Raw genomic sequence first — 72,089 nt, 5'->3', positions numbered from 1 at the left:
AGCACATCACATTCCAAATAAGGTCTAGCCAATCGGTTCTCAGCACAAAGGGATAAAAAAGTGCACTACTCACATCTTATTGTGTTTGAAGATACTGCCGCTGTTGTTTCCCTCCATCCTCCCCACCACCACCAGGTTGGCCCTGTCCATGCGGTTGGTAGGCTCCACCCTGCCTTCGTCGTCGGCAGGATTAGCTGGTATCTACAAACTTCAGATCCATGCTATGGATGGGGCCTACGCCAAAATAATTCTGTTTTTTGTAAATAAATACTTCAGTCTTATCTGTATCTCCTGAGTCTTTCTGGTAGAACTGGTTGTCAGTTGACATGGAGGTGAGAAGACATTCATTTCATGCTCAATAGGAGCTGACTGACAGGCTTGTGCAGGGGACTGTGAGATTAACAGGAGAGCAAGTGGTAAGAGTCCTAAAAAATTGCACATTTTGAGACATGCAAATAGAAAACCTAGGATATCCTTGAAATCCACCTACTTCAAGTTAAAAATTTAAATTTCAGTTGCTAGCTTAAATTTTAAGTGCTTAATTTAATCTATTGTAATTTAGAAACTAAATTGTAATTAATTAAGTTAACTTGATTAAGTAAAGTAATGGAAAAACATGTTACCATGACTTTATTGATTTTTATTATTGTGGTAGCCAAACAATACTAAAATAAACTAAGTCACGATCTTGGATTGACCCCAGGAAACTGAATTGGACCAACAAGAAGAGGAATGTATTAAATTATATTCAAGAAACTTCAACAAGTAACGCATTGAGAAATTAGGAGCTTTTCAAAAGTCCATAAAATATATAAACTGATGAAATATATAAACTAGTTTCAAATTTCAAACATATCCATCTATGACCTCCACTCAGTGTTGTAGTCGAGACCAGCTCATTCGAGTCCGAGTCCAGATCGAGTCCAGAGAGGGTCGAGTCCGAGACAAGACCGAGTTCAGAAAGGGTCGAGTCCGAGTCAAGACCGAGTTCAGAAAGGGTCGAGTCCGAGTCAAGACTGAGACCAGAGAGATTGGGTCTTTGACAAGACCTAAAGAAATCTTCAAGAGTATGTAAAATGTTTGGTGGAAACAATAAAGGGTAAAAGGGCCACATAGTATGTGGTGTAAAGGTAATTTTATTAGTATTATGAATTGTAACTTGTCAATATTAAGTGCTCATTTTCACATAACATCGTTGTACCACTATACACATCCATATAACCTTTCTAGTACAAGTAACATTACTGTACCACTATAACTGTAAATGTTAAACTGTAACAGCTTTTACATAACTTTTATCCTTGAAGCTTAACTAATGACTGCTAATATCCTTACAATGTCTTGGATTATGTGCACTTTAGATGTTGTGAAGATTACAGATGGGCATAATTACTTTTCAAAAAAATAAGTGAGGAGACCATCCTGCTACCCAACCAAGCACGATGTGGTCTCATGATCAATCCACCCCAACTAAAAAACTCTCTCTACTGGTGCAGAGGAAACGGGGACTGACAACAGTTACCATTTTATCACTTTCTGTAACAGCAACGGATAATCTAATGCTTATTTCCCTGGATGGTGCATTTTAATGCAGGGTAAAATACACACTAGTCCAAGTTTTTTTTTTTGTTACGGAGGGCATACACACAAGAGCCAACTGACTGTCCAGGAAAATTTCATGCAAAAGTGTGTATGTGCCAGGGGAAGAAAGCTGGATGAAATGCCATATAAGTTCAATGCATTCTGTCAGACATGTTTTTGGGGGGAGATGATTAGTGTTGAGACAGTCAGTCTGTGTCTGTATTCATTATATAAGTTTATAAAACGATATTTGTTTTTTTTCTGTGACCATTGTGTCCTACTTTGTAAAAATAACACAGTTGAGAGAAATAATGTAGCAATGTGGCTTTCTGGAAAGCGGGATCACTACAGGCGGATGGCAGTAGGGTAACTTAAGGCCGGTGACACACTGGCTGCGTGGCTTCTCTGCTGCGTGCCAGAAAGGTGGTGGCTGCTTTGCGTTTTCTGTGTCTTTACACACCAGAAGCGTGCCTGCACGCGGCGCTTGGCGCGCTGCTGCGGCTGTAGGTGACATAGAGGGAGGCCGCCGAAAAACCAGGCTCTTGTCTTCATGACAACAATATAATTTTTTATTTTTTTTTTACATACCTACTGATAGGACACCGTCAACAGTATTGACGGCACAATAGAGTATGTTTGACAGGTGCAATATTTGAAAATCGTTCATTATTAATTTATTTTTTAAATTACATTTATATCTGAATTTATGCCAACCTATAGACTTTCAAATATCAAAATGTCATGAATTAATATGTATTTGTGTACAAAATGACATATAAACATATTTTACTTTTTTGCCTGGAAACGCTTCCAACATGCACGCGTGTCGCGTGAAAAATAGGCGTCGGTTCTATTTCTAGCATGCACGGGTTTTACGCGCGTCTCACGCAGGCAGTCTGCAAGCTCTAACCTGTTAACATGGGAGCCGAATTAAAAACAGACACGCCACGCAGCTGAGGCGCTTGCGCCACACATCCAGTGTGTCGCTGGCCTAACGTCTCACGTCAAAAGAAAATCACCAGTCATTGGATGTCTCAAACATACATCAATTTAAATAAACATTAACATACAGTAATAATCATGAAATATTTTGATTGGGACTCGAGTGGACTCGGGCATAAGTCCGATTCCTAATATGTTCGAGTCCGAGTCAATACCGAGTCAAAATGCACACGAGTCCATGACAAGACCGAGACCATTAAAATACGGTCTCGAGACCGAGTCCAAGACCGAGTCCGAGTCTCGAGTACTCAACACTGCCTCCACTGTTCTAGTTTAAAATTAGATTATGAATTTTTATTTCAGTTAAATTACCTCTTTTTCCTTGCAACAAAAATCACTTTCACTTTTCTACCTCAATTAAATTCTGAATGGCACATGACACTGCCAGCATGCATTCACACTGTAGTGTGACCATTATGCCCAAAACAATTTAGCACGCATTTATGAATGGCATTTTCTGAATGCTAGTGGTGTTAAAGTGCAGCTGTTACAATATTTATCTGTTAGGACTGTTTGTCCTCTGGATGCATGCTTTGTGATACTTTGCAGATGTTGTCTGACTGGTGCAAAAGTTAAGGCCAAAGGGAAGTGTGATTTCATTTTAGGGTCTGAATTCAGGAAAATGCTGATAAGGAACTATGAAGGAATATTTAGCTGTGTTGCAGGGCATGGTGGATTAGCACACAAGTGGAATTCTTTATGTTTAAGCGGAGACAGGCCTGTTAAGCTATTCCTCCCACAGCTTTTAGTGTCAGTCAAACAGCAAATGGGATAAATCTGAAGAAGATCGAGTTGGGTGTCTCCTCTACCAACAACAAAAAAGGCCCAACTCCCTTTAGTGAGTCAAAAGACTAAGTGGTTTTGTTTGCAGAGGGTTTCAACAAGCCAAAAAAATAAATAAAAATGATTTATCATTGTTTTATTATGAATATTATTACTCAGTGTAATACAATGGTATCAAATTGAGGCCATAAATTATTTTGTGTTTTCTCCCTGAAGAGTGACAAATCTCTTTCTTTAGTATACTCCCTACAGTTTATTATGATAAAAGTATGCTATTTGGCTGAACATTGTGTTTCTGTTAAATCAAAATTTCAAGTCATAAAAAAAAAAAGACCCATTTACTTCCTTAATGCACGTTTGGGTTTATTTTGGACGATTCATTGTGCACATTACAGCTTCATAGCTGTTTATCAAAATGTAGTAACTTTCTCTTCCTCTGAAATAACTCTCGGCTGATATCACGTAAAGGTCACATGAATTATTGGATGTTAAGCAACAGCTACGTAGGCATAGTTTTAGCAACTCAGTATGACTAGCAATTTTGGTCTGTAATGCCCACTTTTCACATTCGAATCCATTCTCAAAAGAAAAAATACATCACAATTAGGAAGTCAAATTCAGTTTCAAAAGGAAATCTAAAAAGTATAAACCAGTACTACTTGACCGATTAATTTATTTATTTACATGCTTTGGCCTTCGGTTAACATTCTCCATTCAGCTTTTGAACAGAGCTGCTACACACTAAACATAAAAAAAGATGTGGGTTAACAAATAAGATCTAGGAGGCTGAAAAATACCCTTGATGGTAAGGTGATAGTGGTTGAATCTGCACATTCTTTTGTTAAATTTTGCAATAAGTACCAACAGGGAGAGAACTCTAAAAAGAGGTCAATCCTTTCTGTTTCCCGAAAATTCACAACTAGAACTGGATTTGTTGAGAACCATTTTTGGGGAAAGGTGTCTTAAAGATCTGTGCTTATACCATTTGGCACCAGTGAGCTGAAAATGGTAAGAAATAGAAATAGGATAAATTATGCTTGGCTAGATACTTACCTCTTGCTCCCATGCTTGGCTACTTTCCTCTTGTCCAGCTCAGTTTCCTCCTGAGAAAGCAGACCTGGATGTAATCATTCCTGGTTAGAATAATATCACCCACGGTGCACTCATCCTGAGTTGCTCTTTAGGCAATCACTTTTTATTATTTTACTCCCAGTCCTGGTCTCTAGGACACATCTTTTTTTCATCAAGAAGGAATAGAGTTGGCTAGGGTTGACTCCAATCTTTTTATCTGTTTAGTCTCTTGTGTCTTCAGCCAGCAGAGAAAACCCTTATGAACAGCATTCTCATCTACAAAAAAAAAAAAAGTTTTTATACAAGTTATATGCACAAGCCTTGGGGCAGAGAATCTTGTTCTTGTTGCTAATTTCATTGCCTTTTACCTCGACCGTGTCTAAAAGTGATAGTTTGATACTTTTCAAACTCATATGCTGCTATATGTTCTGCGCAACACAAAAGGACAAAGTCTGAAATAATGTTCTATGTACTATATGATGCTTTCATGTGTTGTTGCATCCTTATTGATGCCTGACAGCTCCAATTCTCAGTCACTTTCATAAAATAAAATGTATCATTAAATCATCTTTTCACATCACATGGAGGAAAGAAAGTCAAATGGGTTTGAAGTAACATGAAGGTGAGTACATTATATTTTATTTTTTTATTTCTGGGCAGATTATTTCTTGAAGATTCTTTTGCACCAGTCTTCGTGTCAGTTTCAGTGAACTGGAACACAGTAACGAAGAACAAAGAACAGGGTGGTTATTCTGTCAACAGCATAGTTACGTCTTGGTAATGTTTCACTGGCACAAGGTCAATGGATTTGGATTTTACGTCTTTATTTACCAGTCCTTAGATGAAGCACTTTATGGAATTTTAGCTCACCTGTGTCACTAATGTCCCTACATAACAAAACCTTTAATCACCTTTATTTATATAGTGCTTTAAACAAAATACATTGCGCCAAAGCACTGAACAACATTCATTTGGAAAACAGTGTCTCAATAATGCAAAATGATAGTTAAAGGCAGTTCATCATTGAATTCATTGATGTCATCTCTGTTCAGTTGAAATAGTGTCTGTTTTAATTTGCAATCAAGTCAACGATATCGCTGTAGATGAAGTGACCCCAACTAAGCAAGCCAGAGGCGACAGCGGCAAGGAACCGAAACTCCATCGGTGACAGAATGGAGAAAAAAACCTTGGGAGAAACCAGGCTCAGTTGGGGGGCCAGTTCTCCTCTGACCAGACGAAACCAGTAGTTCAATTCCAGGCTGCAGCAAAGTCAGATTGTGCAGAAGAATCATTTGTTTCCTGTGGTCTTGTCCTGGTGGTCCTCTGAGACAAGGTCTTTACAGGAGATCTGTATCTGGGGCTCTAGTTGTCCTGGTCTCCGCTGTCTTTCAGGGCAGTAGAGGTCCTTTCTAGGTGCTGATCCACCATCTGGTCTGGATACGTACTGGATCCGGGTGACTGCAGTGACCCTCTGATCTGGACACAGACTGGATCTGGTGGCCACGGTGACCTCGGAACAAGAGAGAAACAGACAAATATTAGCGTAGATGCCATTCTTCTAATGATGTAGAAAGTACGGTGTTATGTGAAGTGTTCCGGTTCCAGTTTACCTAATTAATGCAGCCTAAAAATCCTTTAACGGATTTGGATATTAAAAGCATATTAGTATGTTATGTGTATGCTAGGTTAAAGAGATGGGTCTTTAATCTAGATTTAAACTGCAAGAGTGTGTCTGCCTCCCGAACAATGTTAGGTAGGTTATTCCAGAGTTTAGGCGCCAAATAGGAAAAGGATCTGCCGCCCGCAGTTGATTTTGATATTCTAGGTATTATCAAATTGCCTGAGTTTTGAGAACGTAGCGGACGTAACGGAGTATAATGTAAAAGGAGCTCATTCAAATACTGAGGTGCTAAACCATTCAGGGCTTTATAAGTAATAAGCAATATTTTAAAATCTATACGATGTTTGATAGGGAGCCAGTGCAGTGTGGACAGGACCGGGCTAATATGGTCATACTTCCTGGTTCTAGTAAGAACTCTTGCTGCTGCATTTTGGACTAGCTGTAGTTTGTTTACCAAGCGTGCAGAACAACCACCCAATAAAGCATTACAGTAGTCTAACCTTGAAGTCATAAATGCATGGATTAACATTTCTGCATTTGACATTGAGAGCATAGGCCGTAATTTAGATATATTTTTGAGATGGAAAAATGCAGTTTTACAAATGCTAGAAACGTGGCTTTCTAAGGAAAGATTGCGATCAAGTAGCACACCTAGGTTCCTAACTGATGACGAAGAATTGACAGAGCAACCATCAAGTCTTAGACAGTGTTCTAGGTTATTACAAGTAGAGTTTTTAGGCCCTATGATTAACACCTCTGTTTTTTCTGAATTTAGCAGTAAGAAATTACTCGTCATCCAATTTTTTATATCGACTATGCATTCCATTAGTTTTTCAAATTGGTGTGTTTCACCGGGCTGCGAGGAAATATAGAGCTGCGTATCATCAGCATAACAGTGAAAGCTAACACCATGTTTCCTGATGATATCTCCCAAGGGTAACATATAAAGCGTGAAGAGTAGCGGCCCTAGAACTGAGCCTTGAGGTACTCCATACTGCACTTGTGATCGATATGATACATCTTCATTCACTGCTACAAACTGATGGCGGTCATATAAGTACGATTTAAACCATGCTAATGCACTTCCACTAATGCCAACAAAGTGTTCAAGTCTATGCAAAAGAATGTTGTGGTCAATTGTGTCAAACGCAGCACTAAGATCCAATAAAACTAATAGAGAGATACACCCACGATCAGATGATAAGAGCAGATCATTTGTAACTCTAAGGAGAGCAGTTTCAGTACTATGATAAGGTCTAAATCCTGACTGGAAATCCTCACATATACCATTTTTCTCCAAGAAGGAATATAATTGTGAGGATACCACCTTTTCTAGTATCTTGGACAGAAAAGGGAGATTCGAGATTGGTCTATAATTAACTAGTTCTCTGGGGTCAAGTTGTGGCTTTTTTATGAGAGGCTTAATAACAGCCAGTTTGAAGGTTTTGGGGACATGTCCTAATAACAATGAGGAATTAATAATAGTCAGAAGAGGACCTATGACTTCTGGAAGCACCTCTTTTAAGAGCTTAGATGGTATAGGGTCTAACATACATGTTGTAAGTTTAGATGATTTAACAAGTTTATACAATTCTTCCTCTCCTATAGTAGAGAATGAGTGGAACTGTTCCTCAGGGGGTCTATAGTGCACTGTCTGATGCGAAACTGTAGCTGACGGCTGAATGGTTGCAATTTTATCTCTAATAGTATCGATTTTAGAAGTAAAGTAGTTCATAAAGTCATTACTGCTGTGGTGTTGGGAAATGTCAACACTTGTTGAGGCTTTATTTTTCGTTAATTTAGCCACTGTATTGAATAAATACCTGGGGTTATGTTTGTTTTCTTCTAAAAGAGAAGAAAAGTAATCAGATCTAGCAGTTTTTAATGCTTTTCGGTAGGATATGCTACTTTCCCGCCAAGCAATACGAAATACCTCTAGTTTTGTTTTCCTCCAGCTGCGCTCCATTTTTCGGGCTGCTCTCTTTAGGGTGCGAGTATGCTCATTATACCATGGTGTCAAACTGTTTTCCTTAACCTTTCTTAAGCGTAAAGGAGCAACTGTATTTAAAGTGCTAGAAAAGAGAGAGTCCATAGTTTCTGTTACATCATCAAGTTGTTCTGAGGTTTTGGATATGCTAAGGAATTCGGATACATCAGGAAGATAACTTAAAAAGCAGTCTTTTGTGGTAGAAGTGATGGTTCTTCGATACTTGTAACAAGAAGTAGAATTTACAATTTTGGCTATATGAAGTTTACACAGAACTAAATAATGATCTGAGATACAGAGCTGTATTGTCACTCATGGTAACTTCATATCCATGGCAAAGTGAATATGAGCCCCTTGCGTTCAACACTATTTGTTCATCACCACTTGAAGCCAATAAAGCAAGCTTTCAAGCCTTTGTTGTTTCCCATGAGCAATTTCAGTTTTGCATCATTTTGTCCACACACACACATATATATATATATATATATATAAATGTAAACACCATCCAATACAAATGGACCAGACTGGTGAAAAGAATCAATCTAGAGTGTTTAAGCAGTGCCAGTACAGTTTCACAACAGTCAAACATTGCAGGATCTATAGCAAAAATGTGTTTATACTTTCTAATTAGTGATTGTCCATACAAAGTTATTAAAGTACAGATTATAATTCAAAATACTTCATGCTACTAACACTACCATACTAGGAAACACTACTTAAGGCCAGTATAAATGTATTTTAGCAATACATTTATTTATTCAGCAAGGACAAAATAAAATGATTAAACAGTGAAGGAATTATTGGAACAACTCTGTTGTAAATAATATGCACCACAAGAAAGATGGAGGTCATCAAAACTTAGTGTTTAATAAATCCACAAGATCCAAATCCAAACAGAAAGGTGAAGAGCAACAACAAAAGTTTAGACAATAAATACCTGGCAAACTGAAGAAGCAAACACGAGAACTTAAATGCTAATGATAACAAGCCTAAGTGCACAAGCCTAAACAGAATGAGAAATCAATTACTGCAACAACAAAAACGTGAAAATGTCCAAACCATGTGTGTGAATTGTAAATTTTTATTTTACTTAATTTTTTTTTACTTTTTATTCGTCAGGAACCTTGAAAAACCTATCACTGTTTCGAAAAATATTTAGCACCATCAGAATTATTTCTGAAGGACGTTGTGACACTGAATACTGGAGTAAAGGCTGTTGAAAATTTTGCTTTGTTATCACAGGAATTTATTCCAATTTATTTGAACCTTTTTTTCTTTTTGTACACAATACTATTATTTTACTGTATTTTAAATGTAATAATTGCAGCCTTGTTAGACAAAAGTAAACTTTCAAAAAATCTTACCGACCTGAATAGCAGTAGTGTAATTCAGAAACACATCAAAATACTCTTCTACTTGATATCTGGTTTACTTTCTACTGAGCACTTAAAACAAGTTTTTCAAACATCTGATGCCATTTACATGGCAAACTGGCAAACTGGCAAATCCAGTGACTAGTTCTTGCTCAAAATCTCACTGTACCAGCCTGGCTTCTTGTAAACCAGCTAGTTATATTCAAACTGCCTTTTTTCCAAGCAGTCAACAAACCACTCACTGAAATTCAGTCCATGAATCACACCTCCCAGGATTTGAACCCGGCAAACCTTTGGGATACAAACAGAGAACTTCACAGAGCCCCATGGTTAGAGTAACATGCCTTAGTAGTAATTCACTTTAACCACTGCCATTTCAACTGCAAAAACTAAAATATGATCTAACTGAGATGGCGTGTTTTTTTTAAACATTATTTCTAAACGTCCCTAGTATGGTACTTTATTTTGCTTGTTGAATGACAAACACATTCTCATTCAACTCTAGTGATATACAACACATTTTTCAGGGTTGTTTATTAAGTGTGGCACATGGATAATTCAGGTCAACAGCAACCATAAATACACAGACTCCACACTAATTTGGCCTCATTGTTGATTATCTCCTACTGTCAGCAAAGACAGAGACATTCAGAAACTCACTGTGTACTGATGAGCTCTAAATGGTGGTCTGGCAAAGTGCTTCATTCTTCTGGGCAGTAGACCTGATTGCATGAGCTCAAACTAATGTGGAACATGGAATAGTTTAAAATAGTACTGAGAAAATAAGTACTGTAGAGAAATTTTTTTGCATGTTTATGAATAGTATTAATTATAATAATACCAGACAAATGGGATCAGGTAATTGGCTAAAATTAAAGCAAGCCAATGTATTAACAAGCCATTAACAAAAATAAGCAAAGAAAACAAAAAGAACACCTAAAAATAATGCACTGTGTGTGGAACTGAAATATATATAGAAACAATATTGTTTGCAATAATCCAGTCATAGTGATTGAGTACACTGAAGCAGAGGACACTGAGGTGCTTTCCTAGCAGGTTAATATACTCAACCTAAACTCATCCTATAATCACACACACACAAACACACACACACACACACACACACACGCACACACACACACACACACACATATCATAAACATTAAAAAAAATAAGGGAAATGGACAAGTTAAGCTGTCACATTGTGAATGCACTCTCTGTAATAATGCACTAAAATAAAATAAAATAATAAATAAAAATAAAAATCACAATGAATAACTTAAGCATAAATTGGGAGTGGACATTTACACCAAGACAAAGGTAAATGATATTTACACGGAATGTAAACAGTAGATAATATTTAAACCATTTAAACCAAGAACAAATAGCCACAAATAGCCTCTTGTTTACACTAGGTAAATGTTAAATGCCATTCAGACAAAGTGTAAATACAAGTAATGAACTATTTGTACTAAAGTTAATAATATGGACTGATGAAATGCGTTTGGGAAAATAACCTTTGCTAACAAGGTTGACTATTTGCACAGCAAAAAGATACTGGCTAAAGGGTTCCCTCTCTCTGGAATTTATATTTGTTAAATGATAGAGGTTTATATTAATGCAAGATTTTTAAGAAATGTTGATAGTTTCCTTTAATTTAGCAGTTTCTCATCATCAAAACATTTTTACTGACCAAATTCAGATGTCATTTAAAAAGTAAAAAACAGACAGACCATAAATAATAATAAAAAAAATAATAAAAATAATATCACTGTTTAGACTAAAGGTTGGTTTACTCTGCCTCAACTAACACCAACAGGATTAATAAACTTCGGAACACAGTTAAAGAAATTTTAGATTTAGTCTGAGAGCCAGTGGCGGCTCTAGACAAATTTTACTAGGGGGGCCAAGGAGGGGCCAGTGTTTAACCAGAGGGGCACATTAAAAATGGCAACACATTTTATTTAAATGTAATGCAAATAAATACAAAAAGTAATTCTTGAAAAAATCTACACAGTAATTTTACACAATTACTATTATAGCCTACTCTTATAAAATTCAATCAGGCAATCATACATTTCACAATTTAATATTTATATATGAATGTCAAGAATTCAGAAGTGTATATATTTAAAATGCTTACACTACACTACAGAGAAATAATATACAATTAAATTATGCTTATTTTAAATGTATTGTGCAGGCTAAAAATATAGTAAGCTTTTAATAATCTTTCAGTAACAAATCTTTAAGCATTCATAGTCAAATCCATGTTGAAGTGTTCAATGGATTTTTGTTGCAGTGTCTCTTTCCAGTAAAACAAAAAAAGATGCAAAAACAAAGTCCTCAACACGTTGAACCAGATGAGTTGGGCTTTTTGCTCCACGACTGTTTATTTACAGCACAGCAGACAAATGTGAACCAAACAAGGTATTGTAAGTACATGGCCATGTACTTACACTCTGAATTTAACTGACACAATGATCGGAAATGTTTGCTTTTCTGCAGATCAAGAAAAAAATGACTATAAAATTAGTTTGCGAATCATTTTGAGTCAGATCGCTACTTCAGAGCGGGTTTACGAATCATTTGAGTCAGATCGCAACTTCAGAGGGGGTTCGCGAATCATTTGAGTCAGATCGCTACTTCAGAGCGGGTTTACGAATCATTTGAGTCAGATCGCTACTTCAGAGGGGGTTCGCGAATCATTTGAGTCAGATCGCTACTGCAGAGCGGGTTTACGAATCATTTGAGTCAGATCGCTACTTCAGAGGGGGTTCGCGAATCATTTGAGTCAGATCGCTACTTCAGAGCGGGTTTACGATTACGAATCATTTGAGTCAGATCGCTACTTCAGAGCGGATTCGCGAATCATTTGAGTCAGATCGCGACTTCGGGAATCATTTGCGTCATGTCAGTCAGATCGCAACTTCAGAGCGGGTTCGCGAATCATTTGAGTCGGATCGCGACTTAAGAGCTGGTTCGCGAATCATTTGAGTCATTTGAGTCAGATCGCGACTTCAGAGCGGGTTCGCGATTCATTTGAGTCATTTGAGTCAGATCGCGACTTCAGAGCGGATTCGCGAATCATTTGAGTCAGATTGCGACTTAAGAGCGGGTTCGTGAATCATTTGAGTCCAGTGGCGTCTCTAGACAAATTTTACTAGGGGGGCCAAGAAGGGGAAAGTGTTTAACCAGAGGGGCACATTAAAAATGGCAAGATATTTTATTTAAATGTAATGCAAATAAATACAAAAAATAATTCTTGAAAAAAATCTACACAGTAATTTTACACAATCTAAACATGTTAATAAAAACAAATTACTATTAGTACTTTTATAAAATTAAATCAGGCAATCATACATTTCACAATATAATATTTATATATGAATAATATGATAATAATTATGATAATAAAATGTTAATGGTTAGAGCGTCGGACTCCCAATCGAAGGGTTGTGAGTTCGAGTCTCGGGCCGGATGGAATTGTGGGTGGGGGGAGTGCATGAACAGCTCTCTCTCCACCTTCAATACCACGACTTAGGTGCCCTTGAGCAAGGCATCGAACCCCCAACTGCTCCCCGGGCGCCGCAGCATAAATGTCTGCCCACTGCTCCGGGTGTGTGCTCACAGTGTGTGTGTGTGTGTTCACTGCACTGTGTGTGTGCATTTTCGGATGGGTTAAATGCAGAGCACAAATTCTGAGTATGGGTCACCATACTTGGCTGAATGTCACTTTCACTTCACTAATATACAATTAAATTATGCTTATTTTAAATGTATTGTGCAGGCTAAAAACATAATAAGCTTTTAATAATCTTTCAGTGCGCAATACCATGATAATATGAAACGGTTCAAAACTGAGCTCACAAAGTGATTTTAGAACTTTACGGCTTTTAAAACGTGTGTGATCTAATAGGCACAAGCGAGTCTTTTAAAAACAGCAACAAACATAAAATACAAATACACAAAATAAAAGTCATTTTATGCAAATCCACAACCTTTTTATCTACAGATCAAGCATTATAATGCGAGTATATAATATTGGAGAGAGTTTTACCATCCATCCTGCTGTAAATGGACAAGGTGCGCGCTATTTGAATACTGAATGGAGAATGATTGACAGCGGCAGAGGAGGGAAAACAAGGTTTCCGTAAACTTTTATTTAATGTAAATAGTCTTCTGTCCATAACATTAAGCTGTGGAATTGCTTCAGGTGACCAAGTCACCCAAACTGATGTGAAAAAAAATGGGAGGCGCCGAAAAGCGCGATGTTTGCATCCCTGAATATGATTAAGTTCCAAGTGTTTGGGTGCGCTGGACTAATTTACCCGTGTAGAACGTTGCGTCACATTAGTTCCGCTTTTGGCACTCGCATGTAAAATCATATTACTTTTTTTTTTTTTTTAGCACGGGGGTGGCCACGGACATGTCTACAGAGGCACAGGCATCCCTATGCCTCCGTGTAGAACCGCCACTGCTGAGAGCTCTCAGTCCCTCCATTGAAAACCTATGTACGGTATACTGTCCATGTCCAGAAAGTTAATAAAAACATCTTCAAAGTAGTCCATGTGACATCAGAGGATCAGTTAGAATTTATTGAAGCATCGAAAACAGAGGGACAGAAAGTTCTTGGACTAAATCGAAAATATCTAAAACTGCAGGTGTGCCCATCAGCCGGCTCGCACACCTGAATTTACGTCGCTTGAGGCTCTGGCTCCGGGATGATCCTCAACACTTTTGGTCTCCTAGGCGATGGCTTATTGGTCATGGCAGGCCCTTGCGCTCCATCAGCAGTGGGCTCAAACCGTAGCTCCACAAGAAAGGTGGTGGTAGGCTGGGCTCTGGGTTGTCCATAATAACTCAATTGGGAAAATTTAAAACAAAACGTGGGGAAACACACCACACTACTTTCACTTTGCGGACCGGTCTCCCTTCAAGTTACGGTGAGATAAATGCACAAAGAACATGAAGACGAATGCAAATAGTCCTTAATCAATCCACAAAAGGGTAAATCCAGAACAGAACATACATGAGACACATGTAGGGACATAGTAGACTAAACAGCAAACAGTGAACAGAACACAACTTAAATAAGGGTGTCAATGATTGACAGAGAGTTGAGGAGGATGAACTAACGATGACACAGGTGAACTGACTAACAATCAAACATGGGGAAAAACTAGACCACACTGAGCGCATGGGGAATGAAAACACAACAAAACAGTCCAAGGGTGTGATAACATGAAATGTTAAAAATCATAGATAGATAGATATACAGACAGACAGATAGACAGAGAGATAGATTTCTTTCACAGCAGATAAAAAAAGTTCAATCATAATTTGCTTCCAATTCACTATTGTTACAAGCTCCATTCTGGTGCTAAACTTTGAGGTATTTATTTTCACAGTGCGAATTAAAAAGTTATGGAGCCACATGCGCTTTTAACACTCTGGTGGATGGATGGGGGTAGAAGTCTCAACTCACAATGACCTCTTCAACTGAACAGGGGTCCTTAACATTTGTCAGGATTCTTTGCACTGTTAAAACATCAGCCCTTCCTCATTCATATTCAACTCACTGAAAAGCAGGTCATGACACAGCTAGCATTGTGTGAATGCTTTAATGAGCTACCCCCTATTACGGCTGCTACATCGTCTGAATATATCTTCTTGTCCAATGTCTCTTTTAATATTTTTTTTAATACTATTTGAATCAAAATGTTGACTTTGTGGAATAAAAAAATAATAATAATAAATAAACTTTAGGGTATGTTTCTCACATCTTTAAGAAAACTTCTCATATCAAATAGATGACATTAAATTTCAAGCAACATGACTAAACATCACATCAACACCAAAGAACACACCCACCCTTTCAGCACAGTTGTGTACCAGATGGAAGTCATCAACTTTTCTCTCCACTTTCTCACTTTCTCTTTCCAAGTATTTTTGAGATGCATCATTTCAAATAGATAATGCTCTGCTACACTGTTGTCTTACTATCCATAAGATGCAACCCTTTATCAGGAAATTCCAAATACCTTAGTAAATTGAGACTTCAGTTTTTTTCCTAAAACAGAGGTGCTTTGTGTGAATGTTTCTCTTAGAATGTGCTGTCTCGGGGCATAGCTGACCTATAAACCACGGTGTAACTAAAGGCTTCTGTGAGGCCCCTCTCTGCCCACTCACTGACAGAAGCCTGAACCTCACATCACGCAAGCATGACTTGAATAGTGTTGTTCTCTTGATACCAAAACTTTTGTTGATGCTATTTATATTTATACTTGGTTTACATTAAACAACATTTAAAGGCCATGTTGCAGGTTAACCACCGCTTTCAATTAATGGGTACATAAATCACTCAAGATATGTATATCATTTTTAAAATGTCTCAAAAATGGTCTTAAAGACCATTTTTAAAATGTCTCAAAAATGGTCTTAAAGACCTATTTTTTAAGTTTTTGGTATTAACTTGGTAATTTAATGTACTCATCACGTCATGATGTGAATTATTCTTAATTTAAACCAATGCCACAATCTAAGGAAACTCCCACAAATAAATTAAATTAATTTTACAAATTTTGGAGTGCTCTAGCTTACTCCTGAAATATTGATGTTGCTCATTTGTAAGTTGCTTTGAACAAAAATGTCTACTACACAAATAGTACCGGTAAATTAATTACACACTTCTACTCTTGATCTCTGTAAATCTTACAGCAATTGTGTTTCTCTTCCAATGAAATGTGAACAGCTAAACTAAGGCTGCATTTACACTGCAGGTCTTGATGCCCAAATCCGATTTTCTGACTATATCCAATTTTTTTGACGACCCCCTTACATCATCTTTTAAAAGTGTCCCATATCCGATTTTTGCATTTACACTATACACTGCTGAAACTACCAAAGTAGATGTTCTGACCCAGAAAAGGAAGTAAAACAGCACGAAATACAATGGATGCAGATGCAAATAAAATTATATAGTGTTTTGCTTTCCACAATATTTTGAAAAGTCAACAAAAACATCCAGCAAAACATTGGTCTCGTGCGGTGAAAAAAAAAAAAAAAAGAGTAGCCCTTGTTGCAGCCTGGGCGAATTTTGCGCCTATAATAAGTCATGTGATCTCAGTTGGTGGTGTCCACTTGAGTTGACGTCACTTTTTTAATGATGTACGACTCGCATTTACTGGGGAATATCCGATTTGTCTGCTTACATGGCACACGCAAATCCACTTATCCGATTCATATCCGATTTATTATCACATATGAATGAGGCCTGAATCCGATCTGAGAACATTGGAATCCATGCTTTTTTTTTTTCGCTTACTCGTTCACCGGTCATATCCGATCTGTGCCACATGAGAGGAAAAAATTGGAATTGGGTCACTTGAACCATGCAGTGTAAATGGGGCCTAAGAAGCATCATCGTCATTATTGCAAGTACAGTGTGCACATAAACACAATGGGCTGGGACACTCTGAAGAACCCCTAACAATTCAGCACTTTTTGACTGTACTCACATAATTTACTTACAGATTAGACAAAACTGTTTAACACCGAAAATACTGACTATTAGCAGATGTGTGCAATTTGGGCAGGGTTAAGCATGAGAAAAGTATAGCCAATACTGTAGTTCTGATTGATGAAATTTTTTCCATTACATATCAGATTCTGGTTAAAAAAAAAAAAAAATGCACTGTTAGGTGTTTTTAGGTCAATATGGGTTAACTAAATGGGGCAAATCATGCAAATAAATAGTTAAAGATAGCAAATGTCCTGGTTTTGAAGTGTCCTGTGTGTTGTATTCTTTCTTGTTAGTTCCTCCCCATTTACAGGTAATCGTCAATGACGGAAGAGCTGTGCAGGAAGTAAACTTTTAATGGTGATCTTTGAGAAAATGTTTGAACCCACTCCGGAACAGCTCTACTTCCAACCATCTGTTACTATTTCGGGGGAGTTTGAGGCCAGATCTGTCTGTTTCTATAGCAACACTCTGTCGTTTTACTTAAAGGGGGGTTTCAAGTACTTTATTTTTTTCACCTTTTAGTCGTCAAGTACTTGCCTTACTACACTATCCTCCTTTTACCTTCTTTGAAACAGGAGATTCACCACCACCCCCATCTAACACAAGGGTGAAACAGCACAAAGTGCCCAACCCCCATCTACTGAATTGTACCCCAACCCCCAAATGGCTAAGCACTTACATCCCCGCCAGGCAGAAGCATACTTGTCTAGCCAACCTTCTTATCTGTTTTAGAGCTTAAATGAGTGTGTTGACTCTCTTTTGATCTTAAAAGGAACTCACTTCCATTCCAAAATTCCAAAAAGGCCGGACCATCACAGTTCTAAATAGTACAAAAACACACCATAGAGCACCAGGGCTATTTTAATTAATTATTAAGATTTTCCTAGATCAGAAAACAGGTGTGAAGTCTGAGGGACCTGTAAAGGCATTTAATGTTACAATAAAGTATGTATAGTAAGTAAAGCACAAATTAGGCATAAAGGGATAGTTCACCCAAAAATTTTAATTGGATGTTTATCTGCTTACCCCCCAGGGCATCCATGATGTAGGTGACTTTGTTTCTTCAGTAGAACACAAAGAAAGATTTTTAACTCGAACCGTTGCAGTCTGTCAGTCATATAATGGAAGTGAATCGGAATCACGGCTTTGAGACTCTTTGAAACATAAAAATCTAAACCAAATGAAACCCTGCAGCTTGTGACGATACATTGATGTGTAAAGACACGAAATGATTGGTCTGTGCAAGAAACTGAAGAGTATTTATATAGTTTTATCCTCTGATTCACCGCAATGTCCAAACTGTCCAGAGCACGTTCGCATCTTCTTCTTCAGTCGGTGCATGATGCGTCTTCTTGTTTTACGGCGGATCGCAGACTTATAAGTGCATTACCACCACCTACCTCTCAAGTGGACCATTGACACTCCTATCTGAGATTGTAGATAGAGTGTCAATTGTCTATTTGAGAAATAGGTGATGGTAATGCACTTATAAGTCTGCGATCTGCCATAAAGAAAAGAAAAGAAAAAGATGCATTACGCGCCAGCTGTTGGCTCAGGACGTGCTCAGGACGTGCTCAGGACAGTTCATTGTGGTGAATCAGAGGTAAAAAAAACAAAATAAATACGGTTCAGTTTCTTGCACAATCCGATCGATCCATGCCTTTACACTAGGGCTGGGCGATATGGTTTAAAAAAAAAATCTCAGATTTTTTCACACCAAACCCGATTTTCGATTTTAATCTTTTTTTTTTCTATTTAAAAACAAACTACAACCGAGAAAGAAATTACTCAAAACAAATGTACTCTTTATTTTGTTCTGATTTTCGCTTATGCAGTTTAATCTAATTTTCCCTTTTGTGTGACTTACAGTGACACAATGCACCTTCAAAATAAATTAAAATATAAATAAAAAATAAAATTGTGTGTTCCTCTTTGATAAAACACTTTTGGTTAAATAAATGTAACAAAAATGACAAAATTAGATCTATTACAAAAATACATACTTGTCACAGTGGTATTCATAAAGTGAATCCCTGAAATTGTAGTTTGTTTTTTTGCAGGTGTGTGTGAACTGCGGTCTTGTTCTCTTCGTTGAGAGGCACACACCTCCCACTCGGAGTCGTCTGCATGCCTCGGTTTAAGATGCTGGAATAAATTTGTTGTGCTGCTACATTTGGTAGCAACGGCTTTTAAACACACTTTGCAGTGTGCCGTTATTTGTTCTGTGTCTGACACTAAAAAAGCAAGCACGCAAATGATGCACTCCGCTGCGCTTGTGCTTTGGTCGACGCAGCAACAAAACGTCCATGCGCGGCGCAAGCCATTGAGATAAATGGGTTTTATAGCGCAGCAGCGCGCATACCGCGTCCTGTGTGAAAGGCCCATAAGGGGAGAGCCAGTGGTGGAAGTTAAAGAGAAAACCGATTTTCATTAAAAACAAATCGCCCTTAACGTCAAATTCGATAAAATCGATTTATCGCCCAGCCCTACTTTACACATCTATTTATCATCAAGAGCTGCAGGGTTTCTTTTGGTTTTGTTTATGTATGTTTTTTTGTTTTTTACTCTAAAAGCCGTGATTCCCATTCACTTCCATTATTTGACTGAACATTGCGTGGTATGATTTGGCTCAGCATGGCTCAGTATGATACGGTACGGCTTAGCACGGTTTGCTTTTTTACTGCAGTTCAGTACCGCTTTAGAGCAGGCGAGATTATTCACATGTCATTATAGTTACACTGCCTCTACAGCAATGACTCCTTAAAAAATTATTTCATTCTATAATGACCCATCAAGATCTTGCTGGAACCGCTCCTCTGCTATCAACGAGAAAAACATCTGAACTTCCCCAACAGACAATTACATTTTTTGTTTTTTTGTTTTGTTTTGAAGGCTCATTTAAAACAGTTGTGTCCGGCCCTTCACTGGCTGTCATTTAAATCTAGCTGTTCTTTTGTTTTTTTGTCGCAAGTTCAGTGATGCAGGTAGTTTACACATCCATGGTTCACTTGGATCCTCAACCGAGGTGATACTAAAAAAAGTATCAAGTACCAGGTACTGTACCCAGTGGAAAACCCCCCCAAGAGTGAACCGTAATGAGCAGTATTGTGCAGTGAAAAAGTGCCAAAAGTCACCTACATCTTGGATGCCCTGGGGGAAAGCAGATAAACATCAAATTTTCCTTTATGGATGAACTATCCCTTTTAATGACACAGGTGGTGTCGTTAACAGCTGTTGGTACCTGATTCTACTTCCCTGCAGAACTATAAATTAAGCTCTAACAACTACGTCTATGTTTATGGCATTAGTTAATTAACTGCATTAAATAGCACCATGACTGCAACTGAAGGTGTTTAGGCCATTTGTGTTTATTAAACAATAACCAACCTCTTGAAAAACTGCAGTGGAGGTTACCTTTATGATGCAAGTGATTAGATCCACAGATGTTTTGAATATGGAAGTCTGTTTTCTTGTCAAAATTGTTGTGGGTAGCAATAAAAATACCATGAAACAAACCACATTAGACAGTTGCATTTATCTGACTGGCAGGCTATCAGATTCTTCTATGAACCAGCACTTTAAGAGATTTATTTTAAATAGATTTCTAAATTACTCTGGCAAAAGAAAAAAAAAGGTCCCTGTGCCAAAGAATCTTCTGTGAAATTACCACTGGTCTATATGGTCTATAGAAACGGATGCATAGCATAGAGAATATCAATACAAAGGCTCTCGCTTGACATTTTGTTTAGGGTCGATTATATCTTGAATATTAGTTTGTAATGAAAGCTCAGCCTCAGTTATTCTGTGGATATAGCAATGGGATATAAAGTATGAAGTCTGCGATTTCTCTGTTTTAAATAGATTCAGTAGTATATTTACTTGTTATTTTTTTCCCAAGAAAACAGGTAAGCATGAACTCATGAATGGGCCATCCACCATGCTCTCTGTTCTTTCCAACAACGAAGCACTTGAACAAACTCATAATAACAACTTCAGAAGTATGATGTTTCCAACATAGCATATGAGGGCAGCATTAATTCCTGAGTTTTAATGTATCTTTACCACACAACTATGATTGGCAGATCACTAAATCACAGAAATGGAATTCAGATAAGCCTGTCATGAATCCTTTCAAGACTTATCATTACCACACTGCTGACTACTGCAAAAACTAGACATGGGTAAAGCATGCTGCAAACTGCTTGTGGTCAAGTATTTCCAGATCTTTTTACTGCTGCTGGCATCTGTGCTCACCCCTTGCATAAACATGCTTGCCTTGACAATTCTAAGCACTACTAGCTATCCTGCATCTTGAGAGTTGTACAGAAATGACTGATTATAGAATTACAAGATGCTTAAAAACATTAATGTCTGAAGCACAAACAATCCGAGATGTGACACATTTAACACTATACAATATTAAAACAAAGTCTCAACCCTAAAAATATGAGGAACAGTAATACTGCTGTTTGCCCATTTAAACACCACTAATAATACTTAGTATTGTATTGATAGTAATGCAAAATTCTGGAAAAGATCACATTAAGTGCTAACTCAGGCTACATAATGAGCTGCACCTGGATTGCATTTTAAAAGAATGCCAGACAGAAAACTATCTTTCTGTTAAATCACACTTGGTAGTGTTGAATATGATTCGCTCTGTTAAAAACATACCCAGAAAGGGAAGCCCCCCTTAAAGCCTCATGCTGAAGAAAACGCAATAGAGGAAAGATCTTCAATAACAACAACTTCCGAGCACCATCCTCGACAGGAAAAGGGAAAGCTGTTGGTTACATACAATGACATGTTATGTTCAAGCAGTGTTTAAACAGACATTTATTAGACAAAAGTTATTTTTTTTGCTAAAAAGGTGTTCATGGACATTGGAATATCCATTTAATATATTAAATATATAAACTTTTTTTAATCAACCAAGGAGTGTTTAAATAGCCCTTAGAATTGGAATTTAGTTCCTTTACCAACACAATTGTTTGTGTGCTTGACAATAAATTTCTTGCTTGTACAAATCATGCATTCAGAAAATGAATAGTGGCATGACTGAGTTGTTGCACTATAATCAAAACTGTCATCACATGACAAACTGATGGAAAAAGTTTTGCATCTAAACACGAGTGATTTATTATCTAGTTTGGACTTTTTCCTTAGTCTATTGTCTGGTCCAAAGTGAAAACAAATGACAAAATAGTTGAAAAAAAAAATAGTTGCAATGGTGTAAACCCCCACATTAACAATAGCTTATTGAAAATAAATGTGGCAACAGAAAACTGGTTAAACAAACTGGTTTTCGATGACTTTTTAAAAGTTGGTGACATAGTAAGGAACTGTAAAATATACAGTCAACAAAAAGCAATTCTGTATTACTTTTACATTCACCCTTGTAATGTCATAAGAAACAAGTACTGCATTTGGAGTAGCTCGCCCAAAAATGAAAAGCCTGTCATCATTTACTCACCCTCATGTCATTCCAAACCAATATGACTTTCTTCTATGGAGCACAAAGGAAGATATTTGCATGTAAAGATCTGGATCAAAGTAGTTGATTATTTTGATTACTAGCCATAATCTGACTACTCAACACATTTTTATGCCAATTTGAAACTATTTTACATTTTAGCAAATTAGTGGCTAATTCGTATGACATTGACTTTCCCAATGTGCTTACGCCTCACTGATGTTAAGATTTAGATGTGGATTAGGGACCTTCATGTTTAGTTTATGTACATTTACGCTCTAATTACACCATACAGATTTACATGAAATCACCTTCTCATAAAAGTTTTCTTATAAGATTGGGTATGTGTTTTTACTTAGATTAAGACATATAGCCATTGTTTCCATCCAGTAATCAAATAACAATTTTATTTTATTTTTTTTTTTGCACTTTAAGGTTTTATGTGGTGCACCATTTTTCATGCTACATATTAAAATTGTTAGTTTAAAAAGCAAAACATTAAACATTGAAAGAATAAATCTTCTGAATGCTACATGCATACTTTAGTAATGATCCATCCATCACTATGAATCTGTGACGTTACAGTTACAAATAAAAGCCCCCATTAACCGACACTGAAAATCAATAATATGGGGTACATGCTGCCACTTAAACAAGTAATCATGTAATGTGTTATTTTAAATTCAGACTTCTTTTTTCCTCCAAAAAACTGTGATGGGGTGCAAATCAAGCATATAACAGTGGATTATTAGCTAAAAAATAAATAATTTCTATATTAGACTTAACTATATCAAATTTCATACTAAATCCTGGGGGTGGGGTACGCAAGCGTAAGGCGTTCCAGACAGCCTCTTTGTTTCTGAAGCTATATGAATCCCACAACGGCATGTGGTGGGCGCACATGATGAAATAAACTGAATGGGTTACGACGAGTGTGGCTTTCATCGTCAAAGATAGCTGAGGGATGTGGTGATATTTCAAGCGTTCGTACATACTCTTACGAAGGACTGAGGAAAAGTGTGAAAATCGATTTAACGAGGTATGTTTTCTTCCCGCTCCTCAACCGACTGATATTCGCCAGTGACGCGGCCAACGGATTTTTGGTGACATCTCGCGCATACACATCAAAATAGCTGCTTCTTTTGCCAATTTCTGCGTTATCGATTGTTGGGTTGGAAGTATATGTTCGTATTTTTCCACTAACAGCATCATTGGTGTTGAATTGGAGTCTTTATCTGGTTTTCTAAGGGACTGTCGCGTCTTTCTTGCGTCAGTCGGAGAACAATAGTAAACTTAGGACTGGATGGACATTTTCGTTTAGACGTGGAGGAATAACAGACATACCGTTCGTAGCTGTACGACGAAACGCCTTTCTGTGGTAGATATTAAAGAGTCATCGTGTTCTTCTGGAAGTGGCGTTGAAACGGAGCCACGCTGCTTGTTTGGGATGTTGGCTTTTTCCCAACTCCGAGAGGAGCAAAAAAGATTTACCTCCGCTAAAAGCGCGCCACTGTTCTCATCGACACGGTGCGCTTGATTGGAGTTAAATATTTATCGTTTTTCTGAATCATTAAAACCAGTATGCTTCATACTTATTTGTTTAAAAAAATCCACCGATAAGTTACAGATATTTTACTATCTTAAATCTCTCGGCTCTAATCTCGTTTTTGACGATACACAATTATTTGAATCCAGTTGTTTTACTATTGTTTGCCGGCATAAATTAAACCACTATTGAAAGTGATCTTTACTTATCCCTTACGAAAAATAACCATGGTTTTATTATAGTAAAACTGTAGTAACCCATGTTTTTTTTTTGGCGTATTAACTCCCATTTGTCTAACCACAGATTTACTACATATACAGTGGTTAAACTATGGTTAATATAGCAAAACCATGGTTAATTTGTGGTTACCATGGTTTAACTATAGTAACCATGGTTTTTTGGTTTCATTTGTAGTAAAACCATGGTTAATTTTCGTAAGGGATGTTTTATACAAATATGCTTTCTACGTGGTCACGTTTATTGGTACTTATTTACCTACAGTTAAATTTATTCAAAATTATTGGGTTCTATATATTCTCTAAATTTCCTTTGTTAAAGATTCAATAACTAAGAAACATGAGTATTGAAAATATATATACATCTCAAACCTATTACCGGTATCTACAAATCTCTTTTTTTATGGTCATGGGTCAACAGTGGCTATTAGTTATTTAATCAAGATTATTAAAAATAATCGTTTCAGTAAAAGCCCTTTATTTTGTTTTAAACGCCACAATTGTCCACCAGACTGCCTAAGTAGTTAAAAAAACTCACATTTTGTGAACTTATAAGTTAGTATGGGATAAGTGACCCCATGCTTTATTTTGAAATAGCCAGTCAAAAAAGATGTGCATCATAGAAGTTAACTTGCAACAAATGCACGTTAAATGTGGTGATTCTGCATCAAACTGCTCCTAAGTTTCTTAGACACTGATATGTTGTTTCGAGGTAAGCACCAGTCTCCTGTCCTTTCCCCAGAGCTGATGGAATCTGGACTGGAACGATAACTACTTTCTCAGATGTCTCCACAAAGCCACTCTGTTCTTTCTCTTAATGTTAATGTCTGACGTGGTTAGTGGTTCCTCTGTGTGGTGGTGCTGCTTGACTTAGGACGTTAGGGTTGAAGTGTTGCTGAGGGGCTTTCAGTCTTTTAAAAACCTAAAGGGATAGGTCATGCAAAATTAATTAAAAAAAAAAAATTCATACTAGGAAAGTCAGTGGCTGAGATGGGGGTGGGGGGTACTCTTCCTTTGACGTTCCCATTTACAGTTATCCAAGTCCAATTCTTCTGGTCTTTTAGTTTAGAATCTAACTCCTTTTTTTTTTCTTTTTTTTTCTTAATCTCTTTCCATCCTGATTATGCCTTTTATCTGTGCTTGTCTTTGTCTACTACATCAATGACCATATCTGTCAAAAAGTGTGCGTGGCCATCCAGTCGTAAGATTACACATTTATAAGATCTCCAAGATAGGTAGGTGTGGGGGGGGGGGGGGGGTTGTAGGTGGGGCCCTGCTGATGTGTAATTTGAGGGCCAACTGGGCACCAGCTGTGGAATGTCGCCAATGACAACCACACAATTATACTGCTGCCGGCAATCGGATATGACCCTTTGTACAGAGTACAAATTACAGTGATTTGAAGCCTTTAAATGGCACTCATAGTCCGTGTTCTCTACCACAACAGCATGTCCTTCACTTCATGCAAGTGTCTCTAATAAACACTTGGACAGAAGTTGTGGCCATTAGCAGCATGTCACCACCAGTATCCATTAATCTTTTGTTTTTTTAATTTAGGCTTGGACTGGAGTGTAAGTCAAGGTTCTCATGGTTGTGGAAACGGATAAATCAAGTAGTTTAGAATCTACTTTGGAGGGTCTTATTGGAGACATGTTATACTTCAATACTACAGTATACTAATCAATTAAACTGTTTCTCTATTAAAACTAAAATCTAATTTGCCAGCACTGCTTTGAAAAGACTCATCCACTAATCAAGAAAAGAAAGTCAAAGAAACTCTTTGGTCAATAATACGGGAACACTAGAAAGTCTCTACAGATGTTTTGATAAATTCACTCACTGAACTTTGTGGAAAAATCCAGTCAAAGCCATGCCTGAAGTGGCTTTTGTTTTCTCGAAGGAGTCTGTGTGGATTGCACAGTTTGATTAGACTGGCAGATGACCCCCATCCTCACTTTACTCTTAAAGTAGCTGCACTCCAGTTTGTGACCAAACTATTGTCAATTGGTTGCCCAAAATGGGAAAATGAATTTCTTTCTTTGTGTCATGAGACCCATGCTCTAACTGAATGATTTAATAAATAAGTGTTACACACTAGAGGTCAGATAACACTCAGTTGGTAAATGCCTCATGCAAATAGTTAAGATGAATTATTTTCTCTTTTTTTCTTTTTCAATAGCTGACTTGTTTATGAGAACTTGATAGAAAAGTGTCCTTTTAGCTCCATCTAGTGGATCTTTCTGGTTAATCGAGCCTTTTATAAAAGGCTTCTAGAAACTTTTTCCTGAGAGTAAAGCACCTCATTCAGATAGTTCATTGACATTATGCTCCGATGCATGGAAAGCTGTAAATGTCTTGTTCATGATTTGGAGTTCTTAACATTGAATCAGCACCTCATCAACTTTTGTCAGTTGTTGTAGGCAGGTAGGCCATATCCATGCTATATTTATTACTGGATGAAATTTACTGTTTTATTCTCTTTTTGGTGCTGTTTTCAATTTCTAACAGTTAGTGTCTTGTTCTCTTGCAGGGCTGAGGCAGTGGTTCTTCTTGAAGCACGATGAGCTGGAGCTTTCTTACACGGCTGTTGGATGAAATCTCCAACCACTCCACCTTTGTGGGCAAGATCTGGCTCACATTACTTATCATCTTCCGCATTGTGTTGACCGTTGTGGGGGGAGAATCAATATACTACGATGAACAGAGCAAATTTGTGTGCAACACCCATCAGCCTGGTTGTGAAAATGTCTGCTATGATGCGTTTGCACCACTCTCTCATGTAAGGTTTTGGGTTTTTCAGATCATTTTGATCACAACCCCCACTATTATGTACCTAGGCTTTGCAATGCACAAGATCGCTCGTATGAATGATGATGAGTACAAGCCGAGTAACCGGAAACGCATGCCCATGATTAAACGCGGAGCTAACCGTGATTATGAGGAGGCTGAGGACAACGGTGAGGAAGATCCCATGATGATGGAGGAGATCCTGCCTGAGAAAGAGAAAGCTCCTGTGAAGCCCGCCCCTAAACACGATGGTCGACGGAGGATAAAGAGGGACGGGCTTATGAAGGTGTACATCCTTCAGCTTCTATCTCGGGTTGTTTTCGAGGTTGGTTTTCTCTTTGGCCAGTATATCCTGTATGGTTTTGAGGTCGACCCCTCGTATGTGTGCACTCGCAGCCCCTGCCCACACACGGTGGACTGTTTTGTGTCACGTCCTACGGAGAAAACGATCTTCCTGCTGATCATGTATGCCGTGAGCTGTCTCTGCTTGTTTCTCACGGTGCTGGAGATTCTTCATTTGGGCCTCAGTGGAATCCGTGATGCTTTTCGACGACGCACGCACAACCACAGTGCCGCACGCCCCCGTGACGCCATATGCAGACAGGTGCCCACAGCACCACCAGGGTACCACACTGCACTGAAAAAAGACAAGCTCTCCATGGGACTGAAACCAGAGTATAACTTGGACTCGGGTCGGGAGTCTTTTGGTGACGAGTCGTCATTGCGAGATATTGACCGCCTGCGTAGACACCTAAAACTGGCCCAGCAGCATCTGGATATGGCCTATCAGAATGGGGAGAGCAGTCCTTCACGCAGCAGCAGCCCAGAGTCCAACGGCACTGCTGTAGAGCAGAACAGACTCAACTTTGCACAGGAGAAGCAGGGAAGCACATGTGAAAAAGGCAAGACGAAAACATTTCACAATAGCTTTTTTTTTTTTAAATAAGGAAACATTATATGTATGTGTGTGTCTATATCACTTGTAAAAATATGTATACTGTATTTTTCGGACTATAAGTCACACCTAAGTTTAAGTCGCATCAGTCCAAAAATACGTCACGCTGAGGAAAAGTCGCATTTATTTAGAACCAAGAGAAAACATTACCGTCTACAGCCCTGAGAGGCCGCACCTGACTATAAGTCGCAGGACCAGCCAAACTATGAAAAAAATTTGTTTATTATAATCTGGAAAATACGGTACTTATGTAAAGTTTTGTTTTATAGATGCAAATATCTCTATATTTAGAATTGATCTATTCTGTAGTTTAATGAAGTGTATGCACACTTTGTGTTTGAATATGTATGTGTGTTTGTTTAAAAATGTATTTTGTATTTTTGCAAGTATAATCTAAATTTGTGATTTATTTAAATTTGTCTATAAATATATTTTTTTTGTTTTTTTTGAGAATGAAGTTCAAATTCGAGACTAATATTTGCATGCTTTCTCAGAATGAACATGTGAGTTTTAATGAGTTTTCTTTTTTCTCTCTTTCTTTCATAGGGATCCATGCTTGATGGAGAACCATAAACTATCATCTGCTTTTCTGTGCAACAGAGTGCCCCACCTGTGGTTGGCATGGATCATTTTGAAAAAAGAGAAAGTGTCTGTATGTCCGTGTTGTGTATCTTATGTTTGGCTGCTGAACATTTTGTGAACCGAGTGGAGCATGTGTGTCCTTCCGCACACTGGTGAATCTGTAAGAATGTTGTGCAGTATTATGGCAAGTGTATGCAAAGTTAAAACCTCAGAAAGCAGCATCTCACCAGCCAGTTATACTTGACATCAGCCAGTCTGCCGGATACTCCAAAGTGACCAAAAGCTAGTTAGAAAGATGGTTGTTATACTCCTCAGTCACTAGGAGACTCTGCAATGTCTCATCTCTCTCTCTCTCTCTTTTTTTTTTCTTCATAGGGAAAGTGAGTTGTGGTTCTTCCATTTGTTTACCACACTTCTTATGAAGTGCCAATTGTGCATCTCAAAAATGCCTTAAACTGGAGTTTACATATCTTTGCCATTCCAGAATTAGATGGACGAGCCAGTGTAAAACCACATCAGTTATGTAGTTTAGTGTGTTAAGTACAGTTCTGTGTTTTGAGTAGTGGACCACGAGTAGTGTATGTTTATGAACAAAATGGAAACCTGGAAAATGCTTGAATACTTGTGAATCAATTATTGATCTACAAAGAAACTTTTGTTATTCTATTTGCATATTTTGTGTATTTTACCTGTATATGAGAAGTACTTTGGTTACTATCCCTTTTATTTTGAATAAGCTTTTTTTGTAGGCTACAATTTCAATCTTATTTGTTTGCTTTTTGTTTACTTCTCTTTTCTGAGGCTTTAAACAAGTTTGGCTTTTGTTTCATTTGACCAACCATTAGAAAGGCAAACTCATGTTTTCAGAGAATGGCTCCACAGTTAAAAGTCCTAATATAATAGATTATTTTTAGGTTAGTCTATCATTTTGCCTCCTTTATGCAAATGAAAATCATAAGTTGGTCCAAATGCAGTTTACACTGAATAGCAATAAGGTCTCAGAATTGAAAGCCATAGAGCCTAATGTTTTGTACATGGTACCAATGCAATCTTGTTGTTCTGACACCGTTTAATTAACTCATGTCTGTTAACAGCCAGGTTTTCCATCTTTTGATACATTTCTCCAGGATCATCTCAATTTTCTATATTTTCTAAGGATTTTTGTAAGGTTTTTTTTAAGTATTTTATAATCTAAATAAACAATTGGTTAAAAAAATGCATCCATGCCTCCTTGTTCTTTTTTTATGTGCTTCCAATAATGATTAACTGGTCTTGAATAATGATAAATTGACTGATAAAACGTTGAGGCTAGTTAATTGGCCAGTACTTGGCATATTTGAGGTGTTTTATCATTGCCTGATAAAAGGTCCTTTGTGTCATAGTATTTATGACACCAACATTTACAGTGAGTTAAGTAAATGCCTTGTTTAAAAACAAATCTCTGTTAATGTGTTTTATTTCTTTATGTATCTTTCAGTGAACTAATATTTGTTCACTTCCTGATGTTAAATGACATTTGCCTTTATGAAACTTATATTGAGGGTGCTAGATTACAGTAGAAATTTGAATATGCACAGTTTATGGTGTTTCCCATGACCTGGTCAAATCTACTTTTTAAATTTTTTCCTCAACTGTCATCTCAAAATAAACATCTCGTCATATTTAATCAGCATAATGCTGTGATGCCTAAATTCCCTGGGTCATCACCGCAATAATTTGACATTGCTCAAAATAGCTTAATAGCTTAAAAATGAGTGTTTCAGCAATCATTTTAATATTCATAATTTTCCAATTGTATTCCATGTTTTCATTGTATATGTGTGTAATTTGATATCGCATCTTGGCCGAACCTATAAGTAAGAATTTATCCATTTCTCAAATGTGAAAATGTTTAATGAATCCTACTGAACAACTGAGAGCTTCTCTTGAAACTCTGCGGCATTGCGTTCTAGTAATCCATTCACCAGCCACCAGTGAAAACTCTTCATGTCTCTCTAGTCTTGTACAAAGTACTTGAAATATCAACTCCGAATGCTTCACTGCAGGTTTGCCCAAATGGAAGGGGGATTTCCTTTAAGATGAAGGTAAGTTTAGTATTATATTTTGTTTTGTTTTTGTTTCTGGATATCTTTACAGTCAAACACACTAATCTGAAAACATAATGACTGCCATAAACTCTACTACTTATTGGATTAAAGTTAAACTGTATGATAGTGACTGATAAAAAGGCCTAACCCTTAGATTAACAGTAGTACTTCTAAAGAACTTTGAACACTCTCCCCATATGTAGCTCAGTCATGATGAAGATCCTAGAGGGATTTCTTTCTCTATGTTTGTTGGCTGTTTTTTGGAGCTCCAGTAATGCAGAGCAATCTGAATCTGGCATCAAACCTCTGCTGGTTCTCCATCGTTCTGCTGTAGCAGAACCCTACAGAGCCAGATTTGGAGGCTGAGAGAATCCATTACTGGTGCAAATGTTTGAGCAGTATGCAGGATTTGTGTTCAGCACATTTAAAGATTTTGTGGACACAATCATCACATTCGGTCACCTGCATGAGCTACATGACGTGCAACTGCAAAATTGTGTCCATACAAATATTTACAATTTCTGTCATCAAATGTTCAAAGATGAACATGTGAGTTTATTAATTAATTAATAAATTAATGTTTTATGTACACAAAAGAGACCAGGGCTAGTTGTCAGTGGAAAACTCTCAGTAACTCATATGTTTTGAGTAAAATATTCAATTTATACTTCTCAACAAAACCATTCTTGATGAAATCCTAGTTTCTTATGGCAAGTTTTTTTAAATAATTCTCCAAATCTCCATTCAGGTTGTCATTTGAAATGTAATTATATGCAAATTATCATGAGATTATGATTTCTTTTAAACCAAATAATTTATGGATCTTTTTTGCATGAAACATTTTACATTAGTTTAATAAATAACATGCTAAATTATTTTTTTGTTTAAATTTAGATAAAAACTTTGTTGTTATTAGTATTAGTATATTCACTGGAATATACTAAGCCCAGTAACCCCATTAGTTCTTTATTATAGTACAATGTTGGTGTTTTAGTGATATATGAAGTATTTTAGTGATATATATATATTTTTTTTTCAGCACATTTGTCTGTTGGCATCAGAACCAGTGATATCTCCATTTAACAAATAGGGCCAAAAATCATGGTAAGTGTTCAAGACAGATCATCATATATTATGCTGCTGCATAGTTATTATTAAGTATTTTATGCTATATTTAGCATAAATTTGATGTCATTTAAATATGTATTCTCTTTTGTTGATTTTGATAGCTTCCATTGTCCTCATTTGTAAACCACTTTGGACAAAATCATCTGCTAAATGATTAATGTAAATGTAATTTATCACATACTTCTCTTGTCTCATCTTCAGGTGCATGTGGATTTCATCTCTCTGCATCTGCAGTACAACTGCAAATTGGAGACATCTCTTCCAGAGGAACTGAGGAAGTTTCAGGTAATGATTTATTGTGGCTCTTGAAGTAAAATGTAATCATCTTCACAACAGATCGACCCATTGAATAATCATCCGATTTCCTAAGACTTATCTCAGCTGGTTTTTAATATTTAAATGCTGCTTAAATTACTTGACTTGACAGAATATTTCAGGACACTGGAATGAAATTTGACGCTCTTGTTTCAGATTGGCAGTGGTCAAAAGCCCATCCTTTGAATCACCTGACAGTCGAAGACTGATGGATAAAATCATTTCCAGACACTTCACACAATTCTTAGAAGTAAATGTTAGCATATTTCTTTAAGTGATGTTTCCAATGTCTAAGATGCTTTTTATAAGAATTAAAATACCAGATGCTAACCTAGTATTTTTTTGCCAGTTTTACAGAAGAAAGATCTTCGCATCATGGGGTGTGACATCACACACCTTTTTGAAAAGCTAGATCAGGAAGAAACACTCAAAAGATAAAGCTGAAACCAAAAATAAGAAAGAAAGAAAGAAAGAAAGAAAGAAAGAAAGAAGTCAAACTGAAGTTGATTATCAGTTCTTGAGTGGCTCTTTCCCAGTTCATTTTGAAATGTCCATCTCCAGTGAAAGTTTCCAAGTGGTGGGTGGATGCACTGAACACGGGAAGGATGAGACTGTATGGAATTGATTTAGCCATGAAGATAATGGGCCCTATTTTAACGATCTAAGTGCATGTTCTAAAGCACACAGTGCAGGTGCACTTAGGGCGTGTCCAAATAGACTTTTGCTAGTTTAATGATGGGAAAAATAGTCAGCACGCCTGGTGCATGCTCTAAAAGGGATGTCATTATTCTCTTAAGAGTAATGGGTGTGTATTGGTCATAACTTGCAATGAACCAATCAGAGTTTCATCTCCCATTCCCTTTAAGATCCAGTTGCGATCGTGCCATATCGGATTTGCTATTTACATGGCAGAATTAGCAAGCAAAGATGAAAGTGTCTCCGGAGAGGAAACGGAGCTCCTCATGTGTGAGCAAATAGCTTAATTCTGATACATGTAATTACTATCCATTATGACATGTAGGCATTTTTATATCTCAATAATAAACTTTTACTTTGTATCCTTTAATTTTTTATATTTGGCATGGGTTTGTGTTGCTGTGCATCCCCGTGTGTTAAATAAGCAGTGTACACGTGTTGTGGAACACAACTGCGCCATTAACTTTAGACAAGGTTTTTGTTGGTCAATAGCGCAGTCTATTTCAGTTGCCTCAATATAGCAATGCACCATCAATGAACCTCAACACACCTCTTTTTCAGGTGCCCAAGAACCTGAATGACTCCAATGCCGAATGAGAAGGCCGAAGTCCATGAACAGGATCCTCACACAAGTCCCTGTTTTGTCCAGATATTGCAGGATGATGTGCAGTCCCATGCTGACTGCATCATCAGCAGACCTATTTGCTCAGTAAGCAACCTGCAGGAGGTCCAGTGATGTCCTTCAGATAAGCCAAAACCAGGACCACTACACTAACTAAACTAAAATATGCAATGTCCAGTCTTCCCCAAATTTCTTGTTTGTTAAAAGTCCTGGCCATAACACATCTAAAAGCCAATATTCAGATATTCAGATAGTGCCACCTGTTGGATAAAGTTGTCCAAATTAATTCCTTAACAATTTGTATTATTAATATACAGATAGTGGCACCTGTTGTATAAAGTTGTCCAAATTAATTCCTTAATAATTTGTATTATTAATAAAAAAAATACATTTTGATATATTTACTGTAGGTTCACATGTGATCTTTTTTATGAGGAATTTAAATTTTTGTATTCAAATGCTCATGGATGCTTTTACACTTCCAACAGGCTTCCAGAATTTTCCCCAACAGAACAGGCTTCCAGAATTTTCCCCAACAGAAGTAGGGTTAAGGCCCGACAGCAAGCAGTTTCGGCCCAGATCTGGCCCACACCTGGCCTGCATGAAATCCATCCTCCAGAAGAGGTTTGGATAAGTGATATTTACAGTACGTTCTCTGTGGTCGAGTGGGCAGTCCAGTGGCAGTGACTTCTTCCACTGGTTGTACTGGTAGCAATGCAGTGGGGAAAGGAGCAGGAATCTGTTTGAACAGCCTTGAACACAAAGCGCTGTAGTCTCCTGGACTACCAAAGGGTCCCAAAATCTGGAACACAATTGTGGCTCTGGAGTAGGTGCAGAAGGTTCTTACCCTGGAACACACAGACGAAAATACCTTGAAGTGAAGGTTTGCTCGCTGGAGCTTAACCTTGTTGCAAATGTCTGTATATCTGTCTCTCTGGGCTAAAGACTCAGAACTTGGTCGATCCGCTTTGTCTCTCTTGGATGAAGATTCAGGGCATGCTGCATCTGTTGTTGTCTTGTTGGACAAATACTCTTAACGTATAGAGTGTCTCTTTCCTCACAGGCTGGAGGCTCAGAACGTGGTTGTATCTGTTGCTGCCTCAAAAGCTGGCAACTCAGAACTTGGTATCTGTTATTGTCTCTTCCCTCACAGGCCAGAAGTTCAGAGCATTGGTGTTTCTGATACTCTCTAGATGGGAGACTCAGAACTGTGTATCTGCTATCTTCTCACCCTTGCAAGCCAGAGTCTCAGAATGTTGATTGTACATTTATCCCTTTCCTAGGAGGAGATTGCAATTTGGAGCTTCTCCATTTTCTGCTTTGATTGTCCATTTCCATCAGAGCAGGAAATATGGTGTGGCCCATCTTTCTTTCAAACTTATTTGCATAGTCCAAACACAAATTTAGAAAAGCATCACTAAAGTTTTACAGATGCATTATTCACTTACCAAACCACAACCAGAATACCTTTGGCAATGTTATGAACAAATAAAGTAAAAAAAAAAAAAAAAACACACACACTTGTCATGAATGCATTTATTTGCCAACAGCTGAGTTTAAGATGTTGCACTACACATCGCTGTCACTTGGAATACTTATTTCTCTGAATAAGTATAAGATGGGTGTGTTTTAGTTTGTATTAGTTTAAGGTTTGAAAACATAGTTCTGAATGGCTTTAAATTTATCTCTCTGATCTCTCTTTGTTTCATCCACTAGGTAGGTCAAGGGCAGAAACTGTCCTTACCTGGCTTCTTGCTATCTAATAGTCTGGCTGTTTTCCTAGCGTCTTTATCTAATGGCATTGGATAGTTTACTTATGTTAATCCACCAAGATCCAATCAAAATGTAGCAAACCTTGGTCCACAGTTGTGGTCAGAGAGAGGCCCCCGCTATAAACTGGGCCCTGCTGTTCACTACAGATGGAAAATTGCAAAAAAAAAAAAAAAAAAAAAAATCTTATGTCATTTTATGGTCTTACCCTTTTTAAGGTTAACAACTATAATTTACTATGATGTCAATGCATAGTGACCCCTGTGTGCCATTGTATTAAAGCCTTGCATAAACGCACATCAAGATAACAGGTATGATAAAAAATAATAACAGATTTGATATCTTTGCTTATTTAGATAATGCAGCATAATTCAAATTTATATAGCAAATATAGCATCTGTCAAGGCAAAGTTCATTTAAAACTAATTTTCGCTATAAGATTGCTTTGACTGGTTAAAAGTACCAACAATACACCGATGGAATGACCTGCCGAACTCAATCCAAGTCTTTAGCCATCTTCAAGAAATGGATAAAAACACATCTTTATTTGACCCTGTAACTCTAGCACTCTATTTTTTTCATTAATAAATCATTAACAAACATTATGTAATGCTCAATGGATCAATAGTTAATAAACTGCATATTCACATACCTAAGAAACGTGAAATATAACATGCTTGTTAATGTTTACTGATAAACTTAACATTAAACATTACGTAACTAATAATTAACATTTCATGTAAATTAAATTGCTTAAAAATGTCATTTGTGAATTCTATGGGTCTAGCTTCCGGTCTCATTTGCGTCCAGCTATTTTAAGGTGTACAAAACAGTTTGTTTTGCTGCTTGCTATGACAATTGATGTGTCCTTTCATATTATTTTAATCTGTTATCATAATTAAGAACACACTGGTTTGTAGTACAAACAGATAAATTAGCAATTAAGTATTTTCTTGACATTTTTTGTTGTTTTTTCCTGCTCCTGTTAATGTATGATTCAAGGAATATTCTGTTTAATAATTCTCAATAGTATACTAATATAAGTGTTGAGGCAAAAAAAAAAAAAAAAAAATTGCACCCAAATTGCAATGTTTGTAATGTCTTACACAAGCATTTAGCTGAACTTACCTAGTCACCCTTTACACAGACATTTTATAGTAGCTAAAAGTCCGGTGCCAACAAAGATAGTTAAACATTTTTTATAAACATTTACAAAAGATGAATACTCAACTTTAGATTGATTACTGCTAAAACATTTTAAAATGAGATGTAAAAAATTAGTTGTAAAGATGTGGAAAAAAGGGCTCATGAAGGTACTAATAATCAATAAATGTTTAGAAACATTTACAATTAATTAATAATCCCCACTGTAGATACTACAAAACATTAACAAATAATTAATAAATGATTTAAAATGTGCAAATAGTGGAAGTCTACACAAACAAACAAAAAATATTCATTTCATTTACTTTTTTTTAAGGTAAGTGGTTGCAGTCAGTTTAATTTAGCTTAATTTACATAAAATGTTGTTGGCTTACTTTCAACATTTTTTATTATTATTATTTGATGTAGATAAAATTAATTGTTTGCAACCACTTATCTTACCAGTATCATTTTTGTCAGTGTATATTACCTCAGACTGTGATTATGAGTTAATGAATATATTAAAATGAATAGTTTGTGACGTGCTTAAAATGAATAATTAAGCTATATTTTCACATTTTCAAATGTAAAAATGAGCATTAGCTAATATGTGAACTTAAGTTTAATGACACTTGTAAGCATTCAACATTTTATTAACAAATAAACTTACAATCAATGTGTACTTCCTTTTAAAATTATGTGTATACTTTTTAAATGCATTGAATGTTTAACAACATTTGTAAACATTAACTAATGATCAGTTAAGCATTATATAATGTTTGTTAATGATTTATTAATGAAGCATTTAATCACTGTAAACCATCTGTCAAAATCATTTGAAGATTGTTTTTTTTTTTTTTTATGCGTGATCATATGAATTTAAAGTTAAATGACATTTGCAAGCATTTCAATTTACATTAAATAATGATCTGTTAATCATTTGGTAATGTTTATTGAGTTCATTAGTTAACATTAACAAGCACATTATCTCGTATTTTCAGTATATGTGAATACTGTATGTATTAAGTAATGATTAGTTAGTTAAACATTATGTAATGTTTAATGATTTATCAATGAACGTTTTTATAAAGTTAGGTCCATATGTGGACACAGTTTTCAAGTGAAAAGGATGAACAATACCAATTTATTTACAAAACATTTATCATAATTTCTTAGGGTGCCAATATAATTCTGACTATGACTTTGGCTTTACGGATAATATAATAAATTATAATAATAAAAATATTGCAAAACTGTTCACAAATGCTGATTTCAAGAATGTATGCAAGAATTCATTCCAAAGATGTGACACCTGATGTGTGCAGTTTACTTTGCTTGCTTTAAAAAAAAGTTTTCTCTTGTTCAGTAACATTTTTTGTTGTTGTTGTTTTATAGCAGTCTTCTGCAGTCAACTGCTGTTGTTTTCCTTCGATTTGCTTCTTATTTCTATAAAATCTTAACCTTTTCCATCTTTTACAGGCAACCTCTGCCGTGCTAATTCAGATTAACACAGTTGGTTTTAAATTCATCTAGTTTATTTTAGTTCAGGACTCCACAGTCCATGAGTTAGTAATCTGTACTTAATATCTGTTTCAGAAAGCAATTTTTAAACCATGATTAACTAGTATAGATTAAGCCTACTCCTGGCTTAATTTAAACCCTATCGAGAAACTGCCCCTTAATGTTATATTTTTGTTCAACCCCTTGAATTAAAGCTTAAAGTTCTCACTTCAATTTCTTTGTTTTATTTTTGTTCTGGTAGCACACAGAGACAAAATTATGACAATTGTGTCAGTGTTCAATTATAAATGGATCTAACTATAATAAACATTACAGTTTAGTATTGACACAGAAACCCTAGCACTGAACAATCTTTTGTAAATTGTTTGCTAATAACATAAAACAGTATCAGTGAGAGGAAGAGAGAGACAGAGATCAAAAGTAAAGAATATGTTGCTTTAAAACCTAAAAAAAACAAAAACATTTGTTTAACTAAGAGCCATTGATACAGATCTTACATCTGAAACTTCTTTAGAGGATCACTCTCACCAACAAACATCAAGTTGGGGTCCAAATGACCTCTGGATTATTTTGAGTGTTAATCCACAAATACAATATTATGCAACAGGGCAAGATACACTGATGTCCATAGTTATCCAATATTCAACACAGGCCTTATCTACAAGGTTGCAGTAGGGTCAGTGTAATATACTAACAACGTACGATACATAATTGATGGTGTATTACCTAAAGTCCTGAAGGTCTGCGCCAAGTAACTGGCAGGTGTGACATTTTTAATTAGTCTCTTATGCAAGAATTAGTATCATGCTTATGCAAGTCCTCTATTATCAAACAGGTCCCTAGACACATGTTCTCTCAATGATTTTAGGCCAGTAGCATTACAGTCAATCGTCATGAAGTGCTTAGAGAAACTAAAGCTTGCATACATTAGCTCAAAACTGTTCTTCCAGACACTGTTGATCCCCTACAGTTTACCTACCACCCCAACCAATCAGTGGGCAGTGGTCATAGCTTTAATTGAATTACACTTCAACACCTGAACTGCAGTGAAACATAAAGATGCTCTTCCTCGATTATAGTTCTGCCTTAAATACCATCTGACCAGGAAAGATAATTGGATAGCTGACATACCTTGGCGTCCAAAATCCCACCTGTTAACTTGATTTTGAACTTTCTTATTGATAGACCACAAACGTTCAGGATAAGAGGCAGGATCTCAACTGAGATTATGAGAGACTTGTTGCTAAGGTTGCTTTATGTTTATAAACCTTTTATATGCATCTGTTATAGAGAGATTTAATATTACATCATTTCAGGACAAAGTAAGCTGCAAAATGTATGTGCAGTATTTTTATTGAAGTAAGTGTGCTTTTTTATTCTATGTATTTCACTGTATGTCTTTGTGTTTTAATATTATTATTTATTTTGGAGAGAAATGCATCACTGATAATGCAATGTATTACATAATTACTGACATATTATGTGCCCTTTAAACTAAATAATTACCAACATTAGGGTATTTCCCACTAGTTTCAGAGAAACATATTAGACCTTAAACAGCATATGTTGAATACAGTATTTCACTTTGTAAAAATGAAACCTATTCAGTTGCATTCAGTCACAGCCACATGGATGCGTCTTTTCGAAAACCTTCAAATTTGAAAGTCCTCATTTCCACGTCTGTACTACAATCAAATGCACTTTGCTTGTTTACTAAACACTTTAATGTGATATGTGTGTTGTGGGGATTACTTGTGGATTATAGTGATGTTTTTATCACTCTCATTCTGACGCCACCCATTCACTGCAGAAGATCCACTGGTGAGCAAGTGATGCATTGCAAAATTTCTCTAAATACCTGACTACATTTTCAGCAAGTTTTCATTTCTGCGTGAACTATCGTTTTGAAGGTATGTGCTACGATTGTTGTGCGAATATGTGATAGATGGACATCTTTGACTGCTGTGCCATGTCTTGCTGTTTTTTTCCAATGCCACACACAACAGGCATTGTCCTTGTTCGATGTGTCAAGCTAAAGGTTCTGTTAGTTAGTTGTTGTTGTTTTTTTTAGGAATACCACAGATAAAATGTATTGTGCCTGTGCCTGACAGTTATCACTGGAAATAGGTGTCTTGAGAAGAAATTGAGAAGAAATTGATTGGTCTTTGTCAGTGTTGGGTAGATTGTTTACAAATTGTAGTGCATTACTGAATACAGAAAATACATTCCCTTTGATATCAACATGAAATGCAATGAACACCAGGGCTTCCCAAACTGGGCTTAATTTGTAAGTAGATAAATAAGGTGTTAAAATTAATGCATTTAACGCACCTGTAGCCTATAATGCATTTAAATGCCACTCAAGATATTGTGTCAAAAAAACTCCTGTGAGAGTTTTGTATCGTATTTACATCATATGATGTAGTTAAACAATATCACATGAGCAATTAGTTCTGTTTTTTAATAGAGTGAGAGCAAATGTGATTCTGATTTTAAGTAACAGTTTAGTTACAAATTAAGTTTTTTTCTGTTTTTGCCCAGTTCAACAGATTATGTTAAAATTATTTAATTTTTTGAAAGCAGTCAAGGAGGTCAAGACCTCCGTAGGGGCAAAAGGCCCACATAATCATTAAGAGAAATGCATTGTATGCTTTCATATTATCTTAATTTATTTTCAGAGAGCCATGCGTGACTCGCTAGCCATAGGTTCCTGCCCACTGGCTAATATGATGCTTATGAAACATAACAACTGCCATAAACTGTTTTACAAGTTAGATTAAAGTTAAACTGCATGATTGTGACGCTAATATTTATGTCTCCCCTTAGATTAGGAGTAGTACTTATAAAGAGCTTTGAACACTCTTCCCCTTTGTAGAGCAGTCATGATGAAGGTCCTAGAGGGATTTCTTTCTCTAGGTTTGTTGGCTGTTTTTTGGAGCTCCAGTAATGCAGAGCAACAGGACTTCATGTCACTTGCTGGCCCCCTGACAACCAGCCAGACTTCACCTTCAAATGAAGATCATGTGTTTAACTGTGGAGGTCCACTGCCTCAACAATCCAGAGCCTACTTCCTGTACCTTCAGAGCAGAGGGGTGACCCACTTTAAAGTTCCCCTGTCCTGGTCTCTCATCCTTCCCTCAGGTGATCCCAACCAGCCGCATGAAGACACTGTGAAGTGCTACAAGACGCTCGTGCAGCAGCTGACTGAATCTGGCATCAAACCTCTGCTGGTTCTCCATCGTTCGGCTGTACCAGAACCCTTCAGAGCCAGGTTTGGAGGCTGGGAGAATCCATTACTGGTGCAGATGTTTGAGCAGTATGCAGGTTTTGTGTTCAGCACATTTAAAGATCTTGTGGACACAATCATCACATTCAGTCACCTGCATGAGCTACATGACGTGCAACTGCAAAATGCTGTCAAGTCCCATGCAAATGTTTACAATGTCTATCATCAAATGTCCAAAGGTAAGCCATGAGTTTATTAATTAATTTATTATTATACATTATCATAAATTTCATGCATAAAATGCTAAATTCTTTTATGGTTTAAATGTAGTTGTAAAAAGGCTAAACAGCTCATTTTATTGCCCACTGAGACAACTTATCACATGTAATGTGAAAACAGGCACGTGTGTGGACAAATTTTAAAACAATAACAACAACAACAAGAATGTTACTTTTACATAGTTTACATGTCATGGAGAAATATTACTCCATGGCGTAATATTTCTCTCTCTCTCTCTCTCTCTCTCTCTCTCTCTATCTCTATCTCTCTCTCAGCACTTCATTTGTCTGTTGGGATCAGAGCAAGTGATATTTACTCCATTTATCAAATGGGGTCACAAATCATGGTAAGTATTCAAGACAGATCATCATATATTATGATGATCAATAGTCAACATTGTGTTATTTATAACACATCTCTTGTCTCATCTTCAGGCACATGTGGATTTCATATCTCTCCATATGCAATACAACTGCAAATTGGAGACACCTTTTACAGAGGAACTGAAGAAGTTACACGTAATGATTTGTTGTGGCTCTTGAAATATTGTATAATCATCTTTACAATAGTAAATAGTCATCAGATTTCACAGCTGGTCACTTAACTCAGCTGGTTTTTAATATTCGTTGGTTAATGTAACAGAAAATTCCACGACACTGGAATGACATTTGACGCTCTTCTTTCAGATTGGCAGTGGTCAAAAGCCCATCCTTATGTATCAGCTGACAGTCGAAGACTGTGATGGATATGAAAATGATTTCCAGCCACTTCACACAATTCTCAGAGGTAAATGTTAACGTATTTCTTTACATGATGGGTCCAAAGTCTAAGATGCTTTTTATAAAATTAAAATACATACCAGATTCTAACCTATTATTTGTAGTTTTACAGAACAAAGATCTTCACATCATGGGCTGTGACATCACACACCTTTTTGAGAAGCTAGATCGAGAAGAAACACTCAAAAGGTAAAGCTGAGACCAATAAGATACAAATATAAGTATATAATAGTTATATAATAGTCAGTATAACAAGTATGTTCTCACTTAGTTCGCAGATGGAAAATTCTAAGACAGTCTCGCATCAGAAATCAGCTTCTGCATTCTCATACCAAAAGGTCTGGGAGAAATTCAGGAGTCAAACTGCAGCTGAGCGTGATCAGTTCTTGAGTGGTTCGTTCCCTGTTGATTTTGACTGGTCTGTGTCCAGTGAAAGTTTCAAAGTGGAGGGTGGATGGACTGAACATGGGAAGGGCGAGACAATATGGGACCGATTTAGTCATGAGGGTCATGTCTTTGGAAACCAGACCACTGATTTGGCCTGTGATAGTTATCACAAGGTGGACTATGATGTGTATCTGCTTAGGGGCATGATGGTACCTAATTATCAGTTCTCAATTTCCTGGGCTCGCATTTTCTCCACCGGACGCAAAGAAAGTTTGATTGAAAAAGGTGTTGCTTATTATGATAAGATGATTGATACACTCCTTCAATCTGGCATCGAGCCCACTGTTACCCTGCATCACTGGGACCTTCCCCAAGCTCTGCAGGACTCAGGCGGCTGGGAAAATGACTCTATTGTGGAAGCTTTCAAAGAATTTTCTGATTTCTGCTTCTCACATTATGGAGACAGAGTCAAGACATGGATCACCTTTGGCAGCCCATGGGTAGTGAGCAACTTGGGGTACGGAACAGGGGAACATCCCCCGAGAGTGAAAGACCCAATAATCGCATCTTACAAGGTGTGTCTGTCAATCTGAGAAGGTACAATGTCTTTTTATGAGTTTAGAAAGTGACAATTCTTTGTTTGTTTTTGCAGGTGACACACAATATTCTAAAATCTCATGCTGAAGCCTGGCATATTTATAATGATAATTACAGAAAACTGCAGGGTGGAAAAGTTGGCATTGCTCTTAACTCCGATTGGGCAGAGCCAAGTGATCCCTCAAGTGATCAGGATGTAGCAGCAGCCGAGCGTTATCTAAACTTCATGCTGGGCTGGTTTGCTCATCCTATATTTGTAGATGGAGACTATCCAACTGTGTTAAAAGAACAAATTGCGAAAAAGAAAGATTTATGTGGTAAAGACCTGGCAATACTCCCTGTTTTTACTGAGGCTGAGACACAAAGAATTCAAGGCACAGCTGATTTCTTTGGACTGAATCACCACACTTCCCGGCTGATTAGTGAGAGCTTGAATAGTTGTGATGCTGGACAGAATAATGTCGGGGACTTCCAGACTCATATTGATCCAACATGGCCCCCCACAGCTTCTGACCAGATCCAGTCTGTTCCGTGGGGCCTTCGAAGATTATTGAACTACATCTCTTTAGAGTACACGTCCATCACAAAAGTGCCCATCTACATCACAGGAAATGGAATGCCAACTGAATACGATGGTGACGTGTTCGGTGACACTGAGCGTGTCGACTATCTCAAAGCCTACATTAATGAGGCAATGAAAGGTAAAGATATTACACAAACTAGTTAATGTTTAAAACAGGGCTGTCAGTCAATTATATATATATATATTTTTAAATCTAATTAATTATATGATGTGTCAATTAATCGCAATTAATCACAAAAGAAATTTGATTGTGACACCCACAAATGATTAAAGATTTCTTTTGTGTTTAATGAGAAAGTATCAAGTTGCCAGATATTACAAATTGTAGCTTTAGAAATATTTGATTTGATGAAAATTTTTTTTTTTTACACAATCATTTAGGCTACAACAGCCTAACATAAACTATGGAACATAAAAGAAGATAATTTGAGAAATATCGCAGTATTGTCTGAGTAACAATGACATCTTAGTAAGTAATTGTTAACCAAAACAGCTTTGTTACCAACAATCTCCAAAATACCAAAGTCCCTTGAAGGGTATTCTTTAGTCTTTGAAAATACCTTCGTTTATGTTCCACAAAAGAAAGGTTTGATGCGACGTGAGAGTAAATGTTGACAGAATCACAGATTTGTGGCCATTATTGGAATTGAAAAGGTTAGAATAAACCCAAAACACACGTGATCATGTGGTGAATCTGATCAATCATAAAACAGCAGTCATCAGCGCTCCTACAGCTGCTTTGGAGAAACTGCTCCAGCTCAGTCAAGTCTTTGTTAGCCGACTGCTCTCGAAATGCTCTCGCGTCAATTTGATGTCTCACGTCGGACAAAAATCCTAACTGGCATGCATTGCTTCAAGTTAGAATTTGATCAATCTGCGCTATGCGGCATTAAGTCGAACACACCTTTTGATTTACACGATTCATTCAAAACACAGATTCATTCAGAAACTAAACGCCACTGTGTTTACCAATGTCCCTGCTACATTTCTGGAGCAGAGAGCTCTAAGATTTAATAAAAAAATATCTTGATTTTTGTTCTGAATATAAACGAAAGTCTTACAGGTTCAAGAGGTTTGTAATGACATAAGAGTGAATAATTAAAGGGGTCATATGATGCAATTTCAAGTCGCAAAGACTAAAGTCTGAAACCTAAAGAGATATTCTTTATAAAAGTTAAGACTAATCCACGACCTCCTAAAATGCAAAATAATACACAAAATAATGTTATTTTTAGTAAAATCATATGACCCCTTTAATGGCAGAATTTTTGGGTGACATATCACGTTAAAATCAGAATATATTATAAGTTTCTATCTAAAGTTTACTAACTACATCTCTGTGTCAAAACAGCTGTGCTTTTAGATGAAATTGACGTCCAGAGGTTTACAGTCCAGTCTCTAATGGATGGATTTGAGGGTCCTCAAGGCTACAGTCAACGCTTTGGATTGCACTATGTTTACTTTGAAGGTGCTGACAGACCGAGAACCCCCAAAGCATCAGCATATTACTACTCAAAGGTGATTGAACAAAATGGATTTGCTGAGACTGTGGCAAACACTAAAATGGAAATATATGATAATAAAATTGAGATCACAAAACTCCCTAGTCTGCCACCATCTGAAGTTCCTTCAAAATCCAAAGTTGTCTGGGAAACGTTTTCCCCTCAGACCAAGTTTGAGAGACAGCTTTATCACTATGGAACATTTCCAGATGGATTCCACTGGGGTGTCTCATCTTCAGCATATCAGGTAGAAGGTGGCTGGAATGCAGATGGAAAAGGACCAAGTGTTTGGGATACTTTCACTGTAAAGCCTGGTAATATCCCAGAAAATGAAAATGGGGATGTTGCATGTGACAGTTATAATAAAATAGATGCAGATCTATACATGTTGAGAGCCCTAAAAGTAAAGACTTACAGATTCTCCTTGTCATGGTCTCGAATTTTTCCCAACGGCTATAAATCTTCTCTTAACCAGAAGGGAGTGGACTATTACAACAGGCTCATAAATGGTCTCATAGCAAACAATATCGCACCCATGGTGACTCTCTACCACTGGGACCTGCCACAAGCTTTGCAGGACATCAGCGGTTGGGACAACCCTGAAATGATTAACATATTCAATGAATACTGTGACTTTTGCTATGCAACATTTGGAGACAGGGTGAAGTTTTGGATCACATTTAATGAACCTCAGACAATTGCATGGTCCGGATATGGACTGGGTCAGATTCCACCAAATGTGAAACAACCCGGAGACGCACCATATAGGGTTGCACACAACCTCCTGAAAGCTCATGCACAAGCTTATCATACATATGATGAGAAATACAGGGCATCTCAAGGAGGTCTGGTATCCATTAGTCTGAATGCTGAATGGGCAGAACCCCTAGACATCCATGTTCCTCGAGAGGTGGTGGCTGCTGATCGAGCCCTTCAGTTCCAGCTAGGCTGGTTTGCACATCCCATCTTTAAAAATGGTGACTACCCTGAAGCCATGAAGTGGCAGGTTGGAAACAAGAGTGAACTTCAAGGCTTGACAGAATCCAGATTGCCATCTTTTACTGATGAAGACAAAGCCTTTATCCAAGGAACAGCTGATGTATTCTGCATTAATACATACACTACCAAAGTCGTGCGTCATGTGACCAGCAGACTCAATATTGAGTCTTATGAAACTGATCAGGATGTTGAAAAGGACAATGCAGATGGCTCTATTAATACAGCCGTTAATGAGCAGAAGGCTGTTGCTTGGGGACTCAGGAGACTTCTTAGCTGGTTAAAGGAAGAGTATGGAGACCCTGAGATTTATATTACAGAAAATGGTGTGGCTACAGGCACTGACATAACAGTTGATGACACTGATCGAATATTCTTCCTGAAGACCTATATTGATGAGGCTCTTAAAGGTATGCTAACACTGTTTCGAATAACCAACTGTTTGTTCTGTGTACATTTGAAGGGATGGTTCATCCAAAATTGAAAATTCTGGAATTATTTACTCACCCTAATGTGTTTCCAATCCCTTAAGACTTATGTTTATCCTCTGAACGTAATTGAAGATATTTTAAATGGAATCCGAGAGGTTTCTGTCCCTCCATTGACAGCCTAATCAACTTTCACTTTGAAGGCCCATGAAGGTAGTAAAGACATCATGGAAGTAGTCCATGTTACATCAGCAATTCAACTGTAATTTTCTGAAGCATCGGACTCTTCAGTTGTGTTTCGAGGATGAACAACAATCTTAGGGGACATGAGGGTGATCAATTAATGAATATCCCTTTTAGCATAAAATCGACTTATAAATATTTACATTCAGAAATCAATACATTTGAAATATTATTATGGTAGTTGAAACTTCAAAAACCCTATCATGTGTAGTTTTTTGGTTTTCATGGTTTTGAATACAACAAACATTGCTTTACATAAACATCCAAGGTTCAAAATGTTAGCATTTTTCTACATTAAACACTAATTATACAAAAGTATTATTGAATGAGACCCAGTGTTTTTAATAGTGTTACACTATAAATTGTTGAACTTGACAGACATCTTTATGTATTCTCTTTTTAGCACACAATCTGGATGGAGTACGTGTCAAGGGTTACATTGCTTCCTCTCTAATGGACTCCTTCGAGTGGCTGAAAGGCTACACTGTTGGCTATGGACTTCACTATGTGAACTTTAAAGTTTCAAGTAGGCCAAGAAGTCCAAAGCTCTCTGCTCATATCTACTTTGATATAATGAAAAATAATGGCTTTCCACTGACAGAGGAAGTAGAAATGTTATATGGACATTTCCCAGAGGGATTTATGTGGAGCACAGCAAGCGCTTCATATCAGGTACATCTATAATAATCTATTTTAACAAATGAAATTCAATTTTGTCTATCCTATTTGCTCTGAGTGTCTTCAAATGAGGACATTTGTTTCATTTGTTATGCTCAAACACCACAGATAGAGGGCGCCTGGAGAGCCGATGGAAAAGGTCTCAGCATTTGGGACAAATTTGCTCACACTCCAGAAAAGATAGCGCAGGATGACAATGGTGACATTGCCTGTGACAGCTACAACAAAATCCCTGAGGATATCAATAGTCTCAAAACACTTGGGGTCAGACACTACCGGTTTTCTATTTCATGGCCCAGAATCATGCCAGACGGAACAAACAGGAAAATTAATGAAGCTGGACTCAACTACTATCATAGACTGCTAGATGCTCTGTTGGAAGCCAATATCACGCCACAGGTAATATATTTTGAATGAGTTTGGATGCAAAAATGGCACTTGTGGCCTAAAAGAATTTGATTCATTTCTGACAGTCCGTTAATCATTTTGAATTGGCAGGTGACTTTGTACCACTGGGATCTCCCACAAGCACTTCAGGATGTTGGTGGCTGGGAGAAAGAGACCATTGTCGAGAGGTTCAGAGACTACGCTGATGTTGTATTCAACAGTCTGGGAGACAAAGTAAAGTTCTGGATCACTATAAATGAACCCTTCATTGTTGCACTGCATGGGTATGGCCATGGAATTTTTGCACCAGGTATGATTTGTATAGAAACTATATTTTTGCTTTTTATAAATATGATTTCGCTATCAGTTTCAAGGTTAACAGTTAATGATGCATCGTAAAATTCTTGATGTTCTGTTTCTGTCCAGGTATAAATTCTAATCCCGGCACTGCACCATATATTGCGGGACACAACCTTCTCAAGGCTCATGCTGAGGTCTGGCATTTGTATAATGACAAGTATCGTGCAAAACAGGGCGGCATTATTGGCATCACGATAAACTCTGACTGGGCTGAACCAAGAAACCCCTATAAACAGGAAGACGTGGATGCTGCCATGCGTGTAGTCCAGGTACCGTTTTGTAGTTAGCTATTTTCTGCATCCATGAGCATTCATGCATCTGCATCCAGAGTTGTTATCTCTAACTAAAACTAAAATGTTAAATATTAACATTTAAGTTAATTGAAATAAATTTAAATGGAAAAAATTTTAAAATAAAAAAAAATGTTAAGGTTTTTTTTTTTGTGTTTTTTTTTTTTTTTGTGTTTTTTTTTTTACTATTATTATTATTATTACTAAAAGTACAACTGAAATAAAAATGATTTTTAAAAAAAAATAAAAACTAACACAAATAAGTCAAAAAATTAAATAAAATGTAAATTAATGTAAAATAAAAACAAATTTAGAATATTAATCAATACTAAGTACAACAATGAAACTGAAATAACAATAGTGTGTGTGCATGAATAAATAATACACCGCTGATCTTTTTTTATCTCTCAAAACAGTTCATGTTGGGTTGGTTTGCTCATCCCGTGTTCAATGGAGATTACAGCGATTTAATGAAGAACACTATTCGAGAGAGAAGTTTAGCGGCTGGCCGACCACAATCAAGGTAACAAAGATATTATCTTTGTTTATTGTTTTTTGAGGAATTCAAAGTTTTGTATTCAAATGCTTATGAATGTTTTTACATTTGCATTTAAAATCTAACAGGCTTCCAGAATTTACCCCGGCAGAAGTAGCGAGGATTAAGGGAACTCATGACTATTTTGGATTAAACCACTACACCACTGTCTTAGCCTTTTACGTTGACTTTCAGAACCAAGAGCATTATGATGCAGACAGGTAGCCTTTTAAATTTAATCAACATCGTCACACTGTTTGTTTACAGCATGTATTAATATTCATCATGCTGTCATCTATTCCAGGGGTGCAGTTGTTATTAGTGATCGTACATGGCTGGAATCTGGATCTGACTGGTTGAAAGTTTGTCCCATGGGATTCAGAAAAATCCTGAAATTCATTAAGGATGAATATGGGAACCCTCCTGTTTTTGTTACAGAGAATGGAGTATCAGAAAGAGGGCCAGAAAATCTGAATGATGTCCTCCGAATCCACTTCTATGATAACTACATCAATCAGGCCCTGAAAGGTAAAAAGATTTATTTAATGCTTTTTTCATGAAAAATGTTTAGACTATTGGTAAAAATTATTTTGTGCTAATTGAATAATATGTCTTGTTATTCTTAGCGTATTTGCTGGATGGTGTGGACATGCGCGGTTATGCTGCCTGGTCACTAATGGACAATCTGGAATGGACAATGGGTTATGATGAAAGATTTGGTCTTTTCTATGTAAATCGATCAGATCCTTCTTTACCACGTATTCCTAAGAAATCTGTCTCGCACTATGCTACAATAGTCCGCTGCAATGGCTTCATAAGCCCAGGAGAAAGTCCACATGAATGTCAGATCCATGAACCTGAAGGTTAACATCTATCCTTTTGTTCTTCAATTTGTATGTCTTTCTATCTGTCGTTCTGTCTCTCCATGCATCCATTCAGCTGAGTATTTTCTTGATTACAGGTACTACTCCTCCATCTCCTCCTGGTGAGGAACCAGTGGTCAGTTTCTTAGGTTTGGAAGTGTCAAGTTCTGGTGCTCAACTGGGTCTCAATGTCCTCTTCAGTCTCACTGTTATTGCAGCAGTCGCTGTTGTCCTCATGGCGTATGGACTTGTCAAGAAATCCAAGAAACAAACACGTCCTGTAGAGGAACACATTGACCTTGAGAACAAATGCAAGTTCTAAACATAACACCTGGTTAACCAATCATCCTAATATAATTGGCCTAATATAATATAATCTTAAAATAATTGACTATATTATGACTTAATAAATGGTTGTAAATATGTCTTAGGGTTAGGGTTAGGGTTAGGTTAGGGTTAGGGTTAGAAATGTCAGCAATCGCAGAGTATCTGCCTTTAACATTATAAAATATCAGAAGTAAAATATCAGTTAAATTTGTCTAACTTACTAGCAACGTAATGAAAAGTCTTTATATCCTTTCCAGTGTATCATCAGAAAGTGGCACTAAACGCGGAAATGTTATGTTAGCTTTCTTATTTTATTACATTATTTCAATTTATCAAGTGCAGCTTTTGTCACATGTATATGAAATTCATTTTACTATGTCAGTCTTTTTAAATGCAAATTTGTGAGAACAATGAATTGTTTCTGTTTTGTGTGCTTTAATCCTCTGCATATGACTTATCTCTGTACATGCGTGATTTAAACAATAAATCAAACAAATAATAGTAATTAAGTTGTTTTATTGTAATGCAGAGTCTATAGAGTTGGGATCCTCTTGCAACTTTATTGACAAGTTAAGTTACTTGTTGGACTAACAGCAAGAGTTGTGGGATTACAAATTTATAAAATGTTAAATCTAGGATCCAATATAATAGTAGACTTTTTGGGGTAATAAAGCTGACATCCAAGAAGCTCAAATCAGGAAAATCAAGTGTCTGAGACATTAACCTTTTGGCTTTTTTAAGCTCAAGGCCCAGCTGTGCCTTTTGTCTCTATGATAATGTGAAGGTATCAGTGATACTGTCAGGCACCTCTGACACTGTTATGCTGATGAGCTCAAGGCTGGGAAGATGTCAGTTACTGGCATTTTCCTGATTGCATTTGCATGCTTTGTTTAGCTTTATAAAACTACAATGTCTTAAGGACAAGTTAGACTTTTGATGACTGCAGCGCCACGCAGAGCGTTCTCAATAAAGAATCCTGCTGAAGATTACCCACGAGTCTCCTGGTCTTCGTTTCTGAGTTCCCAACAGAGTACAAACACTGTTGTCAGGGATATCCAAGGTAAATCAGTAGCATAATCACAAGACAAGCAGTGGGTCAGGAATTATAACTAATGACATCTTATTCTTCCTTTACTTTATAAACATATTTCACAGTAAAAAAAGACTTTACTTGATAAATAGGAATGAACTATCAGTTCAAGGACAGAAGGCATGAAGTAGATACAAAAGGTTTATCTGCAAAGTTTTATTATGTTGATCACTATAGGTCATATAAATGTACAGGCTGATATATTTAGAGATAGACATTAAATGTATTATTTAGAAGAATGTTACAACAAATTGTTACTTCAAGTTACAAGAGAATAAACTGTTTTTAAAATTTTTGATAAGACAATTATTCTGTTTCCAATCAATTTATACCCCCAATAGGGCAACATATCCTGGGGGATACAAACATTTAAATCCAAGATAAAAGTCATGTAAAAAAAATAATAATAATAATAATAATGATTACATCGTTTATCTTATGTCTCTTTATGGTCTTGCCCCTTTTAGGGTTAACAACAATCATTTGCTGTGAGTTATTACCCTGATCTAGCCTATGATGACAATGCATTGTGATGATTTATTAAAGCCTAAACAAACACGCACAAACAAGATAACAAGTATAATAAAAAATAAAAAAAGATTTCAAATCTCTCTTAATGAGAGATTTGATATCTTTGCTTATTCAGATAATGCAGCTTGAATGCAGATTTATATAATCAATCAAAGTTTCTCTCAAGGCAAAGTTCACTGAAAACTGATTTTCACTATAAGATTCTTTTGACTGGTTAAATTTACCAACATTATATCCATGTTATTTACAGAGTCAGTGTGTTTAGAGATCTGGAGAGATTTTGGAGAGACTGCAAATAATTTATTACTACCATTTTCTTGTTTTATTATTACTGAAAGGATAATAATTCTGTTTTATCATTATGCTCATTGTGGGATTATGTACAAAGTACATGTAGACAGGTTTTCGGCAACTTTATACTGTATGAGACTAATCTCTTTTTTTTTTTTTTTGCTGAAATCTGGTATTATTGCAAACTTCAACTATCACTGGATACAGTCTTTTATTATTAAATTATGAAAGCACATGTTTTCATCATCCACAGTGAGGTGTGTTGGGCGTGATGGCAAGTATGAGGGCAACGCTATAGATTCCCTGCCTGGTTTATTTCTGTGATGGCCAGGGGATGGAGCTAATGCTACTAGCAGGCCCATTAACCAAGAAACCAAAGAAATACTTGGGTTTGAATCAGTTTGATGATTTAAACCCAAAGTTTCAGTGGAAAGTGTTGTGTTTAATTGCATAAGTCCAGTACTGCTACCATATGTGTTGTTAAAATTTATTTTAAATTAGAGCGTTTTTAGAGGTTTTGGTTAAAAATTTTCCTGAAAAGACCTTTGTTCCTGTGCCTGAGTTTGGTGGTTCTTGCTTGGAATCTCTAGGAGGAGTAGCAATCAGAAATTTTAGTCTGAAAAGAAGAAGAATGACAAAAAATGGTCAAGACAAGTTAGGTTGACTAGAGAAAGCCTAGCCTGAAGAAGGTTTGAAATAGTTGTAAAAGCTTGAAGTTTGTTTATAAATGTTACCAGTATGATTAGCATGTTGCTAGTGTGTTTTATTACATTGTTCACATGATTAGCATGATGTTAGCGTGTTTCTAACATGGTTAGCATGACACTATCATGTTGTTAGCCTGTTTAACATGTTAGGATTTTTCTAGAATGTTTCTAACATTAAGCATGTTGTTATCATGTAACTAACATTATTAGCATTTCACTTGCATGTTGCTAACATGATTAGCATGTTGTTAACATGTTTTAGCATGATTAGCATGTCGTTATCATGTCTCATGTTATCAGTCTGAGTCAAAAGACCCCCCCCCCCCCCCCATATGGCTTATTGTGGCTCAGAAATGTGGGCACCTAAATGACTAAACAGTTTCCACAATGATGATTAAAGACTACTTCTCAGTCTGAGTCAAATCCGCCATCCACTTGTCTCTACAATGGTCTGATTCACATATACCTCTCTTTTTTCCCCCAATGGAAGTCAATGGACTGGTTGCTTAGGTGCTGTAACTCGGACATGGCTAAAGGTTGAAATGTCACCATTTATTGACTGCTTGATAAGTTAAGTCAATGGGCCCACCCCCAAGTCTCTACAATATTCTGATGTGGACAAGAGTCTATGGGATTTTTCACCCACTGTATTAACATCAAAAGCCCAATCACTTATAACAATCATAATAATTATAATAAGTTACACGGTTTGTTTTGCAAGCACCACTAATAAGGATGGAAGAATAGTGATGCTTTGCTTTGCAAAATTTTCTAAAGAAAATGTGAGTGGTGCTTGCTGTGTCAAAGGACAGCACTTGGCAGTTACTAGATTATTTTTATAATGTTTTTATATTTAGTTAACATGTTTGAACACTTATTGGTATATGTAGCTACTCAGTACTAGCATGTTTAGCATGTTGGAAGTCCTGTTTGCTAGCATGAGTCTAAAGAGATCCCAAGACTATACAATATTCTGTTGTAGTAATGTAAATCTTACTAAACAGTTTCTAGGGTACTCTGTTTGGCTGTTAGGGAGTTGATTGGCACTTGCCAATAATGATACTCTAAAGGAATTTGTTGCTAGAGTGCTGTAAATGGTTGCCAGGGCGTGGTTTGATCGCTTCACGGTGATCCTGAGATCATGATTGCTTGGCTAAAGAGTAAAATGAGCCCACCCCATGACATTGCGATGCAGTTATGTTCAATGCAAAATTCCTGTGAAAGTTACCTAGGAAAAAAAAAGTGAGTTTGGTTCCTGTTTCATGGACAGTCCCTTTACCATAGTATGTGTATGGGCCAACTTTAGGGGGCTCTCGGACCCCAGGGGTATAGTCTATTGACTTTTTTAGAGGTTTGCTCTATCTGGCTGAGCATGTACAATGGTAAATAAATTCAAGCTCAAATAAGTCTTACACTACCTGTTGTCCACTAGGTGGTTGTGTAACACCACTGTTTCACTTCACACTACCCTTGTACATTATCTAAGAATTACTTTTGGAGAAAAATGACATATTTTCATAGTTACTGACGTATATTATTATATGTTTTTGAAAATAAGAAATAATTATCAACCTTCCTAATAGATTCATAGAAACAGTGATACTAATAAATTCACATACAGTCTGGAATCTTTGTATTTGAAAATATTATATGTAAATATATATTAGCAATCATGGACATTGTGTCCTAAAAATGTATGTGTTGTAAATTGTAATAATATTTCACAATATTGCTTATTTTTTACTGTATTATCAAATAAATGCAGCCTTGGTGAGCACAAGAGACTTCTTTCAAAAACATAAAAAATAAATAAATACTGACCCTGAACAAGGTTTCACTTTATTTTGATGGTTTGATAGTAACGTTGCACCTACATACAGTATATACTTTCATTAGAGTGTTAGTACAGTATAAGTAAGTGTGTGTGTGTTTTACTTTTTTTAACAGAACACAAGATTGTCAGTGAATATCAACAGGGTGGATAATAGAGCCTGCAAATAATAATACGACATATTAAATATACACATCGGGAATTAAAATTTGTTAATATTAAAAAGTTTTTAGTATAATACTTGGAAGGATAATGAATGGAATATCAATTCAGCAGATTATTAATGGTACAATTTTTGTAGGATTTTTTATTGCTGAATACAATCAAGCAGATCAAGATGCAACAGGGCAATATCATAATTTAAAGGGAAATTAATTGAATGCTTTTTCAGTTTAATTTTTGCCAAAGAGCCATGTGTGGATCACGAGCCATAAATTCATGACCACTGGTCAATACGATAAACTTAACAACTGCCATAAACTGTATCACAAGTTAAAGTTAAACTGCATGATTGTGACGCTAATATTTATGTCTCCCCTTAGATTAGGAGTAGTACTTATAAAGAGCTTTGAACACTCTTCCCCTTTGTAGAGCAGTCATGATGAAGGTCCTAGAGGGATTTCTTTCTCTAGGTTTGTTGGCTGTTTTTTGGAGCTCCAGTAATGCAGAGCAACAGGACTTCATGTCACTTGCTGGCCCCCTGACAACCAGCCAGACTTCACCTTCAAATGAAGATCATGTGTTTAACTGTGGAGGTCCACTGCCTCAACAATCCAGAGCCTACTTCCTGTACCTTCAGAGCAGAGGGGTGACCCACTTTAAAGTTCCCCTGTCCTGGTCTCTCATCCTTCCCTCAGGTGATCCCAACCAGCCGCATGAAGACACTGTGAAGTGCTACAAGACGCTCGTGCAGCAGCTGACTGAATCTGGCATCAAACCTCTGCTGGTTCTCCATCGTTCGGCTGTACCAGAACCCTTCAGAGCCAGGTTTGGAGGCTGGGAGAATCCATTACTGGTGCAGATGTTTGAGCAGTATGCAGGATTTGTGTTCAGCACATTTAAAGATCTTGTGGACACAATCATCACATTCAGTCACCTGCATGAGCTACATGACGTGCAACTGCAAAATGCTGTCCAGTCTCATGCAAATATTTATAATCAAATGTTCAAAGGTAAGGCATGAGTTCATTAATTGATTTATTAAATTAATGTCTAGGGGAAACTCTCAGTAACTTGTAACTGTATGTTTTGAGTCAAAAGTCCAATTTATACATCTTGACAAAACTACTCTTATGAAAGCCTGAAAGGTTTCTAAAGGCAAGCTTTTTCAAATAAATCTTATGTGTCCAGTCAAGTTGTCACATGCATCTATAATTTTATGTCAATGCAAATTATTATGACTTCTGTTTGAACATAATAATGGCTCAGTATTTTTGTATGATTTTACATACGTTTCATAAATAACATGAAAATTGTTGAATGGTTCAAATGTAGTTGAAATAAGATGAAATAATTTCATGTTCACCAATCAATGAAAATGTAAGAAAACTTATTAGTTGTAGCAGTAGTATTCACTGGAATAAAATTGCTAAAAACTAGCCCTTTTTTATTATTATTATTATTATTTTTAATGCCATTCAGACAGATTTGTTTCTTTCTTTCAGCACTTCATTTGTCTCTTGGGATCAGAGCAAGTGATATTAACTCCTTTTATCAAATGGGGCCAAAAATCATGGTAAGTGTTCAAGACAGATCATATATTATACTGGTGAATAGTTAATGTTATGTAATTTACCACATACTTCTCTTATCTCATCTTCAGGCGCATGTGGATTTCATCTCTCTGCATCTACAGTACAACTGCAAATTGGAGACACTTCTAACGGAGGAACTGAGGAAGTTTCAGGTAATGATTTATTGTGGCTCTTGAAGTAATAATAATAATAATAATAAAAATCATCAGATTTCCCAAGACTCATCTCAGCTGGTTTTTAAAATTTAAAGGCTTCTTAAATTACCTGACTTGACAGAATATTTCAGGACACTGGAATGACATTTAACACTCTTGTTTCAGATTGGCAGTGGTCAAAAGCCCATCCTTATGTATCAGCTGACAGTCGAAGACTGTGATGGATATGAAGATCAATTTGAACCACTTCATCCAATTTTTGGAGGTAAAAGTTGTCATATTTCTTTAAGTGACGAATGTCTGAGATGCTTTTTATAAAATCAAAATACCAGATGCTAACCTATTATTTGTAGTTTTACAGAACAAAGATCTTCACATCATGGGGTGTGACATCACACACCTTTCTGAAAAGCTAGATCAGGAAGAATCCCTTAAAAGGTAAAGCTGAGACCCCCCCCCCCTCCCCCCAAAAATAAGTACAAATATCAGTACATAATAGCTATACAAAAGTCATCATAACAACTATGTTCTCATTTAGTTTACAGATGGAAAATACTAAGACAGTCTCGCATCAGAAATCAGCTTCTGCATTCTCATACCAAAAGGTCTGGGAGAAATTCAGGAGTCAAACTGCAGCTGAGCGTGATCAGTTCTTGAGCGGTTCATTCCCTGTTGATTTTGACTGGTCTGTCTCCAGTGAAAGTTTCAAAGTGGAGGGTGGATGGACTGAACACGGGAAGGGTGAGACAATATGGGACCGATTTAGTCATGAGGGTCATGTCTTTGGAAACCAGACCACTGATTTGGCCTGTGATAGTTATCACAAGGTGGACTATGATGTGTATCTGCTTAGGGGCATGATGGTACCTAATTATCAGTTCTCAATTTCCTGGGCTCGCATTTTCTCCACCGGACGCAAAGAAAGTTTGATTGAAAAAGGTGTTGCTTATTATGATAAGATGATTGATACACTCCTTCAATCTGGCATCGAGCCCACTGTTACCCTGCATCACTGGGACCTTCCCCAAGCTCTGCAGGACTCAGGCGGCTGGGAAAATGACTCTATTGTGGAAGCTTTCAAAGAATTTTCTGATTTCTGCTTCTCACATTATGGAGACAGAGTCAAGACATGGATCACCTTTGGCAGCCCATGGGTAGTGAGCAACTTGGGGTACGGAACAGGGGAACATCCCCCGAGAGTGAAAGACCCAATAATCACATCTTACAAGGTTTGTCTTTCTATCTTAGAAGGAACAATGTCTTTTTATGAGTTTAGAAAGTGACAATTCTTTGTTTGTTTTTGCAGGTGACACACAATATTCTAAAATCTCATGCTGAAGCCTGGCATATTTATAATGATAATTACAGAAAACTGCAGGGTGGAAAAGTTGGCATTGCTCTTAACTCCGATTGGGCAGAGCCAAGTGATCCCTCAAGTGATCAGGATGTAGCAGCAGCCGAGCGTTATCTAAACTTCATGCTGGGCTGGTTTGCTCATCCTATATTTGTAGATGGAGACTATCCAACTGTGTTAAAAGAACAAATTGCGAAAAAGAAAGAATTATGTGGTAAAGACCTGGCAATACTCCCTGTTTTTACTGAGGCTGAGACACAAAGAATTCAAGGCACAGCTGATTTCTTTGGACTGAATCACCACACTTCCCGGCTGATTAGTGAGAGCTTGAATAGTTGTGATGCTGGACAGAATAATGTCGGGGACTTCCAGACTCATATTGATCCAACATGGCCCCCCACAGCTTCTGACCAGATCCAGTCTGTTCCGTGGGGCCTTCGAAGATTATTGAACTACATCTCTTTAGAGTACACGTCCATCACAAAAGTGCCCATCTACATCACAGGAAATGGAATGCCAACTGAATACGATGGTGACGTGTTCGGTGACACTGAGCGTGTCGACTATCTCAAAGCCTACATTAATGAGGCAATGAAAGGTAAGCATCTTAAGAGATTTGTGGTCAATGTTTAAAACTAAGACTCTGTTAGCCTGTTTAGAGATAGCAGGTCAGTCTGTGTGAATTTAGAGAGTTGGTGACTTAAACCTCTGTTCTATAATGTATTCCTATAAGGTATTTTTTATTGCAGATTTTAACGTTTTTATATTCGAAATATTCATTATACATTATTAATTTACAGGCCAAAAATACTTTTTCTAGAAAGCCATGTATAAGGTATGAGGGGCAAATTTCCCTTTTCCATGAAAACAGGACTACTGTACACGTACTTATACTTTTCAAAAACTTCTTAGTTCATCACCAGTCAAATAAGTCTCAAAAATGAATACGGCAGGAGTCTGAAAATATATAAAAATGTTAAACTCTGCAATCATTTTATGTGTCTTGGTTTTAGGTCACCAATATCAGTGCAGCTTGCTATGAAGAAATTTGGGGGAAGCAATAGCCTTAAAGTGTTAGTTTGCCCAAAAATGAAAATCAGCCCATGTTTTACTCACCCTCAAAGCATAGGTGTATATGACTTTCTTCTTTTAGAAATTAATCTGGCTCTTCCAAGCATTAGAATAGTAGTACGCAGGTGCTTTTGTTCAACAGTCCAGAAGATGTTAAATAAAGTGTACGCATTCATAGCAAAATGTGCCTCACACGGTAAAGTAAGGAAACTTTGCTTCCTTTGCTCCTGTAAACAAACCCGTGAGATTAGCATATCTCACAGGAACGTGCACAGCGCATACGTCCTATGTCATCTGCCGGAACGGGCTTGCACATATGACAGTCAGCAGATGTGAGATAAAAAAAAATTATATCCTTTTAAATATGGATATCTTTCTTCCAAAAATGCATTGATTCACTACAGGAGGCCTTTATTCACCCCCATGCAGAGCCGTGTGAGGCATTTTATTATGGATGGTAGAGCTTTATTTGACTACCTTTGGACTGTTCAACAAAAACACCCTCCTACTTCCATTCTAATGCTTGGAAAAAATGTATATAACTCTGATTGGATTCATCTGAAAGAATAAAGCCATATACACTTAGGATGCTTTCAGGTTGAGTAAAACATGGGTTAATTTTAATTTTTGGGTAAACCAACCCTTTAATTAAATTTAACACAGTATTCTATTTAAAATGTATTTCTTTCTGTTCAAATAGCTGTGCTTTTAGATGAAATTGACGTCCAGAGGTTTACAGTCCAGTCTCTAATGGATGGATTTGAGGGTCCTCAAGGCTACAGTCAACGCTTTGGATTGCACTACGTGGACTTTGAAGATCCTGACAGACCAAGAACCCCCAAAGCATCAGCATATTACTACTCAAAGGTGATTGAACAAAATGGATTTACTGATACTGCGACAAAGGCTAAGATGCAAATGTATAGAAATAAAATTGAGATCACTGGTCTCCCTAATCTGCCACCATCTGAAGTTCCTTCAAAATCCAAGGTTGTTTGGGAAAAGTTTTCCCCTCAGACCAAGTTTGAGAGACAGCTTTATCACTATGGAACATTTCCAGATGGATTCCACTGGGGTGTCTCATCTTCAGCATATCAGGTAGAAGGTGGCTGGAATGCAGATGGAAAAGGACCAAGTGTTTGGGATACTTTCACTGTAAAGCCTGGTAATATCCCAAACGATGACAATGGTAAAGTTGCATGTGACAGTTATAATAAAATAGATGAGGATCTACACATGTTGAGAGCCTTAAAAGTAAAGACTTACAGATTCTCCTTGTCATGGTCTCGAATTTTTCCCAACGGCTATAAATCTTCTCTTAACCAGAAGGGAGTGGACTATTACAACAGGCTCATAAATGGTCTCATAGCAAACAATATCGCACCCATGGTGACTCTCTACCACTGGGACCTGCCACAAGCTTTGCAGGACATCAGCGGTTGGGACAACCCTGAAATGATTAACATATTCAATGAATACTGTGACTTTTGCTATGCAACATTTGGAGACAGGGTGAAGTTTTGGATCACATTTAATGAACCTCAGACAATTGCATGGTCCGGATATGGACTGGGTCAGATTCCACCAAATGTGAAACAACCCGGAGACGCACCATACAGGGTTGCACACAACCTCCTGAAAGCTCATGCACAAGCTTATCATACATATGATGAGAAATACAGGGCATCTCAAGGAGGACTGGTATCCATTAGTCTGAATGCTGAATGGGCAGAACCCCTAGACATCCATGTTCCTCGAGAGGTGGTGGCTGCTGATCGAGCCCTTCAGTTCCAGCTAGGCTGGTTTGCACATCCCATCTTTAAAAATGGTGACTACCCTGAAGCCATGAAGTGGCAGGTTGGAAACAAGAGTGAACTTCAAGGCTTGACAGAATCCAGATTGCCTTCTTTTACTGATGAAGACAAAGCCTTTATCCAAGGAACAGCTGATGTATTCTGCATTAATACATACACTACCAAAGTCGTGCGTCATGTGACCAGCAGACTCAATATTGAGTCTTATGAAACTGATCAGGATGTTGAAAAGGACAATGCAGATGGCTCTGAAAATACAGCTGTTAATGAGCAGAAGGCTGTTGCTTGGGGACTCAGGAGACTTCTTAGCTGGTTAAAGGAAGAGTATGGAGACCCTGAGATTTATATTACAGAAAATGGTGTGGCTACAGGCACTGACATAACAGTTGATGACACTGATCGAATATTCTTCCTGAAGACCTATATTGATGAGGCTCTTAAAGGTATTCACTAACTGTGCATATTTGTGCATAAAATCCAAAGAAAAATTAGTTTTTAATACTACTGCAGAATCTACATTTTAGAATAAATATTTTTATTAATAGTGAATGCTGCCCAAAGTTTGTAATAGTGTACTCTGCAAATTGTTGAACTTGACAGACATTTTTATGTATTCTCTTTTTAGCACACAATCTGGATGGAGTACGTGTCAAGGGTTACATTGCTTCCTCTCTAATGGACTCCTTCGAGTGGCTGAAAGGCTACACTGTTGGCTATGGACTTCACTATGTGAACTTTAAACATTCAAGTCGGCCAAGAACTCCAAAGCGCTCTGCTCACCTCTACTTTGATATAATGAGAAATAATGGCTTTCCATTGCCAACAGAGGAAGAAATGCTATATGGACATTTCCCAGAGGGATTTATATGGAGCACGGCAACTGCTGCCTATCAGGTAAAATCCATTTCAACAAATACAATTTATTTTAATAGTCCAGCTTAGACAGTCTGCTGACTCTAAGTAACATCACAACTACATGTCAACTACAAGTTAATACAGTATTAGTAGATTGTCTTCTCAATATCCGCTCATACTTTATTATAATGATTTCCCAACAGACTTCTACTGACTGTAAGTAAATGTGCAAGTACATGTCTCATTGTTCTACTAACTCTAACCAATCAAATCTACTAATATTCTACTAATACTCTGAGGTTGACATGTAGTTGCAAATTAATAAGAGCTGAAATGTAGTGTATGACAGTGGTTCCCAACCTTTTTCAACTCACGGCCCACACAACCACACACATGTTTGCGCGGACCACTTCAAAAAAATGAACTGACCACACTATTGTTGGGTTAATAACTCAGTACTAGATTGCTAACTGTATTTATTAAATGAACTAGGGCTGTGCAAAATAAAAAAAATAAATATATATATATATATATATATATATATATATATATATATATATATATATATATATATATATATATATATATATATATATATATATATATATATATATATCGCGATTTCTCGATTTATCGCAAAAAGTTGTAATGTCTCTAGAACAGACATAAGTCAAAATTATCACTATAGTAAAGATGTAACAAAATGTATAGACTTATGGCAAGTATATATATATATATATATATATATATATATATATATATATATATATATATACATATATATATATATATATAAGTCCCGTGTACAAGGCCTTTTTTTTCTTTTTTGCCATGCATTGTTCATAGAGCTCATTAACTGTAGCGGTGCCTCAGGTGTTTGCAGCGTGTACAGTATGTGTATGCGGTCAGCAGCGAGAGCGCATAAATATAACACGAAAGCACATTAAAATAATGCACAAGTGCGAATCTCTGTCATAAAACCAGACGTGCTTGCTCAAATACATGCTGCTCTGCGCGGAGAGAGTGTGCACACTTAAACGTGTCTCCTCTCACTTAAACTGCGTCCTGTAAACTCAGAACTCTATGCTCGTGTGTTAGATATTAATTGTTTTCTCACGTTTTTATTTCTAGCCTTTTTACCGCATGCAGTGTGAACGCTCTGATCCGTTAAATTTGTTCTCGGAAAAAAGGCGCATCACAGACATTGTGTGAACCTGGAGTTAGGCATATGCCCAGTCTGTTCTGTTCTCGCGTTAGGCGCAATGCATTCTGATTGGATCGGATAGCATACTACGGAAGGTCAGGGCCATGGAAAATCGTGCTATAAAGCGATTTAGAAATGGACAGAAAATAATTGGCTGCCCACCTGCAATACCACCGCGACCCACTAGGCCGGGGACCACAGATTGAAAACCACTGGTGTATAAAATAAAGTGTAACATTTTCATCCTGTTGTATTTGATCTGAGGAACTCCAAATGATGACATTTGTTTTATGTTACTCACCAACACCACAGATAGAGGGCGCCTGGAGAGCCGATGGAAAAGGTCTCAGCATCTGGGACAAATTTGCTCATACTTCTTTAAAGATATCACAGGATGAAAATGGTGACATTGCCTGTGACAGCTACAACAAAATCCCTGAGGATATCAATAGTCTCAAAACTCTCAGGGTCAACCACTATCGGTTTTCTATTTCATGGCCCAGAATCATGCCAGATGGAACAAACAGGAAAATTAATGAAGCTGGACTCAACTACTATCATAGACTAGTAGATGCTCTTTTGGCAGCCAATATCAAGCCGCAGGTAAAATATATTGAATAAAATTGCTCTCGTAGCCTAAAGGAATTCAGCTAATTTCTATGAATCATTTTGAATTGGCAGGTGACTTTGTACCACTGGGATCTCCCACAAGCACTTCAGGATGTTGGTGGCTGGGAAAATGACACCATTGTCGAGAGGTTCAGAGACTACGCTGATGTTGTATTCAACAGTCTGGGAGACAAAGTAAAGTTCTGGATCACTATAAATGAACCCTACAATGTTGCAATGATAGGACATGGCTATGGAAGTGCAGCACCAGGTATCATTTGCACTGAAAATGATCCTCTTATTCTTTGCTAAACATGATTTTGACGTTAATAAAGTAATTTACGGTTTTATTTCTGTCAAGGTATAAGTTTTAGACCAGGCACTGCACCATATGTTGTGGCACACAACCTCATCAAGGCTCATGCTGAGGCCTGGCATGTGTATAATGACAAGTATCGTGCAAAACACGGTGGCATCGTTGGCATCACGATAAACTCTGACTGGGCTGAACCAAGAAACCCATATAAACAGGAAGACGTGGATGCTGCCATTCGTGTAATTCAGGTACAGTTTCATAGTTCGACCATTTGTGCATCCATGACAGTGTTGTTACCATTAACTAGAACTAAAATTTACATTTCTTTTAATCTCTCGAGACAGTTCCAGATTGGTTGGTTTGCTCATCCAGTGTTCAATGGAGATTACAGCGATTTAATGAAGAACATAATTCGAGAGAGAAGTTTAGCGGCTGGCCGACCACAATCAAGGTAACACTATCTTTTTTTTTTTTGTGAGGAATTCAAAGCTTTGTCAAATGCTTATGAATGCTTTTACATTCGCATTTTACGTCTAACAGGCTTCCAGAATTTACCCCGGCAGAAGTAGCAAGGATTAAGGGAACTCATGACTATTTTGGATTCAACCACTACACCACTGTCTTAGCCTATAACATGGACTACAAGAACCTCGAGCATTATGATGCAGACAGGTAGCCTTTAAAGTTTTACTAAACATAGTCATACTGTTTCAGGCCCAATTTATTTAAAACATGCATCAATATTTATTATGTTGCCATCTATTCCAGGGGTGCAGGAACGGTTGCGGATCGTACATGGTTGGATTCTGGATCCTTCTGGTTGAAAGTAACTCCAGTGGGATTCAGAAAAATTCTGAATTTCATTAAGGAGGAATATGGAGACCCTCCTGTTTACATTACAGAGAATGGAGTATCAGAACGAGGGTCAACGGATCTGAATGATGTTCACCGAATCCACTACTATGATAACTATATCAATCAGGCCCTAAAAGGTAAAGAAATTTTGTTTTCCTCAGAGAGGACAGCATTATGCAACAGATTTCTGTGATGCTTTTCCATGTGTTTTAATATTATTGCTTGATTTTTAGACTAGCGTTTAGGTAAAAATTCATTTATGATAATTGCATAAAATTTGTTCTCATTATTTAGCGTATTTGCTGGATGGAGTAGACATCCGTGGCTATGCTGCCTGGACACTAATGGACAATCTGGAATGGGCGACGGGTTTTGATGATAAATTTGGCTTTTTCTATGTAAATCGGTCAGATCCTTCTTTACCACGTATTCCTAAGAAATCTGTCTGGCACTATGCATCATTAATCAACTGCAATGGCTTCATAAGCCCAGGAGAAAGTCCACATGAATGTCAGATCCATGAACCTGATGTTGACATCCCCGGTACTTATTTACTTATCCAATGTAGTTGTACCTAGATTATTCATTAATTTGTCCATCAGTCCATCCATCCAACTTCTCCTTGTATTCTTGTTTACAGGTACTACTCCTCCATCTCCTCCTGGTGAGGAACTGTTGGTTAGTTTCTTAGGCTTGGAAGTGCCAGGTCCTGATGCTACACTGGCTCTCAATGTCCTCTTCAGTCTCACTGTTATTGCAGCAGTCGCTGTTGTCCTCATGGCGTATGGACTTGTCAAGAAATCCAAGAAACAAAAACGTCCTGTAGAGGAACACATTGACCTTGAGAAAAAAGACAAGTTCTGAACATAACACCTGCTTAACCAATGTATATTACATTTATCAAGTGCATGAGTTAATGTTTGTCACATGAATATGAAATTAATTGTCCTTCTATTTAAATGCATACAGTAGATTGTTATGTTTTGTGTGTTTTAATGCTTTGCATATGAAAGTTATCTCTGTACATGCTGATTTTAAAAAAGAAAGTCAAAAGAATAAAGTATTTTAGTGGTTAAGTCCCTGTTTACGTGATCATACATATAACAGTGTAAACAACATTGAACCAATGAATCTTTGCTGATTCTATGAGATGAAAAAATACAGAAGATAAATGATCTTGTGTGATGTAATTTCATAAGATAAGCATATGCACAGAGAAGCACAAAATTTTAAAAGTTACAGACGGTGGATAAAAGATCACTGTAATAGGATATTAAGATTGTAAAGATTTATATCAGTGGTGCAATGACTTTAAGTAAACTCACATTTGCTGTTTAGCTTAATGATAATTTGCTGTGTTGCTGATTTATTACCCTGATCTACTCTATGATATCTATGCATAGTGACCTCTGTGTGGAGTTTTATGAAAGCCTTGCAAACACACACCAAGATAACAGGTATAATAAAAAAAGAGAAACAGTTTTGACATCTTCAGACAGATTTGATATCTTCTGATAATGCAGATTTAATGATCAATGCAGTTTCTCTCAAGGCAAAGTTCACTTAAAACCAAGTTTCAGTACAGGATTGCTGTGACTGGTTTTATTAATCATAATTACATCCACGTTATTAAGTCCATAGGGTATATGTTTAAAGAAAGGTCTGATAAGCAGAACAAACAGGTTGAGTGACCAAATAACATTTGCCTATTTAGGCCACTATCAGAAACTGTTCTGCTGAAATCTGCTATTTTTACAAATTGCACTTCTGTATCGCTGGATACAGTCTTTTATTACTGAATTATGAAACCATTTGTTTTTATCAGCCACAGTGAGCTGTGCCTTTGATAGTGAGAATGAGGGCAGCGATGCAACTGTTTATTTCTATGATGGCCAGAAGAATACAAGAATTTGAATTACTTTGGCAATCCATCTTCATCTTTTAGAGCTTCAGTGAAAGGCATTGGATTTATGTCCGTTACCTCCATATGTGTTGTTCAAATTTACAATTGGAGTCCGTTTTAGAGAGTCTGTCAATTAGAGATGTTTTAATAAGGTGTGTCATTGGTGTTTCTGGAAAAAAAAAATGTAATAATAAAAATAAGTTACAACTATTTGTTCTGAAAAGATATTTGTTCTTGATTATGACTCAGTCTTCTCTCTACTCTAAAGAAAGTCCAAAGGTTTTTACAGTAGGCTGATGTTCTTTCTAATGAGTTTTGTCTGCTGACATTACAGGTTTCTGCAGATTTGTGAAAGAGTCTGTAGAATAAAATTAAGTTTTGAATAAAAATGTATATAAAAGATCTGTAAATACACTTTTTAAGTAAAATGGCTCGGTGTATTATATATATTATACAGTTTCTACCAGTGGCGTAGCCACGGGTGTGCCAGGGTTTGCCTGTGCCACCCACAGTGGCAGCTGGCACAACTAAATATAGATGCAGAATTATTTTTTATAGTCTCAATAAAAAATGTTTACTAAACTTGGGCTATTGTTGTTTACTTAGAAAATATATATATTTTTAAATCAACCCTTTCACATGTAAATTACAGATATTTTAACTGACCCCTTATTTCCGTGGTGACGCGTCATGATTGTCAGGTGACACACCGCAGCCACTAACAGATGTATCGCTTTTCGTTTTATTTAATTTTTTTTTTCTTAAAATATATACACAAACTTGTTTACCATGTCAACTATCTGATATTCAGATTCTTCGTTTAAAAACCTTTATTAAAAACCTTTTTTTAAATTATCTTGATCTATAACGAGATGAGCGCTGCAGTTCAGAGTACTGTCGGCCGGATTTAACGTACAGTACTTGAATTCCCCAGTTTCTCCTGAAATACATGAAAGTAAGTGGCTGTTGAACTGGGAGAAGAATAGAGTAAACTTTATTGTTCTGCTATGTGTGTCTGATATATGAATAAAACACGTCGGCAAATGACATTTGATTAGATAGTTTTTGCTGCTTCCTAGACATCAGTGTGTTTTACAAACTACCAATGTATTGTTTTACTAGTGATTATGTATATTTAATGATTACAGAATTAATTCTTGTCATTATATAAACTTTTTAGCATAAAAGGTTCTTTGGAGTTGAGTAAGGAACCCTATGGTTCTATATAGAACCCCAATGAATCCTTTTTCTAAGAGTGTGTTAACATAACGTTCACCTTGGGGATAGAAAATGTTTTTTTTGAGACCCCAGAGAGAGCCCAAATTCAGACCCAGAACAAAAAAACCCACAGAAGAGGTGGGAGTACAAAGGAGGAATCTTTATATTACCAAACTGCAGGGAGAGGAAGAGTAGATATAAGTCATGATATGCAAGATTAACCACAATCTGATGTGATCCACCACCTCAGAGAAAACCAGTGTTGAGCTGCTGCAAGAGCTTCAGAAGCACAGCAGCTGTGGTCAAAGAGTTCTCGTGTGTTGTGATTGGTGGATGATGATGATGAGTGGATAAAGACTAGAACAATCAAATAGTGAGTGATCTGCTCACCTGGTTATGTTCGTGGATGTTTCGGCATGGAAAGCAGTTTGGAATGGAAGGTAACACTTTAGAATAAGGTTCCATTAGTTAATGTTAGTTAATGTGTTAATTAACATGAACAAACAATGAATAATACATTTATTACTGTATTTATTCATCTTCGTTAATGTTAGTTAATGATAATACAGTTATTCATTGTTAGTTCATGGTAATTCACAGTGCATTAACTAATGTTAACAAGCACAACTTTAGATTTAAATAATGCATTAGTAAATGTTGAAATTAACATGAACTAAGACTTATAAATGCTGTAGAAGGATTGTTCTTGCTTAGTTCATGTTAATTAATACATTAACTAACAATAACTAATGGAACCTTATTCTAAAATGTTACCGAATGGAAATATTGATATTTTATTTGTTTACAACATACTTTTCGTAGCTTAAAATCAGTAAATGTTATGAAATTAGAGAACTAAGCCATAGTAGCGCTGGCGGTGTCATTTAATTTGGATGGGAACTTCAGATTGTGAATCATTTGTGTCAGTTCGGGAGTTCAGAGCGTGATTCATTTGAGTCAGTTTGGGAGTTCAAAGCGGTTTGCAAATCATTTGAGTCAGTTCGGGGATCGCGAATCATTTGAGTCAGTTTGGGAGTTTAACACGGGATCACGAATCATTTGAGTCAGTTCGGGAGTTTCGACATGGGATCACAAATCATTTGAGTCAGTTCGGGAGTTCTCGAGCGGCTTCACGGTTCATTTGAATCAGTTCGGGAGTTCGGAGTGGGATCGCTAATCATTTGAGTCAGTTAGGGAGTTCGTTGCGGGTCCGCGAATCATTTGAGTCAGTTTGGGAGTTTGATATGGGATCACGAATCATTTGAGTCAGTTCGGGAGTTCTCGAGCGGCTTAGCAGATCATTTGAATCGTTTCGAGAGTTCGGAGCGGGATCGCGAATCATTTGAGTCAGTTTGGGAGTTCAAAGCGGGTTCGCGAATCATTTGAGTCAGTTTAGGGATCGCGAATCATTTGTATCAGTTCGGGAGTTCGTAGCGGGATCGCGAATCATTTGAGTCAGTTCCCCAGCAAACAGGAGACATCCCCCAGACACTCCGAACGCCCGCTTAGGTCCGCAGTACGTCCAGATTTGGTCCGCTTTTTGACGTTCGCTGGCGGACGTTCGGAGGACATTCGTCTGAGACAGTTTGTTAACGTCCCTGTTTCGTCCCTCATCTGCCATTTCCATTCCAACACTTGAAAAATTCAGTCCTTTATCTTTTATCATCAGACCTGACCAGTGTTGGGCAGTAACTAGTTACATGTAACTAAATTACGTATTTAATAGCAAAATAAATGTAGCTGTAATCTGTTAATGTAATGTAAACTGTAAGTAAACAGTTAATTATGATATTGTTAATGATTACAAAGGGAGTTACATTTGAATATTTTCACACATATACATATTTAAAATATGAGACACCAATGTTTCTGGAGAGTTGAAGACACAGAATATGACACATGCTTATTCCATAAGTGTTTTATTTCCTATTTTGATTTATGTAAATGATTATTTATTTATTTAATTTTTAGATTATCTGCCTTTTTTCCAAGGCATTGTTAGATGCCAATGGTTCCTGTCATAGCTATGCAAAGATTTGATTTCAAAAACAGTATCATAGCTATTAAACTATATCTTATGATTTTAAATCTGTATTTAACCTAAAAAAGATTGCAAAGTAAAAAGGGCTGCTAAAGTCCTATTTTGAGGTGGTTGCACTTTACAATCTTAATTCAAGTGAAGAAGGATTCTGAAATCTGAGAGTGCCACTGTATCATTAACCCTGCCTGCTTTAGATGATTCAAAATAATCCAAATTTGAAAATAATATAAATTTAGGAAAGTAATCAAAAAGTAATAAAATGTAATCAGTTACATTAGCCTACTTAAAGTCACTTGAAACAGTGACACTACATATTCCATTTTAAATAAGGTAATTTGTAATCTGTAACCTATAACATTTCCAAAGTAACCTTCCCAACACTGGACATGACACCTTGCAACTCTGACAAAGATAGTTGACAAAATCAAACTAATATAAACTCATATTGGATTTTAAAGGGTATTTTTGCCTAAAATAAAATCCAAAAAAAAAAAAAACTGTAATAATAACAGATTGCAAAATAAAAAAAAAAATGTTCTGATTTGCAGATTGATATTATTATTATTATTTACTATTTGAATACATTGTAAAATAAAGTTAATGTTAAATTAATAATTTTCATTTCTGGAAAAAGAAAATAGGAGTAACTTCTGTAATGAAAAATGTCATTAAATCAGGAGTCTGTTTTCAGCATTTAAACATCAAAATCATTATGCCTTTCAATAATATAATTGAACATATATTAGGTTTATGCATGAATGAAGAAAATATGTTTGCATCCCAGGAGCTCTACTAGAATGTTATAGAGTGAATGCCAAGGACAACATGAAGAAAAGAAAGTGAAAAATAACACAGGTAAGACAAATAAATTAATTATTTTAATTTACGTATTAAACTGTTTATTTGTGCTATATAAATAAACTTGTATTGTATAAACTGTTGGTAAGCCGAAAAGAAAAGTTATTTAGGAAATAAATTATTTTAGTTATTGCATTAAAGACTGCTATACTACATGGAGGAGCTCTAATAAAAAAGTAATATAGCCACACTGGAGATAGGATCCAAGCAGCTGTCGATCAAATGAGCACATGACCGAATGACATCACTTTAGATCACGCGGCATGTATCCATGGCAACGCTCAGCCGCTAGTGACAGTTAACGGTCATCCGGTGATTTCATCAGACGGGGCCTTGAGTTTTCGCTTTAGTTTGGTCGAAAAGGTATTTATTCTTTTCTTTTCTATTAAAGGTATTTATTATTTTCTATTATTAGACATTACCTACCGTAACTACTGTTTATCTCCTAATGCTTACATTTGATGAAGTTTACCTTTTTAAACCTTTTCTGAAGTAGTCCCACGCTGAAGTTGTCCCGCGAGTTATGTCCGCTAAATTTCGGTCTTTACAAATCTTTTGTCAATAGATAAAGGATAGTCCTAGACATATAAAGTCATAACACTACTGAATATGTTCATTTTTTTGTTGTTTGTTTTAGGTTAGAAGACAATGGGGAGAAATGCCATTAACCACAGCTGACAACCAGAGACACGCGGACACACCATCCACCAAACACACACACAAACGAAAATAGCCCTGAATCTTTGCGATTGTTCAATTAAAATAAACGTATTTTGTTTCATACAGCGTGTCTGTTGTCTTTGATTAGCTTAAAAGTACAATAAAATGACATTTAGAGGATTTGAATCGAAAGATCCATAAACCTCCCGAATGTCCGCTGCACGTCCTGTGAACATCCACATGAATGTCCGGGGGACGTCTTCGCGAACGAGTCAGTTCGGGAGTTCGGAGCGGGATAGCGAATCATTTGAATCAGTGCGGGAGTTCGTAGCGGGTTCGCGAATCATTTGAGTCAGTTCGTGAGTTCGTAGCGGCAAATCATTTGAGTCAGTTCGGGAGTTCAAAGCGGGTTCGCGAATCATTTGAGTCAGTTTGGGGATCGCAAATTATTTGAATCAGTTCGGGAGTTCGGAGTGGGTTTACGAATCATTTGAGTCAGTTTGGGAGTAAACACTGGTACTCAGTACCGCCACTTCCAAATATAAGGTTAGCTCTTGAGCGTACTGCCACCTCTCCGTGCGCCCAGAACATGCTTTTAGCGTCCTGGTACGTTCATTTGGACATCTGTTTTAATAGAGCTTTTAATCCTTTGCCTGCGCTGCCGCTTTTCAGAGCGCCCTTCACAATGGATGCTGCCTAATTCGTCCC

General features: G+C 36.9%; 3 protein-coding genes and 2 long non-coding RNA genes across 5 annotated transcripts in view; 4 read left to right on the top strand and 1 right to left on the bottom strand.

The window, feature by feature from the left end:
• LOC127964616 (uncharacterized) overlaps nucleotides 1–142 on the bottom strand; it is a 2,078-nt gene extending 1,936 nt beyond the window's left edge. Inside the window, exon 1 of the long non-coding RNA XR_008155085.1 lies at nucleotides 74–142. This is a non-coding gene — a long non-coding RNA (uncharacterized LOC127964616). The remainder of the gene's footprint in view (nucleotides 1–73) is intronic.
• A 23,111-nt stretch (nucleotides 143–23,253) lies between these two features.
• Nucleotides 23,254–29,691, top strand: LOC127964599 (gap junction gamma-1 protein). Its single transcript, XM_052564861.1, has 3 exons — nucleotides 23,254–23,455; nucleotides 26,729–27,887; nucleotides 28,487–29,691. The coding sequence occupies exons 2-3, from the start codon at nucleotides 26,759–26,761 to the stop codon at nucleotides 28,498–28,500; spliced, it is 1,143 nt and encodes a 380-aa protein (XP_052420821.1). The 5' UTR covers nucleotides 23,254–23,455; nucleotides 26,729–26,758; the 3' UTR covers nucleotides 28,501–29,691.
• An 894-nt stretch (nucleotides 29,692–30,585) lies between these two features.
• On the top strand, nucleotides 30,586–32,280 carry LOC127964615 (uncharacterized). The gene is made up of 4 exons (XR_008155084.1): nucleotides 30,586–30,606; nucleotides 31,649–31,713; nucleotides 31,939–32,022; nucleotides 32,209–32,280. It is a non-coding gene; the product is annotated as an uncharacterized LOC127964615 (long non-coding RNA).
• Nucleotides 32,281–40,659: 8,379 nt separating this feature from the next.
• LOC127964591 (lactase/phlorizin hydrolase) lies at nucleotides 40,660–50,769 on the top strand. The gene is made up of 17 exons (XM_052564835.1): nucleotides 40,660–41,269; nucleotides 41,585–41,655; nucleotides 41,744–41,827; nucleotides 41,996–42,095; nucleotides 42,193–42,277; nucleotides 42,360–43,050; nucleotides 43,128–43,773; nucleotides 45,007–46,563; nucleotides 47,228–47,496; nucleotides 47,611–47,901; nucleotides 48,001–48,199; nucleotides 48,316–48,518; nucleotides 48,956–49,062; nucleotides 49,164–49,295; nucleotides 49,379–49,602; nucleotides 49,701–49,937; nucleotides 50,036–50,769. The coding sequence occupies exons 1-17, from the start codon at nucleotides 40,687–40,689 to the stop codon at nucleotides 50,257–50,259; spliced, it is 5,703 nt and encodes a 1,900-aa protein (XP_052420795.1). The 5' UTR covers nucleotides 40,660–40,686; the 3' UTR covers nucleotides 50,260–50,769.
• A 4,496-nt stretch (nucleotides 50,770–55,265) lies between these two features.
• LOC127964593 (lactase/phlorizin hydrolase) lies at nucleotides 55,266–66,787 on the top strand. The gene is made up of 17 exons (XM_052564836.1): nucleotides 55,266–55,886; nucleotides 56,379–56,449; nucleotides 56,537–56,620; nucleotides 56,789–56,888; nucleotides 56,977–57,061; nucleotides 57,162–57,852; nucleotides 57,930–58,575; nucleotides 59,749–61,305; nucleotides 61,488–61,756; nucleotides 63,234–63,524; nucleotides 63,603–63,801; nucleotides 63,892–64,094; nucleotides 64,191–64,297; nucleotides 64,387–64,518; nucleotides 64,615–64,838; nucleotides 64,996–65,244; nucleotides 65,342–66,787. Exons 1-17 carry the CDS (start codon nucleotides 55,313–55,315, stop codon nucleotides 65,563–65,565), a joined length of 5,706 nt encoding a protein of 1,901 aa, XP_052420796.1. The 5' UTR covers nucleotides 55,266–55,312; the 3' UTR covers nucleotides 65,566–66,787.
• Nucleotides 66,788–72,089: the final 5,302 nt, after the last annotated feature.

The sequence above is a fragment of the Carassius gibelio genome, chromosome B9 (genome assembly GCF_023724105.1).
Source record: "Carassius gibelio isolate Cgi1373 ecotype wild population from Czech Republic chromosome B9, carGib1.2-hapl.c, whole genome shotgun sequence".
Lineage (NCBI taxonomy): Eukaryota > Metazoa > Chordata > Actinopteri > Cypriniformes > Cyprinidae > Carassius > Carassius gibelio.
The sequence above is the reverse complement of the archived record's forward strand: the minus strand, read 5'-3'. Positions and strand labels throughout refer to the sequence as shown.

What these genes read in the sequence shown, in the direction of transcription:
- LOC127964599 (XM_052564861.1), top strand. Translation starts at nt 26,759, where the DNA reads ATGAGCTGGAGCTTTCTTACACGGCTGTTGGATGAAATCTCCAACCAC.
- LOC127964591 (XM_052564835.1), top strand. Translation starts at nt 40,687, where the DNA reads ATGATGAAGGTCCTAGAGGGATTTCTTTCTCTAGGTTTGTTGGCTGTT. An exon ending in CGAGAAGAAACACTCAAAAG is followed by an intron (nt 42,278 to 42,359) that starts GTAAAGCTGAGA and finishes GTTCTCACTTAG; the next exon opens with TTCGCAGATGGAAAATTCTA. An exon ending in GCTGGCCGACCACAATCAAG is followed by an intron (nt 49,063 to 49,163) that starts GTAACAAAGATA and finishes AAAATCTAACAG; the next exon opens with GCTTCCAGAATTTACCCCGG.
- LOC127964593 (XM_052564836.1), top strand. Translation starts at nt 55,313, where the DNA reads ATGATGAAGGTCCTAGAGGGATTTCTTTCTCTAGGTTTGTTGGCTGTT. An exon ending in CATTAATGAGGCAATGAAAG is followed by an intron (nt 58,576 to 59,748) that starts GTAAGCATCTTA and finishes CTGTTCAAATAG; the next exon opens with CTGTGCTTTTAGATGAAATT. An exon ending in CTATGGAAGTGCAGCACCAG is followed by an intron (nt 63,802 to 63,891) that starts GTATCATTTGCA and finishes ATTTCTGTCAAG; the next exon opens with GTATAAGTTTTAGACCAGGC.